The 72,089-nt window shown below is 36.9% G+C and overlaps 3 protein-coding genes across 3 annotated transcripts; 2 read left to right on the plus strand and 1 right to left on the minus strand.

The window, feature by feature from the left end:
- The first annotated feature begins 14,904 nt into the window (after nt 1-14,904).
- On the plus strand, nt 14,905-27,043 carry LOC115975715 (RNA-binding KH domain-containing protein PEPPER). The gene is made up of 6 exons (XM_031096614.1): nt 14,905-15,387; nt 15,472-15,733; nt 23,755-23,903; nt 23,989-24,255; nt 24,847-25,041; nt 26,621-27,043. Exons 1-6 carry the CDS (start codon nt 15,040-15,042, stop codon nt 26,798-26,800), a joined length of 1,401 nt encoding a protein of 466 aa, XP_030952474.1. The 5' UTR covers nt 14,905-15,039; the 3' UTR covers nt 26,801-27,043.
- A 2,158-nt stretch (nt 27,044-29,201) lies between these two features.
- Nucleotides 29,202-31,351, plus strand: LOC115975716 (macrophage migration inhibitory factor homolog). Its single transcript, XM_031096615.1, has 3 exons — nt 29,202-29,434; nt 29,607-29,807; nt 31,103-31,351. Exons 1-3 carry the CDS (start codon nt 29,324-29,326, stop codon nt 31,136-31,138), a joined length of 348 nt encoding a protein of 115 aa, XP_030952475.1. The 5' UTR covers nt 29,202-29,323; the 3' UTR covers nt 31,139-31,351.
- Nucleotides 31,352-48,832: 17,481 nt separating this feature from the next.
- On the minus strand, nt 48,833-49,149 carry LOC115975313. The gene has a single exon (XM_031096045.1). It carries the CDS (start codon nt 49,073-49,075, stop codon nt 48,872-48,874), a length of 204 nt encoding a protein of 67 aa, XP_030951905.1. The 5' UTR covers nt 49,076-49,149; the 3' UTR covers nt 48,833-48,871.
- Nucleotides 49,150-72,089: the final 22,940 nt, after the last annotated feature.

Below are 72,089 nucleotides of genomic sequence, written 5' to 3' on the forward strand. Positions count from 1 at the left end.
ATGTTGTGGACTATTCGTCCTTGTATAATGCCACCATCGGACGACCAATTTTGAACAGTTGGAGGGATGCAATGTCCACCTACCACTTATCTGTCAAATTCCCAACTGAGTATGGCATTGGGGAAGTACAAGGAGACCAGCTAGCTGCTAGAGAATGTTACTTAGCAATGTTGGCCATGGACAAGCAGATGCAGACGATGAACATTGAAGAAAGTAGAACATTGGCTAAACCAATTGAAGTATTGGAAGATATACCATTGGACGAATCCAATTCTGAGAATTTTACCAGGATTGGGACAAGCATGGAAGAGAAAATGAAGCAAGACCTCGTCCAATTCCTCAAGAAGAGCACATATGTTTTTGCTTGGAGCCACGAAGACATGCCTGGGATTGACCCAAGTGTGATTATTCATTGTTTAAATGTATCCTCGTCTCACAAACCCGTCCATCAAAAGAAGAGAGTGTTTGTCCAAAACGAGACAATGCCATCAAAGGAGAAGTTCAAAAGTTGGTAACTGCAGAGTTCATCCACAAAGTCTACTATCCTGATTGGCTAGCTAATGTAGTAATGGTCAAAAAAGCTAATGGCAATTGGAGGATGTGCATGGACTTTACAAATTTAAACAAGGCGTGCCCTAAGGATAGCTATCCTCTTCCACGAATTGACCAACTGGTGAACTCAACAGCTGGACACCAACTACTGAGTTTCATGGATGCATTCTCAGGGTATAACCAGATTAATATGGACGAGGCAGACCAGGAGAAAACATTCTTCATCACAAGCCAAGGTTCTTTTTATCACAAAGTAATGCTGTTTAGTTTGAAAAATGCAAGAGCTACCTATCAAAGACTAGTTAACCATATGTTTCATCCACAAATTGGGCAAAATGTTGAAGTGTACGTGGATGATATGCTGGTCAAAAGGGCAAAGGAGACGCAACATCTGGACAACCTCTAGGAAACTTTCGACACACTTAGACAATACAAGATGAAGCTGAATCCAACCAAATGTGCCTTTGGAGTTGAATCAGGAAAATTCCTTGGTTTTATGGTTTCACAGAGAGGAATTGAAGCAAATCCTGATAAAATCCAAGAAATTTTGAACATGGAGCCCCCAAAAATTGTCAATGACATCTAGAGCCTCACTAGATAAGTAACTGCCCTTAACAGGTTTGTTTCAAAAGCTACTGACAAGTATTTACCATTTTTCAAAGTGTTAAGGAGAGCATTTGAATGGACGGATGAGTGCCAACAAACATTTGAAGACTTAAAGGCTTATCTCGCTTCAACTCCGTTGCTGAGCCCGTCCAAACCAAGTGAAGAGTTATATTTATGCCTAGCGGTGTCCCCTCATGCAGTGATTTTGACCTTAATCAAGGAAGAAGGGAAGGTACAGAAGCCCGTCTACTACACTAGTAAAACTTTAATAGGAGCTGAAGTGTTGAGAAATTTAAACCTCGGTTGATAGAATTAACAAATTTTAAACCCAAGTTTTTGATTAGATTTATTATGAATAAACCTTTTTAAAGCAAACAAACATCAACATCATGTCAATATCGTGCACAGTAGAAAATTAAATATGACAAGATATGATGACCTAGAAAAATCAATGAAACAAACTAATTTCACAGTAAAAAACTTGGGGGGAAACCTTCCCGAAAAGCAATCCACTATAATAAAGAGAAGTTTCAAATCTAGTACAAAACCTTTGTCCCTAGACTCTACAATTCCCATAGATGAACTTACAGCAGAAACTTTTTACCGCTTTAGAACCTCTGAACTCTTCAATATATGAACGCCACTCTTTTTGCACGGATCTCAGTATGTGACTAACCAATGATGCAAGACTCCTAGTACGTGACTAACACACCAACTTGAAGAAGATTGTTGGTTGTAAAGTTCTTCACTTCATCAACCATGAAGATCAATAAACACTTGGTTATAAAACCCTAAGACGCAGTAGCTTCTTTCAAAGAGAATAAGGTACTCGATCACTTTTTGCATGTGTTCTCCTTTTATTCTCTTATGTGACTGCCTTTAAAATAAGCCTTATATATGTCTAGGGTTGTGAGAAAAGAAACCCTACACAAATACATAAGCATGGGCAAAAAATCTGATCTGGAAATTTGAATTTTGTAATTCTCGATAGATATAGCTGTCGAGCTATCTGTCAAAACCTCAATAAATACATCTGTCGAGTTATCTATCGAGCTTCATTAAACTTCGATAGATATTATCTGTCAGCAGCTGCCGAGAATTTGTCCAGCTTTAATGAACAACTTTTTTTCACTTGTTTTTTGGTCCAATTTTCATGGCTTTAATACTTGGCTTGAACAATATGTTTCTTGAAGTATTAAACACATCTTAGATCTATCCAATTACAAGTAAAGTGCGTTTTGTCAAAAGATTAGCCAATTACATAAAATATGTCCTTAACATGAAGGATGATACCCACCAATGGAAAAGTTAGCCTTTTCATTGGTAACAGCAGCAAGAAAACTCACGCCTTATTTCCAAGCTCATGTTATCAATATCCTAACAGATTACCTACTAAAGAAAGCTATGAATAAGTTGGAAGTCGCTCGACAATTGATCCAGTAAGCAGTGGAACTTAGTGAATTTGACGTGCGATATCGACCAAGAGAAGAAATAAAAGCCCAAGCCCTTGCGAACTTCATTACCGAATTTACTCCAGCCCATGATCAGCAGAGTGGAGACTAAGGGGCAAAGCAGTGGGTCATCCATGTAGATGGTTCGTCCACACAACATGCAGGTGGAGTTGGAATAGTACTACAATCACTGGAAAGGGATCATTTAGAGTATGCCGTCCGTTTACAGTTCCAGACGACCAACAATGAAGCAAAGTATAAAGCCCCATTATAGGGCTTGGAGTTAGCTAAGTCACTTAAAGCAGATTCAGTTCTCGTTTAGGGAGACTTGCAGCTAGTGATAGGCCAAGTGAACGGATCATGTGAAGCCAAAGAAGAACGAATGAAGAAGTACTTGGGTAAATTTAAGCAATGCATCAAAGGCTTCACAATAACCCAGTTTCAACAAATACCAAGGGAGGAAAATGTGGAAGCAGATGTCATAGCCAAGGCAACACCTGCAGACGAGATGGTGGGAGATCAAGTTAGAGTACAATACATCCTAAGTATAGATTCTCCAGAGGTGAATCAGATAGACGTAGTAGCCAACTGGACCACTCCCATCATATCTTATCTCAAAGACGGACTCCTCCCCAAGGATAAAGAAGAAGCAAGGAAACTAAGGGTAAGGGCAGCAAGGTTTGTCCTTATAAACGAGGTGTTATATAAGAGGGGTTTCTCCCTACCTTATTTAAGGTGTTTGACTCCAGACGAGTCCCACTACATCCTGAGGGACATCCACGTAGGAGCTTGTGGAAACCATTCAAGGGCTAGATCCCTCATCTATAAGATAGTCCGCGCAGGATACTATTGGCTATCCATGCAAGCAGATGCCAAAGCTTATGTCAAAGTGTGTGATAAGTGTCAACGCTACAACAATATATCTAGATGAACATCAGAATAACTGACTCCAATGGTGGCTCCTTGGTCATTTACCCAGTGGGGACTTGACATCCTTGGTCTTTTTCCTATAGGGACGAGGCAAATGAAGTTCTTGGTGGTACGGATTGATTATTTTACTAAATGGGTAGAAGTAGAGCCATTGGCAAAGATTACTGAGCTGAACATCAGAAGCTTCGTTTGGAAGAACATTATCTACTATTTTGGAATCCTAAGGGTGCTTGTCTCTGGATTTGCTCAAAGAGGACCAGAGCTCGTCATTCTGCTTCTGAAGGTAATCTAGACGGGTATCCTTCTCTACTATGTCAGTTTTCAGCTCCTCAACTAGGTTCTTTAACTCTTTCACCTTAGCTTCTAACTTCATCCTCTCCCTTATCCTACAGCTTGATTCTTTCTCCATGTCACAAATCTTTGCCTCAAGCCTAACCCTGGTCTTATCTAGCTTATAGGCTTGCCTGGACGCCACCATAAACTTTGACATGGCCTGTATCAAGAATATGGATATAAGAAAACAAAGTAAAGCTCAGATCTTCAAAAGATTAAGGACAAGTTTGCAATACCTTGAAGCTCGATATGAAATTCTTTGTAATCTAAGAAATTATATATTTCACAATTGATTGTTCTTATACAATTAAATGCTTATGATTCAGTTGAACTAAGACAATTCAAGAACGCATGATGACCTAGATTTATAATGCGGTTAGAAAAGTTTTCAGAAAAACCCGTTCACTTTAAAACCTGATTTATATTTGAAACTATTAGAAATTCATCTAAACAATAAGAAAAACATGGTTGAACTTATTGAAAGCATGGAAGAACTAATACATCAAAAGAAATCTAATTGAACAATCAAATATGTTGTTGATAAAATCCTAGAAAGAATTACAATGAATATTCATACCGTATAGAAGAAACATAACCCCTAGCCCTAACAAAGAGTTTAGGCTACCATTAGAGAAAGGAAAATCCAAGGTTCTCTCTGCCCAATTCGTTCTACATAGCCTCCCTTCAAAACCCTAACGTCCAAGTGCCAAAGAAAATAAAACTTTTACTATTTTAATTTTCGTCCAAATTTACAGCAGTAACTTGTGAGTTAATTTTGGTCTTCAAAAATTGTGAATTTCAAAAAACTCAAAACTGGAAGGCTGTAGATATTTAAGTCATGGTTCCAACCCATATAGCGTTGTGTCAATTGGATTTTTGAAGAGAGAGATATGTCCAAAATAATGATCAGTACTCAAATCTGATTTTTCCTTTTCAGATTCTACCTCTTTAATTTCATTCTTTATTTGAAGCTTCTAAACATGGTAGATGACTCAAGAACTCCAGCTGCACCTCCTTAGACATTTAAGCATGGTCCTTTAGCTTCACTTTAATTCTAGTTTGGCCTCCATTCTCTCACAAACTCCTGCAAACTCATTTTTTTCACATGATTTCCTGAAAGTAGAAAATTACATGCAATGAATGACATCTTATTTAAGAAATTATGTAAAGATAAATAATAGGGACTAATGCAAATCATGGCTTAATTATACAAATTAAGTATAGTAATAAGGAGATAATACCAACACAAATATATAACAAGTATACATTTTAAGGCGTTATCACACCTCCTAACTTAAATCTTACTAGTCCCTAGCAATCCACAAAACACCCATGTCTACTAAAAGTGAAAAATTAAAACTAAAACCCAAGCCACTTTCGTAGGCTACACGACTGCACTTCCCATGTGCAGTAAGTTTTTGAACCCCTAGGTCACCCCTAGTGAACAAGTTTACTCTCGTGAGGGTTTGCATTGACTCTACCCACAAAAGTCAAAGGTTTCCTAAAAATTCCTGCAGCAAATGTTAGTCTACTTTATCATTATATCATACAAATGAACTTTCAATTTTGAGTTGGGATACTATTCATCATATTAAAGAGTTTTCACTAGCTTCACTTTTGGAGTGTGTATGTGTGCATAGCCCATCCAATCAAACCGGCTTTTCCAAATATGCATAGACCAAGAATAATCTAGATTAGAGCCTCTACTCCAAAACCTCTTTTAAGTCATCAACACTCTGAAAGAACATGTAGAAGTAATGCCTTTTTTTTTTTTTTTTTTTTTTTTCTCTCTTCAAATCACGTGTGAACAAAAAGGAAAGAAGTTTTAAGAATATCACATGTCTATACAAAAAAAAACCGCTAAACAACGAAAAAAGATTCTTGGAATGGATGTTGAATTCTTGGAAAACATGAGGTTAATACCATTCTCATCCCTAGTTTTTATCCCAAACACATACTAGGCATGCACCTTTAGGATCAAGTAGGACTTTAAGCTCAATGGTAGTATAATCTTATGGTTAGGTACATGTAAAACTTCTTCTCTTTGAAATATGAGATATATAAATCAAATGCAGAAAATTCAAGCCAAACCTAACTCATAGAAACTCAGCCATATAACCCTTCTGAAATTCATGAAAGATGTGTAAGACACCAATAATTTATTGATTGATTATGTATGTCTCCTCTTTTTTTTCTTTTTCTTTAAATTTTTTTTTTTAATCTTTTTTTTTTTTTTTTATTTTTTTTTTCTTTTTTTTTTTGATTTTTGAAGAAAAAGAGAGACAATGGTGGTATCTAAATGCATCAATTGCTCAAAACTTGAACCCCTAAGAGAATACCCATAAATAAAAATGTTTTGTGGTATTGTAGAAGTATTTCTCATGGTTCAAATGATGGTGACAATGGTTAATGTAAAGGTAGGCTGAATATTTGTTTAGCTGGTGACAAAAAATTGATGTCTTAGGCTCTCATCTCCTAAATTCCACATAAACCAGCATGCCTAAGGACAAAAATAAGTAGGATCATGGTATATCTCCCCATAATGTTTCTAGTAGTCAACCAAAAAAAAATATAGAGATCTTTTACAAAAACTGAAGCATATGAGAGAAATTTAAGAGTTCAAACAAAGATATACTCTCACAAAGAAAAGCAAGGCTCAAGAACTCTCTATATGGGTTGAGTTTCAGCTTATATCTAGCTTGTTCATGATCCATGCATATCCAACATCCTACTGTCCGCTAACTTGGCTATTGTGCTCAAAAGTTTCCAATTGTGCTTTTCATGAAAGGGCCTTAATATAACAAATAGTATAACCAACTCAGCATTATTCATTCCATCACATGATATAAAAATAAAGCTTATAACTCTTCTGCATTCAAATTCAAGGGTTTTTTTTATTTTTTTTTAAGAATTGAAAAGTTGCAACCAAAAAGAAAGAAGAAAAAAAATCATGCAAGGTGCAACAAAATGTGTAGACCTCTCCCCCCAACTAAAATATTGCATTGTCCTCAATGTATCAAAGCCAAAATAAATTCAAGTATAAAGGGAAGAAGTTACCTTAAGCATTTAAATTTTTTTTTTTTTTTTGAAATTTCTTTCACACCTGCAAATGTTAGCTTACAAAAAAAAAAAAAAACAAAAACAAAAACAAAAGGCAAAAAGAAAAAGAAAAAAACAGAAAGAAAAGAAAATTAAAACAAATATAGCACAACTTCATAAGGCTCTTTCAGAGTTCATGTAGCACCTGAATAGGCAGGGATCTCTAATTACATAGTCTCATCCTCTAGTATAACTCCCCCTAAGAATGGTTTTAACCTTTGTCCATTTACTTTCAAAATCCTACCATCCCTAGGGTCCTCAACTACTACAGCTTCAAGGTTAAACACTTCCCTTACCATGAAAGAGCCATCCCACCTAGTTCTTAGCTTACCTGGGCCCAAATATGCATATTTAAGACCTCCGGGCAGCGACTTAAGCTCCAACTGTAATGCCTCTTCATTTGAATGCACGAGATTTTTTTCATTCTCTGGTCGCTCCTCAAAGCAATGCTTCCATCCTTCACTAACTGCCATTATCTGTTATTCTTCCAAAACCTGTGAGGAATCCAACAAAGAAAAATTTTCAAATACATGAATATCACATTCTAAATCATAAGAACCAATAGAATTATTAAGAAGAGTTTCAAGAGGATTAGAAAAACAATTCTTGTTAAACTCTTCTTGAACCACCCCTAATGAGGTTCACATAAGTACAATCATCATCCTCATGTGGTTGTTTAGCCACATGAAATATGTTTAGCTCCAGAGTCGTGGAACCAAAAGTGAGTTGCATTCTTCCATTCCTGCAATTAATTAAAGCATTAGCTGTGGTAAGGAAAGGTCTAACTAAAATAATAAGGGTATGAACACTAGGATGTAAAACAGGTTGGTAATCTAGAACAATAAAACCAACAAGATAATAAAATTGTTCAGTTTTCACCAACACATCCTTAACAATCCCTCTCGGCTCCCTTACAGAGCGATCGGCCAATTGTAAAGTTACTGAAGTAGGTTTTAACTCACCAAGTCCAAGTTTTTGATATACACTGAAAGGGATCCAAGATCTAGCAATGCATGCTCCATGATGTAATCTCCAATAGTACAAGAGATCGTAGGACAACCTGGTTCCTTATACTTTGGTAGGGTCTTATGTTGGATAACTACACTTACCTGTTCTGTTAGGAATGTAGTCTTTTTCACATGATGCTTTCTTTTGATGGTGCATAGGTCCTTAATTACCTTGGCATATGTAGGCACTTGCTTGATAACATGCAATAATGGCAAATTTATCTTGACTTGATGCAAATGCTCTAATATCTCAGATGTGGTGTCCAATTTCTTAGGTAATTTTAAGGCTTGTGGAAATGGTGGAGGGATTGGGCATTTTTCAATGTCATCAAGCCCAAGTGACTCAATTTCATCCTTCTCTTCTCAACTGGGGTCTCCTTAGATTTCTTAGTTAGTAAAGGAGAACTTTTTATCAATCTCTTTACTACTCCTCAAAATGGTCGCAAATTTTGCTTCCTCATATTTATCCTTAGAGCCAATTTTTAGATTTTGATCGATGAGATTGGGTTGAGTTTGGGAAGGAAGCTTCCCTTTCTCTGTCCCACTCAATGAATTTGTAAGCCTAGTTATATGACTCTTGGTCTCTCTTACCTCTTCATCTAGTTTAGTGAGCATGGATTCAAACTTTTGATTTTGCTCACTTTGCCTTTGAATGAAAGTACTAAGTGCATCCTCCAAGGAAGGTCTAGATGATGATGATGCATGTGGTGAATTAAAATTTCTTGGAGTAGGAGGATTCAACACATTGTCACTCTTATAACTCAAATACAAATGGTTTTGCATATTTAAGTTATAATTGTTAGAATATGAAGAATTATTTGGCCAATATGATAAATATATGTACTTGTTCTTCTGGCACATTTAAGAATGATGAAAGTGATGCATATTCATTTGTAGCATGGTTTATCTCATGATAGATTTGACATACCTCCATTGGGTCCTTTCTAAAGGTAGCACTAACACTCTTACTTCCTTTCATTTTGAGCACCTCAAGTTCTTTAGTTAACATGCTGATTTTTGCACTCATGTTATCATCTTCCCTCAACTTGAAAATACTTCCACTAGAAGTGGTAGTCTTAGTTCTAGTCCTATCAATGGAGTCCATAGGGCTAGGTCCAATCCATGTGTTAGAGTTTTCAACTATCTCATCGAGATAATTCATTCCATCTTTGGGTTCCTTTTGTAAAATGTCCCCTTCGCATGAGAGCTGAACAAATTGTCGGTCCCTAGGTGTAAGTCCTTCATAAAAATAGCTAACCAACCTCCAATCTTCATACCTATGAGTTGGGTGGAAATTGAAAAGATCTTTGCATCTTTCCCAAGCTTGGAATAAGGTCTCATTCTCTTATTGGACAAAACTAGCTATCCTTCTTTTTACTTTCTAGACTTTGTGGGGAGAGAAATGTTTCTTAAAAAAACTTTTGAGCCATCTGTAAGGTTGAATTTATTCAACCATCTTGTTGGCTTTATTTCGTGCCAAATTTGTTTATATTTTAGCAATTAATAACCCTGTATTTAGGTGGGTTTTTTGTAAGGGTAGTGAGTGAGAGCTCAAGAGTGTGCAAGAAAATAGAGTCTCGCGGTTGGATCTCGCGGGTGACTCGCGGCTGCAAGCCACCAGAAGCAGCACACGTGCCAAGCATGCCAGAAGTTGAAGCGTCATGCTAGCTGGACCACTACAGGACAAAATAGGACAACTGGCCGTTCTGTTATTGCGCGGCTGGATCTCACGACTCAGTCAAGCTGCGAGCCACCCCTGTTTTGAAAAACCTGACTCTTCACATTCCATTCTCACCCCAGTATAAATACCCCTTATACCCACAAAAGAAAGAGAGCTTCCAGAGAGAATTTTGAGAGAGAAACCCTAGAGTAAAATAAGATTGATTCATCTACAATCTTTACATAAGAGTCTCTTCAAATTCCTCAACTCTCTTCCTCCCCATTGTTAAACCCTTGAGAGACATTTTACCAAAACCTTTTCTCACCATATCCATTACTGTGAGAGGGCTGTTTGGTGTTCTGGGAAGCAATTAGGAAGGAACCAATTTACATTGGTTGATGCTATGGTCAAGTAGCGGAATCCGGGAAGCTAGAAAAGAAATAGGTTCGGCGCAACCTCGTTGGAGCAAGAAGCTTGGAGGGCTTAGGTACACTGGGTAGATTAGGCTTGGAGGGTCTATTGTTGTTCATGTATCCCAACTACATTTTCTAGTGGATTGTTTACCGCTTGGAGGGCGGCGGAGAGGTTTTACGCCAAGGGCTTCGATTTCCTTTTCGATAACACATCGTGTGTTGTCCTTGTATTTGCATCTCTCTTCCCTTTATCTTTGCCTTTTATTTTCTGCTGTGGATGTGATTTTAATTGGCATAGATTATTTACCAATTCTGTATTAAGTTTTGTTCATGTTCGGCACATTAATTGTTTGATATAAAACTTGAATTGGTAATTTGTAAATTTGGGGTCTAAACGTTCAAGGGTGTTTATACACTTTTTGAACTTTCACCATCTCCCCCCAATTACCTATAGACCTAGGTTTCAAGGTGTAAAGCCAACTTCTTGCCTTATCCTTAAGAGAAAAAGGAAAAAAACGTAACTTAGCAGTCTCAATAACATTTTGTACATAGAAACTACTAATTACCTCTTCAAAAGCTCTAACATGGACATACAAATTTTCATTTTCTTGTCCCCTAAAGTCAAGAAGTATTGCTAATAAACCTTGCTTCAGTTCTACATGTGGTGCATTAGGTGGAAACATGATGCATGAAGGAACAAAATTTTGTGTGGTATGCAACAATTCATACATAGTTCTTCTGTTCTCATCATGATTATTATGTGTTTTGTCACCCATGATTGATGAAGAAGGTGAATGCAAAGGTGTGTCAAAAAGATTACCAAAGTAAGTTTCAAATTTTTCTAATTTGCCTCTCTTGTTTCTAACCCAAATGCTCATGCAACAATGAATGCACAATAAGATAAAATAAAAACAGAATAAGGGGAAAAAATGGAATGCAATTACCAATAGAAGAATTTCCACTAGTTATGCTTTGCTCCAAAAAATTGCCTTTGAACACACAATAGCTCCTTGACAATGGCGCCAAAATTGCTTACTCACTCCCAGGTGTAGGAGATCGTAGCAATATAATTCACGGAGCACCAAGATCGAACCACAAGGAGAGGAGTAAATTCAAAGACAATGCAATTCAAAAAAAAAAACTTTTGGTGAAGATGAAGAATAATTTTTTCCTGGTAATTGTAAATAAGAATAACAATGATAACTGATTTAATTCAATAAAGTAAATACTAGGGCATCGAGATGTTTCCTTATATCAATATGAAATTCATTGTAATCTAAAAAATTATATATTTCATAATTGATTGTTCTTATACAATTAAATACTTATAATTCGGTTGAACTGAGACAATTCAAAAACGCATGATAACCTAGATTAATAATGCAGTTAGAAAAGTTTTTAGAAAAACCCATTCGTTTTAAAACCTGATTTATATTTGAAACTATTAGAAATTCATCTAAACAATAAGAAAAACATGATTGGACTTATTGAAAGCATGGAAGAATTAATACATCAAAAGAAATCTAATTGAACAATCAAATATGTTGTTAATAAAATCTTAGAAAGAATCACATTGAATATTTATACCGTATAGAAGAAACATAACCCCTAGCCCTAGCAAAGAGTTTAATATGCCATTAGAGAAAGGAAAATCCAAGGTTCTCTCTGCCCAATTTGTTCTACACAGCCTCCCCTCAAAACCCTAACGACCAAGTGTCTAAAGAAAATAAAACTTTTACTATTTTAATTTTTGTCCAGATTTACAACAGTAACTTGTGATTTAATTTCGGTCTTCAAAAATTATGAATTTCAAAAAACTCAAAATGAAAAGTTGTAGATATTTAAGTCACGGTTCCAACCCATCTAGAATTGTGTCAATTGGATTTTTGAGGAGAGAGATATGTCCAAAATAATGATTAGTACTCAAATCTGATTTTTCATTTTTAGATTCTACCTCTTTGATTTCTTTCCTTATTTGAAGCTTCCAAACATGGTAGATGACCTAAGCACTCCAGTTGCACCTCCTTAGACATTTAAGCATGGTCCTTTAGCTCCACTTTAATTCTAGTTTGGCCTCCATTCTCTCACAAACTCCTGCAAACTCATTTTTTTCACATGATTTCCAAAAAGTAGAAAATTACACGTAATGGATGACATTTTCTTCAAGAAATTATGTAAAGATAAATAATAGGGACTAATGCAAATCATGGCTTAATTATACAAATTAAGTACAGTAATAAGTAGATAACGCCCACATAAATATATAACAAGTATACATTTTAAGACGTTATTATTAAGTTGGTTTATACCTATACCTAGCCTATGGGGGATCTCCCTAGCAAAGGCATTAAGAGGTAACCTAAGACCCCCTAGTAGGTAGGCCTTGTATATACCAACCCCCAAGTTGGGAGTACAACACCATTCACTAAGGACAGCTAAACAAGGGTTAAGATCTCCTGAAATCTGATACCAACCCCTAAAAGAGCTAAGCTTTTTCTTGTTTGTTCTTGAGGGAATGCCTATAGCACAACAATACAAAATATCCTCCTCCTCACTGGGAGAGGGGATGGATGCTGGAACACTTGTGGACGGACCGGCAGATGAGCCTGACACCGTCCTTTGCCTTAACTCTTCCTGGAGAACCTTTAAAGGAACCCCAGATGTGTAATGCTCGTTTGAAGAACTACTCTCGCTATTGCTACTCTCACTAGTACTACCACTACTATTACTCTCGTAGTGATACTTGTCTATCTCTCCCTCATCTTTATCACTAGACGAGGACATTATTAGCTCAAACATTTTGAAAAGAACTCTAAAGAAAAACCTACAAATGAGGAGAAGAGGATACCTGGCTTTAAACGAGGATGACTAAGGACGGAAGGAATCTCTTTGACGAAGCATTGGACAACTAATGTCAGAGAAGAAAATATGAGAAATGTGAGAAGGTAGGAGAGGTATTACACTATTTATAGTCAACAAGGTGGGACACTGAAATGACGTAAACCAATTAGAATGCGCCACGTGGCAATTTTTTGAAGAACGAAACGACGTGACTAGCAAGCCACAAGGATTGTGCCATGTGTCAACATCTGAAACTTTTGATTTCAAATTACCCTGATATGTCACTTGGAGAACCCCTCAACCAATGAAAAACTACCACGTGTCAAGCCAACAATAACATGGACGACATAAGGACAAAGGAGCAACTGATAGGGATAAAATTAAGGTCAATTCGTCCAAGGTAGTCATCCATGACTTGACCATGTCCAGAAAGCTTTGAGAGGAGAGAAAGCCAACAGAAACATCACATGCATGAATAGTACCCATCCATGGATAACAAGACCATCCAATCTCAGAATAGTCGTCCATGACATAAGGGCATGGACGACCAAACGACACTTAGAGAAATTTTTAAGAGAACTTTTCAAAAGGTTCCATATAATTAGAGCATGTTGCACTACTCCTAAAATGTGGAGATGATTCCCCGTAATCCGCTCCACGTACCCATTTTCTTCATTAACCACACACATCACCCATGATGGTGGTGGATCTGAACAAGTAGACCCACTCCTAATTCTCTATAAAAGGACCAAGTCCCATTCACCCGAGGTAAGTTCTACTATTCACAGTTTCTCATCCTTGTGTTTTAGAGAGAAAACTGACTTAGTCGTTGGAGGGTTCTTGGCTGGGTTATTCCAATCACCCTTGCCAGTCTTTTCTTTCCTTTCAGGTCCTAAAACTATCACAATAGCTCGAAACATTCCAACCTACTAATTTTCGTGTATTATCAAATATTGTAGTTGTTTATATATGTTTAACGTAATTTCTTGCTCTCTTCGAATCAATTTAGTTTAATCAGCCTAAACTCAATCAGAAAATTTGAATGTAATCTGTTTAGGAATCATTCACTTCGAATCAATTCAATTTACTTCAAGCCAATGACCGTAGAAACATCTTAAACTTGATAATTTAAGTTTGATAAATTAGGTCCGGTAATGCAATTTAATAATTTAGGAACTTAGTCAAGGATTTTTCGTTCTCATTGGTTTTTTTTTTTTTTTTGAGAATGTTCGTTCTCATTGTTAACTCATGCATTTCCTATAAAATCTTTTTCAGGGAGGCGTTTCCAAACCTCTGACCTTAATTTCCAGACCCTATATGATAAATCCTTGTGAATGCGCCATGCATCATAAGTCGGGTAAACTTTGATTTACTTACTAACACCCACCTTTTACCAAATAACCAAAAAATTAGCTTTAATGTTTTTTGAAAATAATGTTCCTATTATAATTTTGTTTCGCCTTTAATAAATAAGACTTGGGAAACTTTGTGAAGTACTCTGCATCCAAATGCTTGTATAATAGAAAAAGTACCATATTTTAGCCAATCAAATCTAAAGTTGACTAATATCATGCTATGCAAAATTGTGTAAAAATATACGATTGTTATAGTAACCGCATAAATTTATATTTAGATTATTCATTTTACATTCAATTTTTTATTATTTTTTTATGTATTCTAAGAATGAAGTAAGAGAGTAGGTGATGGTTGCTGTGTGTGAAAAAAGAGAAACAATTAAAAAAATTAAGAAAATTGATATTTTAATAAAATGTAATGTAAAATAGATAATCTGATGTGAAGAATTTGGAAAAGTGGATACTTTAAACATAAACTAGCAAATGTTTTGAGACAAGACAGCCATTTTTTTTTTTTTTTGGGTGAGTTAAAAAAAAAAAATCAAAATTGCTAATTTCGGAAGGAAAAAAAAGAAAAAGAAAAATGAGCACATTTGCTTTGGAGTTAAATTCCCTAGTAACGATGATGAGTATATAAATAAGATTTTGGACTGGGAATTGGAAAAAGAAAAGAAAAGAAAGGCAGAAAGTAAACCATCTTCTTTGACTCGCTCCTTTTATAACTGGTCTCTCTCGCTCTCTCTCCCTGCTAAAACCTAATCTCTCTCTATCTCTCTCTCTCGGACCTCGGTCATGGCAACCACTGAAGCTACCCAGAACGGCTCCACGACCGCTACACAGTCCGACCCTCAAACAGTCCCATCCGAACCCACCACCGCTACAACAGCAACCGAACCCGAACCCGAACCCGAACCCGAACCCGAGTCCGAGCCAATAAATCCGGATTTGGAGTCGGAGTCTCCATCCGCCGACAAGAAATGGCCGGGTTGGCCAGGTGACTGTGTGTTCCGGCTGATAGTTCCAGTCCTCAAAGTGGGTAGCATCATAGGGCGCAGAGGCGATCTCATCAAGAAGATGTGCGAAGAAACCCGCGCTCGCATTCGCGTCCTCGACGGGGCCCTTGGCACTCCTGATCGCATTGTATCACTCTTCTTTCTTTGCTTACCAGACACGCAAAGCAGCAAATTAGGGTTTCTTTTTGACAGTTCTGATTTTTTCTTTTAGGTGCTGATATCGGGAAAGGAAGAGCCAGAGGCTGCTCTCTCGCCTGCAATGGATGCGGTAATACGGATTTTCAAAAGGGTCTCTGGATTACCTGAGAATGAGGGTGGTGATGGTAAAACATCAGGAGCTGCTGGTTTGGCGTTTTGTTCTATTCGTTTATTGGTGGCATCCACACAAGCCATTAATTTGATTGGAAAGCAAGGCTCGTTAATTAAGTCTATACAGGAGAGTACCGGTGCTTCTGTCAGAGTATTGTCCGGAGGTATGTGTTTGTTTTTTCCGCCATTACTACTCTACTTCTTTCTTGAACTTGAACTAGTGCAGTGTTGAACAATATAGTTAGGCTAGTTGTTTAGAACTTTGTTTACTCAGCTGAAATCACCTTTCCTTACAATGTTGTTTGAATGGTCCCGTGTTTTTTCTATATTTATACTTCATCGATTCACTTTCTTATAGAATGTAACTTTCATTCATTGCATCTCTTTAGGACTACTATGTGTATATTCCTATGTACATGAGGCATGTCCTTTACTTCAATAAAATCTTATTACTTTTCCCTTAAATAAAAATTTAGGCTAATGCCTAATTGTTTAGATTTTATCTATGCTGCGGTTAATTTAAGAATTAAGGAAGCATTGGGTTTGAAATAAAGCAAGAAAAAGTAGTAGCAGGTAGAACTGTGCTTTTTTTTCCAAACAATACCTGTGATCGCTACTTAATGACCTTTTGTTTTTAGGAAAAAATAAAAAAAAAAAGGTTTTGGGAAGCTAGATGTTGGTGGGGTTGTTAGTGCGGTTCCAACTAGGAGCAAGCAGGTAAAATAGACTAGATCATGATAAAGAAACATTGGCTTGCCTACTGAAGACTTAATTGTCTGGACTTATTGCCAAAATGGCTTAGATGTAGAATTACCAGATCTCTTTTATTCCAAAGATACTAAAACTGAATGGGTTGATATAAAATACAATTACAATATGTAGGATCTTTGAGGAAATCTGTGAGTGAACTGTGTGCTAGCAAGGTGAAGTTCTTGAATTCCAACTCTTTCAATTGGTTTTCAGAAGGTTGGGGCTTATTCTATTGTCAATTAAAGATACAGATACAATACGATGAACTCAACGATGCATCAATGTTTGAAAATATAGATACAGTTTGGCAAGGATACATTAATTAATATATACAATAATCTTTAAATGTATATGTTTATGTTAAAAGATAAATAAAAAACACCAAAAAGTTACAAAATATGTATAAATTTTGATATAATTTGTAGCTATAAATGACAAATGAAGTAAAGAACACATGATTCATTTTTGATTTTCATAGAAATTTAAACTTCCTTTTTCCTTTTCTTAAAAAAAAAAAAAAAAAAATCAACTTTTACCCCCAAAATTATTTGTGTCGTATCTGTGCTGTATCCCATCCACATCCCACCATTTCTGAGCTGTACAGATGCATGTTTTTCTGTATCTTAGGTCTTAGGTATGTCTGTATCAGATATGCTGACTATTTTCCAGTATCTATGTTTCTTAGATTCGCATATATGTGAAAGTGTGACATGCATATCTCTTGCTGCCTGGCTAGTTTAGGCATTGTAACAATCAATGTGTTTTTAGCTGAATGGTTGATGTAGGCACTTATTTTTTCCAAGAAATATTTTGACAACTGATAGGATGACCATACATAATTAAAATAAACCAAAACTCCCATATCTCCTTAAATAACTTAGAACAAACTACAGTGTTTTTTGTTTTTGTTTTTGTTTTGTTGTTGTATAAGTAACAGGCCGTATTTTTAACAGCACAAAAACAGAGTCTAGAAATTCCATCAGTGATTATGTAGAGAGTCTCCAAGAACTTCGATCCCCATTCATATATAGTCTTCAAGAATAAAAACTTTAGATTCGGCAAAGTTGACTCTTTATCCTCAGAAGTACAATGATTCCTTTCACCCCATATGCACCACATCAAAATTGGCAGGGTTGTCCCCCACACTGTTGCATATCTATGGGAACCCAAAACACCACTACAAGACTCCATCATAGATTTAACAGAAACTGGCATCACCCGATTAACCCCTGCAAGACAGAGGAAAAATGCCTGCAGATCAAAACCTATAGGGCAATGCAATAAACAGATGACTTACAATTTCACCAGCCGATTTACACAAACAACACCAATCTGCTATAACTATGCCCCTCTTACACAGATTATTAGCAGTCAGAACTTTACCTATAGCCACCTCCGTGCCCGCCCCCCCCACCACCACAACACACACACACAAAAAAACCTCTAGGTGGTGAAAGACTTTTCCATATGCATTTCCAAGGGAAATGGGATATATTAGTACTTCTAACTTGAAGTACCGCATAGAAACTTTTTATTTGAAATCCTTTCTTAGGAGAGGGAATCCAAACCAATTTATCACGATTGTTAGGACAAACATGTGATGCATACAGGTCATCCAACATCTCCAGATCCCTAAAAATTAAAATCACCAATCAAAGAGAAAAAAACACATCATCATAAGCAGTGAGCTTCTTTTACTTCAGATCTCCCAGCAAATCTCATCAAGGGCCTCGGTGATAAAGACGAAATCATATCCAAAGGTCATGATCAAGGTAGTCAAAGGCGAAAGGCGACCTTAAGGCGCCAAGGCCTTGTATTGCCAGAGGTGTGAGGCAACAAAAAGGCGCTAGCCTGAGTAAAGCGAGACACCAAATTCTTAATATATTTATTATACATATGGAACTTAAATTATATGTACCTAGTGTATTATAATATTATACTAAAGTGTTTTTCAATGTGTAGCATGAAGAAATTAGGTCTATCAAATTATTTCAAAATAGGTTTAACATGGCTTAGGCTCTATTAGTTAGTTCTAACAATAGGTTTTACAGCAAGCTTCTATATAACAATAAGTCTTTCAAAATAAATTTGTAAATTAATTTAACTAACAATAGGCTTTATAACATGCCTTTTGAAATTAATAATCTAAAAATAGGTTTTACAAAAAATTTCTATAAAAAATAAAATAAAATTGAAAAAAAAAAAAACCTTACTTGAGGCTCTCTCCTTAGCACCTTTTTCATGGCTTAAGGTGGTCGCCTTGCTCGCCTAGGCTCTAAACGCGAGTGCCTCACTAAAGGCACCTTGTCTTAGAGCCTTTAAGGTGCCTTGCCTCACCCAGACGCCTAGGTGAGCGCTTGGCTTTCCTTTGACTACACTGGTCATCATTGTATAGGATGGGGAGTTTTGGTTTTAAAGTGAGCAAATGTTTTGAGTGGATTAGGATTGTTGTCGATGTATTTATGGTTGGTCGTCCATACCTATCTTTCCATGGCCTATTTCAACTCACGGTCCTCATTTCCTTTCTTTTCCTCTCTTCTCCTACGTTTTTGCTGTCTTGAGCTTTGCTTCTTTGACCATACCCACTTTTCCATGGAGTTGGGCCATGTATGTGTATGGGTAAGGTAAATTTTGTTGGAAAGGGTTTATTGATGGGTTTGTAGGTTTTTGGATTTGGCAGTTTTGGCTCACCCTTGGTTGTGAGTTACTTTGGGGGTTAGCAAATTTTGGGGAAATGGGGTTATTAACAAGGATCTGCCAGATGTGAGTGTGCGCACATGTGCATGCATGCGTGTGTCCATGTTTGTGTAACTCCGGAAAACTAGGCATTACCCTTCTAAATTTTTAGAATTAAAAGCAAAATTTTAAGGATGTGAGGGGACAACTTTAGAATTAAAAGCAAAATATTTGAAGACCTTGCTCAAGTGGATGGTAGCTTCAGGGGAGTTTTCTATTTCAAATTTATTTGATTTTATCATTCATTGTAATTTTAGATCTCTTGTATAACCCTCAGCTAGTATACTTCTTGCATACTTGTTGATTTCAATCTGAATAAATATTATTACTTATCAAAAAAATAATAATCCTGGAGTTCTATTTGATGTAGGACAAATTAGGGAATTTTCCATGTGTAAATGTTTGACACAAGCTGTGAACACGACACGAATTAGATATGGGTTTTTGCAGGTTAGGGTTGGACCTTAGTGGATTTAGGTCATAAACGGGTCGACCCAAAAGTGATATGATAAGAAATATGTCATAAGCGGATTAACCCGCGTGACCCACAATCGACACATATGACACGCCAATTTATTTGTGTCAACTCGAAATGATCCATTTAACACAAGCCATTGAACTCATATAACAAATAAATATTCATTTTATTTTAAATTTGTTAAATACCTTTTATATTCAACTTATATTTTAAACTTAAAAAGAAAAGTGAGTAATTACAAAAACTTATAAGTGATATAATTGTAAATTGAAACTTTACAAGCCCTAAATGTGTAAACCCTATAAACCCTAAAACTCTAAAGCTTCTTATAAATATTTGATTTGATTTTATTTTTGTTAAACTATGTTATTTTGAATGTGAGTTGAAGACCTAAAGTGTATGCACTACTTTTGGGATGTAAAAAACTAAATTATAATATTATACGGTTTGAAATGGATTGTGTCACATTTGTGTCAACCCAACATGACCTATTTATTAAGTGTGTAAAGTGGGTCGGGTTGTATCAACCCATCTCATTAACAGGTCGAGTTAGGGTTGAAGGGTCATAACAAGATTATTAAATGGGTTGAGTTCAGGTTGAGCCATTTAGGCGAATACCTCTACCTTGACATGACACAGCACGCATACCTCGACATGACACAGCACGCAAACCGAATTGACACCCTTAATTAGGACTACTAGTTTGACTAGTAAACCAAACCTAATAAATACTTAGTCCTAAAGAAAATAATCCTAAGATACTCAGAATACCCTAGAAGATCCTAGGCTCAACGAAATTACCAAAATACCCTTAATTAGTAGGAATTGCATAAATTACAGATTTGCCATAACTAATAATATAAAAATCCAAATAAAAAACTGTTTTAACCCAAAAAGACTCATACTTAGACCATTAAAATGACATGACTTTCACTTCAATTGGACTTCACACAAGGACCCAATAAAATAATTCTTGAATAGACGAATTTGCAAAGTAATAGCATATTAATCTTTCATGACTTCATCATTCTCCTTTGGTTGGAAGAAACTTGACCTCGAGTTTCAAAGTGTTGAAGTATAAGAACCTTTGAACTTGGAGTTTTCACCAATTCTTCAATCACTTTTGGAAACAGCAGGACAGATAAAGAATCTTCCTTTTCCACCATGTTGCTAAATTCATATGGAATATTGAAATCAATGATTGGAAGGCTTTGCAACTAACAATCCCGTTTAGAATGACCCATAGCAATGACTTCAATATCTTCCTTGGTCTTGAAATTTCCATGATCAACCTCATGCTCATCTTTCCCCTTTGTGATAACTGTTGGCCTTGTAACACATTCCGCTGGTTGTTTGTTAAGGTGGACTTGTGGGGAATCATAAGGCTGATTTTTTTTTTTTTTTTTGAGAGATAATTACAACATGCTGCTAACCCCGCAGCTCGAATCCTTTCCCCCCTAGACCCCTGCGCACTTTGTGCATGGGGATGTGCCAATTCAACTACAAGGCCTTTGGCAAGGCTGATTTTCTTCCTTTAAGGCCACACCTTCTGGTACTAAACCAATATGCAATTGAGGCTGCTGTAACAGCAAGTTTTCAGTGCTGCATCCATCAAATTTTAAAGGGGTAATGGGTGCAACGTTTGCCAACAAGGGTGGGGGATAAACTAGGCTCTAACTTAGGATCTCTAAGTTGTTGATAAATTGCTATTCTATCAGGATATTTAGCCAAAATAGCAACTTCCAGCTTCTTCATATCTTCTCACATAGAGCATAATTTGTCGAGCTTTGCATCTATAGAGTTCAGCTTCTCATCAATTGAATTAAACTTCTCACATAACTAATGCAAAGTCTTCTTTTTGCCTTCATAATCTTGAGATGAAGCCTTGTAGTCTTGAGGAAAAGTCTTGAATTTAGACCCTAATTCCATGTTAGTCACCATCATTTGTAGGAAGAAAATTTTGACTGAGAACTTGTGCTAGGATTTTAGTATGATTTTCGCTCTAATGCCAAATTGATGTAGGACGAATTAGGGAATTTATCTGCGTGTGTTCGTGGTGGGTGCAATGTTTGCCAACAAGGGTGGGGGATAAAGTAGGCTTTAACTTAGGATCTCTAAGTTGTTGATAAATTGCTATTCTATCAGGATATTTAGCCAAAATAGCAACTTCCAGCTTCTTCATATCTTCTCGCATAGAGCATAATTTGTTGAGCTTTGCATCTATAGAGTTCAGCTTCTCATCCATTGAATTAAACTTCACATAACTAATGCTAAGTCTTTTTGTCTTCATAATCTTGAGACAAAGTCTTGTAGTCTTGAGAAAGTCTTGAATTTAGACTCTAATTCCACATTAGTCACCATCATTTGTAGGAAGAAAATCATTGAGAACTTGTGCTAGGATTTTAGTATGATTTTTGTTTTGATCCAAATTGATCTAGGAAAAATTAGGGAATTTGTCTGTGTGTGTTTGTGGTGGTTTTAGGGTTGAGGAAGGAGAAGAATTAAAGAGAAATTAGGGCTGTCCAGGGGTTGTGTCAACAGTAACTTTAGAAAAAAGAAGATGAAGAAAAGAAGAGAGAAGGAGAAAGAACCAACAAAGGCCAATGTGCCTATTGCCCAAAACGCTCAATTTTATTAGTCAGCTCATTCTATTTCCCAATTTTATTAATCAGCTCATTCTATTTCCTTTGAATACATTGAGCCCAACATATATAAAGACCATAGTTGTCAAAATGTAAATTGTATCTTGAATTGATTTTTTATTTTTTTGTATCATGTATTGTAAGATATACAAATACCTAATAAAATTTATAAAAAAAAATGGTAGATATACATACAAAAAATATATTTATTATAAGTTTGAAATATTTTCAACTAAAGACTAATTTAATCATCACTTGGTTTCCTCCAAAAAAATTTAATCATTACTTATGTAATAATATTTAACAAAGCTAGCTAACTAAATAAATCAAATTAACATGTGTTTATAACATACACATTCAAATTAATTAAACTCAAAAGTGATAAACATGTCAATGAACCAAAATAATAATTCTTTTTAATCATATTCGTCATCTTGTTTAATCAACTTCATCTAATTCAATATTATCATAATGTTCATCATCTTGCGAAATTATTTCTTTATTGACATTTTCTTCTTCATCATCATCAACATTTATCATATCTTCTTATTCATTTGTTTTAATAATTTTTTTTTTAATATATTTTTTCTCGGCATTCTGCTTTCTTAGACTTATAACAAAAATAAAAATAATTATATTGTCAATTAATATGTTATTCATAGTATAGAAAAGAAATTTGCAAATATCAAAATTAAGTGTTTAGTGTGTAGTCCAAATTTTATAGGAGAAAGAGAGGAGAGGGTGAAAAAATCATGGACATTATTCTATTGGGCTCAATTAAGTAGCCCAATAATTTTATGTTAAAAAATTTCTAATATGTTGTTGGACTTAAATTAAAGCACAAATTTTAATCCAAAAAAAAACTCATTTTAAACCCACTTGTCTATTGTCTTTGTATTGTATAATACGATACGTACGATTCTACGATGCGATATGATTCATGGACACTTACGATACGAAACTTTTTGTACACGATACGTATCGCGTATCGTACGTTACTGACAACTATGATTAAGACTCTTACTTGTACTAGTAGTAATAAGATTCCTACTAGTATTAGGCCTACTAGTTTGACTAGTAAACCAAACCTAATAAATACTTGGACCCAAAGAAAATAAACCTAAGATACTTAGAATACCCTAGAAGATCCTAGACTCAACTCAATTACCAAAATACCCTTAATTATCGGGAATTGCAGAAATTACAGATTTGCCCCTAAATATAAAATTGATCATAACTAATAAAATAAAAACCCAAATTAAAAATTGTTTTCACCCTAAAAGACTTGTACTTAGTTAAAATGACACAACTTTCACTTCAATTGGGCTTCACACAAGGACCCAATAAAATAATTCTTGAATAGGCGAATTTGCTAAGTAATGGCATATTAATCTTCCATGACTTCATCGCTATCCTCCATGGACCTCTCAAGTATTTGTCTATGACTCTATGAATAGATGGAATTATTGCCTATAAATCATCTTCTCTGAATTTGTGGTTTCTAATTTCTTTATCACTTGCCAATAATTATTATTTTATAACAAGGAAGGCACATTATACTTGATTTTTGTGCTGGCAGATGAGGTGCCATTCTATGTTGCCACAGATGAGAGGATTGTGGAAGTGCAGGGAGAAACTTTGAAGGTTCTCAAAGCTCTAGAAGCAGTAGTGGGTCACCTTAGGAAGTTTTTGGTTGATCATAGTGTTCTTCCACTGTTTGAAAAGAGTGTAAGCACATTTCCTGTAAATTGTCTAGTTATTTATGGTTTTTTACACTATGGCATAGTAATTGTGTTGCAATGTTCATTTTCAGTATGCTGCACCAGCGCCTGTCTCACAAGATCGCATAGTTGATACCTGGCCAGACAAGTCCTTACTGCATAGTGCTTCTCAAACTGCAATTCCCACTGATTATCCTCTCTCAATGTCCACAAAGAAGGATTCTCTATTCCTAGATCGTGAAACTCGTTTGGAGTCTCAACTCTCGGCCACTGGAATTTCACTCTATGGACAAGATCCTACAATTTCTGGGATTCGTTCTTCAGGACTTGGTCGTACTGGTGCTCCTATTGTTACTCAGGTTAACATTTTAACTATTCCTTATATTATTTGAGTTTGAAGTTTAATTCTTCAAGATATAAGACTGGGCTGACTGGCCCTTTATGTTGATACAAGACAAGTGCCTGGTGTGTGCTTTGCCTTTGGGTCTAATGAAACCAACTGTTTTTCACTTTTCTTATATACTCTATGCTTCCCTGAAAACTTGCAGATGTGCTGGCTGGGGTATTTTCTATAATTTTTTTGGTTAAATTTTCACAAAAAGTTTGATTCTACATGTACCTTAAGGCGTAAACCTTACAGACTGGTTCATGACATTGAATAATTTAGATATTGATGTGGGAACAAAATTTATTGTGCCTTGAAATTAAATGACAAATATCTCCACCCATATAAGATTGCATCAGGCCTTACTATTCATTTTCTTTATAATCTGACACCAGAATTCCAGGTCATTTCACCTTTCTTATAATACTTCCCTGAATGTTGAGCATAGAAGGTGGATAATTTATTTATTTTATGGTTTGTAGGTTGATTAGATCTTGCATTCTTTTCATTCATTTTGGTTACTAGTTTTGTTAACATTATTTCATTCATTGTTTCCTATAATCAGATTACACAAACAATGCAAATCCCATTATCTTATGCTGAGGCTATCCTTGGGACTAAAGGGACCAATATTGCACTCATTCGTCGTAGTAGTGGAGCATTCTTAACCGTGCAAGAGAGCAGGGGACTACCTGATGAAATTACTGTGGAAATTAAAGGAACCTCATCGCAGGTTCAGACAGCTCAACATATGATTCAGGTAGGAACCTTTTTCACTGATTTTCTGATGCAGGACAAACAATAGAAAAAATAAAAGAGCAAGAAAATTAAAGGGTAAACCTAAGAATCAGCACTTAGGGTCGCCTGGAATAATCACCAAACTAAACTTTTAGGCATCAGCACCTAAGGCGTTTGGAGTCAGCACCCAACTATTGGAAAATATCCAATCTAAATTTCATTGATCACGTCTAATCTCCCAATACAAATAAACCAGTCTCTTATATAGAGCTAGAACTGGAAAATAAAAAGATAAAGATAACAACATACCAAAACTAATCCTAATTGAACTCAAATGCTAATACTTATTTAATCTAAAAAATAAACAAAGGAATCCTAAACTTTTTTTTTTTGGATAAGAATCCTAAACTAATCCAACTACATAAGAAATCCAATCTAGTAAGGTGTGCTATCCTCATCAACTCTCCCGGGGTTGGGAAGACTCTACCCCGTCAAGTATAACTCTGAGTAGTACTCTAGCAAATCCGGATCAAGATTTTGTAAATTGTAATTCCTCTCTTGTGATCCAAGTGTAGTCTGATATTGGTTGTCCCTTCCAGCAAACTAGGAAGCACTGAATTTCTCCACCCCTAGTAGAAATAAACCATAGGGATTTGAACAAAATCATGGGGTCAGTTCTAAACTGCTGGACCTTTATAAAATAGCCAAATTCTCATTATTAAAGATGGAGTCAGTTTTGTAATCAGTTTGAAAATCAAGACGTGCATTTGGTCCAACATGTTTCAACATTTTGAGTGATTCAGCACTACAAGCTTGCAATTGGTTACTTGGAACCATGACATAATCCCCTGCTTGAAATTTCATGTAATCTGAATTAGCATTGATTTTATAGGGATATCATTTGCTGGAAATTGTTTACTTACCTCATGATGCTTATATGTTCCTATTGACTCAAGTATTCTATCATGGGGTGAAAATGTTGAAATATAAAAATCAATAGAAAAAATAAAAGAACAAGAAAATTAAAGGGTAAACCTAAGAATTAGCACTTAGGGTCACTTGAAATAACTCAAATAAGCACCAAGCTAAACTCTTAGGCACCAGCACCTAAGGCATTAGGAGTCAGCACCCAACTATTGGAAAATATTCAATCTAAATTTCATTAATCATGTCTAATCTCCCAATACAAATAAATTAGTGATCTCTTATATAGAGCTAGAACTGGAAAATAAAGAGATAAAGATAACAACATACCAAAACTAATCCTAATTGAACTCAAATGCTAATACTTATCTAATCTCAAAAATAAACAATGGAATCCGAAATTAATCCAACTACATAAGAAATCCAATCTAATAAGGTTTGATGTCCTCATCATTTTCCAATTTAAAATTTTTAACATACTGAACCCTGGTGTTGTTTTAGTATTGAGTTTTCAATTTTCTGGTCTTCCTCAGAAATTTTTGTTTAACTTGATAGTTGATATTGGTAGAGTTAGACTCCCAGTTAGTGGAGTTTGATTCCATGATCTTGACCCATTCTAATGGGAAGAAGGTGCCATTTGAGCATGACTATACTAGATGTAATTTTTCTATTTGCAGGAAGCTATAAATAGTCACAATGAACCCGTTACAAGCAGCTATGGAGGTCTAGATTCTGGTTTGAGGTATTCCTACTCTCAGTTGGGCAGTACATCTTACCCTTCATCTTCGTTTTCCTCACAATCATATGGTGGGTATGGATCTTCGAGTTTAGGAGGCTACAGTGCTTTCAGGCTTTGAGGTGATGAAAGACCAATGGCAAATTCGTACGTGTGGACTAATTTCTTTCGAATTAATTCTGATTAGAGAAGACTAAATGTAGTTTGTGTAAAGTCACCAGAAGTGGTTTCTGCCTTGATTTTATGTAATACAGTTATGATCTGTGAGTAATTTTCGGGTGGCTAAGCTTGAAAAGAGGGACAGAAAATGTAATGAGATAGTAGTGATTTTCCTTATGGTCCTAAAAGTTTGCATTTTCTTTATCAAAATCCACACCCAGGGGCATATTCACAGAGAGAGTAGCCCGTGGCTCAGAATAAAACTCTAACCTGGGTTCTACTAGGCATAACTTGCTGAAGCATAGTTGCTGGTTGGGCCTGAAACCTAGAGTAAAAGTGTTGTTCCTTCGCCAAACTCGATGAGGTCAAAGTTGGAGAAAACACTGGATTAACTCGACCAACGAGTGGGTCTTTGTACAGCCGGTTTAACTCCATTTCATTCATGCTTCTTTGTATATATGTTACATATTCCTCCAGACTAAAATAAAATGGAAGAAAATCATAATGAGTCTAATTAAAAGGTAAGGAATTAAACTAATCATAGGTCGAAACAGTTTGTGGGTCCTTGGTCGGGCGGGTGGTAACATTTCTGGTTACTTATTAGGAACTCATGGTTAGAACTCACCCTTGAAAACCGGCTTGTAAGATGGGAGTATCTAAGAACTTATAAATACATGGCTAAACTTACACCTAATTCATGTAGAACATTAGGATCAAAACAATATTTTTGATATGGTCTAGTAAACTATCATTAAAAGAATTAAAACCTTTTGCTATTCAATTTTTAACTTTCAAAATTAACCCTATTATTTATTTGAAAGTATGCTCCATTTGTTTGCTTTGCTTTTAAGCATTTTACGATGTTTGTTTGGGAGTAAAATGTGGTTAACTATAAAATATTTTACAATCAATGGTAAAATGTAAGTAAAAAACGGAGTAAAATGTGGTTAAGTATAAAGTATTTTACAATCAATGGTAAAATGTAAGTAAAAAACATGTAAAACATTTTACGTTTAAAACAAATGTAAAACATTTTACAATTTCATTAACATAACTCCTCCTTCTCTCACTCTCAGGTTCTCTTTCTTTCTCTCACAAACCAGACCAATAAGCCACTCATCATCAAGCTCCACCCACTTGTTCTTGGTTTGACCTTCTTAAGCTTTTATTTTTTTTCTTGGTTTGACCTTTGATTTAGTATCCTCCATCACTGGCCAACCTCCACTATTGTTGGTTCACCCAACAGTTCTTAGATCTTTTTTTATTTTTATTTATTTTTATTTTTTTTTTATTTTCCATTGTGAGGGTTTTTCGATTTGGGTATTTTGGGTGGTTTATGGGTTGCGGTGGTGGCTCTCTCTCTCTCTCTCATCTATGGATTTGAGTGGTCAGTTGAGTGGTGGTGCAAGAGTTTGTGCTAGTTTGGTGGAGGTTTGGGTGGTCGATGGAGTAGGTTGGGTTGGATTTTGTCGATCTGGTGGTGGTTGGTAAGTTGCTTAGATTTGATGGATTGTGAGATTAAGAACTTTTTTTTTCTTCATTTTACTATGAAACAAATAATTAAAAATGATTTCTTGGCATTTTCAAATACTCAACCAAACACTAAAAAAAATATTTTCAATGAGACAAATTGAGAGTCAATACACTTAAATAAAAAGAAAGAAAAGAAAAATTCTATCCACACTCACATTGCCAAAAAAAAAAAAAAATGCAACTTTTCTCAAAATAAAGAATTGAAAGTAAAAAAAAAAAAAATCAAATTTCATAAAGAAAAACATATTTTGTCTTGAAACTATAATCGCTGATTTCTAAAACACACTAGGCACTATAGTCTAGTATAAAATATAAAAAACTAAAATTCAATTTACACCCTTGGATTTTACTTCAATTATTAAACTAGTCTTTTAGATTTAATTTTTGTGAATTTTATCATTCAATTTATCAAAATGAATCGATTTAAATGTTTAATAATTCGATAGCAAATAAAGCCATTTAAAAAAAAAAATACTCATCAAACAACAGAATTTATTAAATGACACATTTCAAGAATGTTTTCAATTAGATTTTTAATAATAAAAAGAATATTTAAACAGAAGAGGTGACCAAATCTTTTGTTATTGTTTTCCAAAATAAGAGGCTAATAAATCAACCAAAATTAGACTTTTATTAATAATAATAATAAGGAACTCATATCTTAGGATTTAGGAAGTATTTATCAAAAAAAAGAAAAAGGAAACCTTAGGAAGTAATTTGACAATCAAAATAAAAGTGAGGTTGTTAAAATTAAATTGGATTTTACCCTTTTTAAAAAAGAAAAAGAAAAAGAAAAAAATACAATAACAGCCGTTATCTACAAGTACAAATAGAAACCCTTGAATGGGGATGAAATTGGAAGGCAGGCATCCATATGATATATAGATAAGATAGTAAACGCAGCAGCAGGTGAGGAGTGAGGACCGTGAGGTGAATAGAAAGAAAGAAAGAAATGCCAAGCTTGAATCTATTCACGAATGTGCCAGTGGATGCAGTAATCGCCTCTGATATTCTCAAGGACGCCACCAAAGCTGTCTCCAAAATCGTTGGCAAACCCGAGTCTGTTAAGTCCCCTTCTTTTTTTTTTCTTTCTTCTTCTTTATATCTTGTGTGGACTACGCTAGTTAGACCCCCAAAAAAAAAGAACTCTTATACACACACACACACTAGTGGGCATGATTTTGCTTACTTAATTTCATTATGTATTCCTTATTCTTCTTCTTCTTCTTCTTCAGTATGTGATGATTTTGATTAATGGTGGAGTGCCTATTGAATTTGCGGGCACGGAAGAGCCAGCTGCATATGGAGAATTGGTCTCCACTGGGGGACTTGGACCAAGCGTTAATGCAAAATTGAGTTCAACAATTGCAGACATTCTTCAAACTAAGCTATCTATACACAGCTCCCGCTTTTATATTAAATTTTATGATGTTCAGGTATATTTTCTTACTTCAATTCGTTTTTTACTTTGTTATCGGAACTATACACACACACGAGTTACTTTAAAATTTGCAGCTAATTAGTATGCCTCTGTTTTTGTTTGTATGTGAGATAAAAATACTTTCACCTGCCATAATTGGTATCACAAAGCGGCATCTTCTGTAAATATTTAGAATCATCATAACATAGATTCCCTGCTTAGTTGCATATTTTGTTTAGCATTTTATAACTCCTTTACCATCACCAAGATTTAATCTTTCTTTGCATCCCCTTGTCTCAACAATTTTCCCAACCCAAAAACTCTTTTTCTTCAAACATGGAAACTGATTGACAATATTAGTGGGTATTGGAATCATCATTTACATTTTCTTTCTTGCTTGATTTCTATATGTAAGCAAGCAAGAGTTTTCACTTTTCATGCATTGCTGTTTCTAGCTAATTTTGGTCTAATATCTGATTATCTCTTAGATTTTTTATCTCAAAATTTTTACACATTATTGTACTGTTATACATAGAAAAACCAATTTGTCTCCTCAGAAATCATTTTGTATTTGATGTTAAACTCAGTTCAATGGTAGTCTGATCTTAAAGGGGACATTGAATACTCTTGCACGGACGGTGGTTTCTTTATAATTTGTAATTACCTGGGGTGGAAGGCAAGACTATTAAGGAAAGTAGTTTTGAGATTGTTGATTCAATGAACGGCTTGACAAGATAATGAAAGATGTAGAATCATTACAAATTGTCAAAAATATTTACCAAATGCATAAACGTTTAACTTTAGGTCGAGGTGTAGTGTAGGAACTGATCAAAAAATTTATCAATTTATAGGCATTTGGAGGATAGATGCAAGACTACCTTTTATTTATTTATTTTTAATTGGTAAGTTACATATGCACCCATTGAGTCTTGAAACCATGCCATGATTTCACCCTAAAAATTTTCATTGCAGAATAAATGTCATTTCAACCATAACTCCTTGGTTTGAGTCTAACATCTTTTAAGATGAAGCATAGCAAAATTTGATTAAATTTTTGCCCCACTTCAGAGTGAATTGCACCTTATAGCTTGGTGCTTTGCTGTAGTCATAAACTGGTTTAACTGTTCATGGAAAGACTGTGCTGGGGAACTATATGCTGCTGAAGCATAAATAGGGCACTAGTCACTGTGTGCCAAAAGGGAACTTCAGCTATATTCTTCCATGTTGTAATTGTCAAAAGTTAGTACCTTTGTAGTAATACATTTTTTGTTTACTAATTAAGTTATATGTTCTTCCTTTTTCTTGGTGCAGCGATCTTTCTTTGGGTTCAATGGCTCAACATTTTGATGAGAAAGGTTCTGGGTAATGGATACATGGAAACCTGAAAGCTTCAAGCCATGGGCCAGAGCCTGCTGCAGGGCTATTCTTGGTCTCAGTTGTACTCTTTCTTTAGGGAAGAGATAACCCATGTATTTGATTATAATGAAACAAATATAAATACTCTTTTGTTATTTAAGTTGGGAACTGATTTCCTGACTTCCTCTTTCTGGTTCCTTTGAATTCCCTAGCCTTTTTGCTTCTGGTAGACAGTTGCTGTGCTGTCATTTTCCGAAAACCAAATATCTCCACAACTACAACCGTTACATATTCTTCCTTGGCATAGTCGTGCTAAAAACATGTTAAGGACCTTTTTTGTTTTTTGTTACATTATAAATGACCCCAATCCCAACAAGTTCAAGGTCACAAATGTCTAAAAATTTAGATATTAGGCCTTTTGATCCTTCCAGCAGACAACAAGCTCATTCATGTGCTCCGAAGTCCGAACCAATAACACCTCATTTCAAGTAAGAGGGAATAGTGGTCTAGCAGGTAAGAGGGAATAGGGGAACAAGTTTTGGGAAATAACTGACATACCATTCCCCTACCCAAACACATGTATGCTTGGGTGCATGCTTCAAGTGAACGAGAAATCATGTTTCAGCCGTGCATGCATGCTTCCTTAAATCACGAACCAAAGGTAATCCACCCCAAAAAATGATAAGGATCACCTTTCTAATACATACCTCTCTCTCTCTCTCTCTCTCTCTCTCTCTCTCTCTCTATATATATATATATATATGAAAACATATATGTGGTTTTTTATTTTTTTTATATATGATCTTTGTGTGGCTCAAAATGATTTGACTGAATTGTTCTTGAACCAGTCCAACCGTTCCAGTTCCTAGTTTTGAGGGTTGAACTAGTGGTTCAGTTTTTGCAGTGTTTATATATATATATATATATATATATATATATATAGAGGTTTTTGAAGAGAATTGAACTAGATTAATGCCTTGAATTGGTTTTTAAAACTATGGTTATGGTGCGAGAGAGACTGAGAACGGACAAGGAAGGTCTATGGAACATGGAGACTTGTGCAACCATTGCAACTGCTAGAATTCGTTCAACAACTCGGGGAAGATTGTAGGTCATCGGTGGACTATTGTATTCCGTTGCAAATGAGTATTAGATCACCGAAAAAATAACCCAAATTTTGTAGTTCAGGTTGATCGGCATTTTTAATTACATAACACCTGGAATAAGGAAAATATTTTATAGAGGGAAACAAATGCAGTTTTGTCCCTCCTTTAAATATTCCTTGAAAAAAAAGTCTAACCTTCTCTTTTTTTTTTTAAAAAAAAAAAAAAAATGAAAAAGAAAAAAAAAAGAAAAAAGAAAAGAAATAAATAAATAAATGGAAATGATCCCAACAAGTGCAATTTGCAATTTATAGTTTTATCTGTTAGAAATAAAAGTTTACTTGGACAATGTATAACCAAATCTACTCCTTATCTAATTGTTATTATGCTCATTAATGCAACCTTATCCCTTAAACTCAATAGGTATTCTAAGGCTATATATATATATGAGAAAGCCTTGTTGAATATGATAGAGAATTAATATATATCAAATATATTATATTGTATCTAACTATCTGGTATTAATTAAGAGATAAGATACTGAATGACCACTTGAATAATAAGAGTTTATATAATTTCCTTGTTATTCATGGCACTTTGTTTGATCTATTTTCTTTATTTTATAACACATTATTATCATGAATTTCTACCCAATTTTGAAAGGAATTTGTACTTCTTTTGTTTTTCAATTTGTGTAGTGCTCTAAACTCATAGTAAGTTTTCTCCCAAAGAATTAGTAATTTTATTATCCTATTTATTTGTTATCAGATGAATTAGTAATTTTATTATCCTATTTATTTGTAATCACATTGATATAAATGTCGAACCTTGCAAAACTTGAATTCATTGCCCATGACACCTCGGACAATAATTACTTATCATGGATCCTTGATGTCAAAATTCATCTGGAAGCAATGAACCTTGATGAGATCATCGCTTTATTTTGCTTCTTAACATGTTTTATTGTTTTCCTAGCATGTCTACTTGCTTTCTTAACATGTTTTATTATTTTGATGCTGTTAGCCTGGCCTTCTTGGGCTATGATATGTCTAAATTTCTTGTTTGTGCTTCTTGCCATGTTTATATGCTTAATACTTTGTTTGGATGCTATGCCTAGTGCTTTTTAGCTTTTGTACATCTTGTTTATGCCTCTTTCTTGTGTTTTGGCTTTTGGGTAGGGTGTAGATCTAGATCTAGTGGTCTAGGTCTACATCCATACATCCAAGTTCAATAAAGGGTTTGGATTAGTTCCTTTTTGCATGTTTGTGCTTTGTTTGATCTTTTCCATGTTTTTTGTGTTTGGATCCATGCTTCTATGCTTAGATCTTGTTTCTTGCATCCTTGCCATGCTTCACATGTTGTTTTCCCTTTGTGGGTTTGTGTGTTTGCACCTTTGGTGCCTCTTTGTTTGTTTGCTCGCATCCTTTCCCCTTTTGTGGTTTGTTTAGATGTAATCATGTGTGGGAGTACATCTTCGAGATGTTGGCTTGCTTGCCGTTTGCCCTCCTCTCTTTTTGTTTAGCTTTGCATGTTAGGCTTTCTCATGTTAGCCTTGTATGTGCTTTATAACATGTTTAGCTCTCCCCTTTATGTGATAACATGCTTTGCTTCCTTTATGCTTGCTTTGTGCCACCTCGCGTAGGTTTCCTTGCTTTTGTTTGCATCTTTGTTTATATGTTCATACGTCTTTGTGTGCTTGTTTGTGTTATCAAACTTGGTTCCTACCCATGATTTCATGTGGGTTCACATCTGTCTTTGTACACGAAATCTCGAGTCCCTTTTACGAACTTTGCTTGATGGCACATGTGTCATCCATACTCCAATATAATGGAACTTTGCTTGTTTGCCCATTTGTGTGCTTTCTTTCCTTGTTTGCTTGGCTTGTGTATTTGCCTAGTGCTTTCTCTGCTTCTTTATTATCTCTTTTGCTTGTTTGCTGGCTTTGTGTTTTCTTTGTTTTTTGCATGTACACGCTTGGAGTGAGGGCATAACTTCTATAAAATGCAAGCAAAAATGGCAAAATTCAAGCAAAAGAAGCAAGCCAAAAAAGGGAACTGATCAATAGATTAAGAGGCTTAGCCTTCCCATGTGGTTTTCTCTCTCTCTCTTAGCCTTCTCTTTAGAACCATGTTTCTAGAACTAGGACTTTCTTTCCTTGTATCTTGCTTAGGCCGCATTCTTAGGGTATGACAATGTTTGATCTTTATCTTTCCTGTACCTTGCTTGGGCTGCGTTCCTTGGGTATGACAATAACTGATCTTTACATTATCTTGTACCTTGCTTGGATCATACCCTTGGAATGTTGGCAATGTCTAGTTTATTTTCCTGCTCTGTGTGCTTGCATTGTGCATGCTTGATATATATATGATGGGAATACAAGTTAAGAGCATTCATCCATAGTGGTCGTCCACATACAAACCACGTCCAAAACCTAATCACATCCAGAAGACCTTAAGAGGTGACCAACAATGGCATCGAGCGTAGGAACAATGCACGTCCCTCTATAATAAGACCATCTAATTCCAGGGAAGTCGTCCATAGCATAAAGGCATGGACGACCAAATTACACTTGGTGAATCCTATAGGAACTCATAAAGTTCTATATGATCTAACCATGATGTTCTACTCTTAAAATGTGGAAGGATGTTCCCGTAATCCGCTTCACGTACCCCATTTACCTATTTTCTCCATTTACTACTCACATACCTATGATGGTGGTGGATCCGCACAAATAGACCCACTTTAAACTCTATATAAATGGAGCAAGTCCCTTTCACTCGAGGTAGGTTCTACCATTCACAATTTTCCATTCTTGTGTTCTAGAGAGAAAACTGACTTAACCATCAGAGGGTCCTTGGCTGGGTCACACCAGTAACCTTTGACAGTTCTTTCATTCTTTTCAGGACTTATAGCCATTACCATAGCCGGAAGCATTCCAGCCTACTGATTTCGTACAAAAATTATACGAGTTTTTTTTTTTTTTTTTTAAGAAAAATTTCCCATTGTTTCTTGGACCTATATAAATGCTATCTACAAGTTTTCATGCAAAAATGCTGATATTGGATTGTGGTCAAAATTTTTACAAATCTGACGGAGGAGCATTTTCCTACATAATTGATACGAGCTTGTTTTTTTTTCTTTCCTATCTAAAAAATTTTGCATTTGTTTCTTGGACCCACTAAAAACTGATCTGGGGTTCAATCCTCGCCTTTGTTGTTTTTTTTTTACATTAAGAGCGGACGCCATAAGATTGGTCTAGAATATTGACCTGAGTCCAATATCGGTGTTTTTTTTTAAAAAAAAAAAAAAAAAAAAAACTTGTACGTAGCATATATAGAGGTCCAAGAAACTAACGGAAAATTTAAAAAAAAAAAAAAAAAAAAAAAAACTCGTATCAATTTTGTACAAAAATGCCCCAAGGTCAGACTCGTCAAGAATTTTCACCTGAATCAAATTTTGGCATGTGTGCATTAAAACTTGTAGATTGCACATAAAGTGGTCCAAGTAACAAATGCAAAATTCTTTAGAGAGAGAGAGAGAGAGAGAGAGAGAGAGAGAGAGAGAGAAAATCGAGTTATTTATATACGAAAATGCCCCTAGGTCCGACTGATCAAGAATTTTGACCAGAATCAAATGTCGGCGTGTGCATGAAAGCTTGTAGATAGCACATTAAGAGGTCCAAGAAACAAATGAAAAATTCTTTAAAATGCAACCATACTGATATTAGAATCTGGGAAGAATTCTTGACAAATCTAATCGAGGGGCATTTTTGTACGAAATTGATACGAGTTTTTTTTTCTTTTGTTTCTAAAGAATTTTGCATTTTCTTCTTTGACCTCATTATGTGCTATCTACGACCTTTCTCACAGACATATTGACATTTGATTCAGGTCAAAATTCTTGACCCGTCGGACCTAGGGGCATTTTCGTACAAAAATTACACGAGATTTTTTTTTTTTTTTTTAAGAATTTTTCCATTTGTTTCTTGGACTACTATATATGCTATCTAAAGTTTTAATGCAACCATACTGATATTAGAATCTGGGAAGAATTCTTGACAAATCTAATCGAGGGGCATTTTTGTACGAAATTGATACGAGTTTTTTTTTTCTTTTCTTTTCTTAAACTGGTACGTAGCATATGTAGAGGTCCAAGAAACTAATGGAAAATTAAATAAATAAAAAAAAACTCGTATCAATTTTGTACGAAAATGCCCCAAGGTCAGAATCGTCAAAAATTTTCACCTGAATCAAATTTTGGCATGTGTGCAATAAAACATGTAGATTGCAAATAAAGTGGTCCAAGTAACAAATGTAAAATTATTTAGAAAGAAAAGAAAAGAAAAAAATAGCATCAATTTTGCATGAAAATGCCCCTCGGTTAGATTGGTCTAGCCCCTAGGTCCGACGAGTCAAGAATTTTGACCTGAATCAAATGTCAGTATGTCTGTGAGAAAGCTCGTAGATAGCAGATAAGGAGGTCAAAGAAACAAATACAAAATTCTTTTGAAAGAAAAGGAAAAAATAACTTGTATCAATTTCGTACGAAAATGCCCCCCGGTCAGCCTGATCAAGAATTTTTACCAGAATTCAATATCGGCATTTTTTCAATAAAACTTGTCTACAAGAATTTTGACCAGAATCAAATGTCGGCGTGTGCATGAAAGCTTGTAGATAGCACATTAAGAGGTCCAAGAAACAAATGCAAAATTCTATGAAAGGAAAAGAAAAAAATTGAAAAAAAAAAAAAAAAAAACTCGTATCAATTTTTTACAAAAATGCCCTAGGGTCAGATTGGTCAAGAATTTTGACGTGAATCCAAAATCTGCGTTTTTGCATGAAAACTTGTAGATAGCATATATAGAGGTCGAAGAAAAAAAAAAAAAACTCGAGTAATTTTTGTATGAATATGCCCCTAGGTCTGACTGGCCAAGAATTTTGACCTTAATCCAATATCGGCGTTTTTGCATGAAAAATTTTTCCATTTGTTTCTTGGACCTCTATATATGCTATCTAAAGTTTTATTGCAAACACGCTAATATTAGAATCTGGTAAGAATTCTTGACCAATCTAAGCGAGGGGCATTTTTGTACGAAATTGATACGAGTTTTTTTTTCTTTTCTTTCTAAAGAATTTTGCATTTGTTTGTTTGACCTCCTTATGTGCTATCTACGAGCTTTCTCAACCCTTTCACTCTTTTCAGGACTTATAGCCATTACCATAGCCGGAAGCATTCCAGCCTACTGATTTTCATGCATCATCAGTTGGTGCCGTCTGTGGGAAAGTAGTACAAAAAAGTTTCTAAGTGTTGACTTCTTTGCTTTCCAAGACAAAAAGGCTACATGGTTCAGACTAGGTTGATGGCCACTAGTCCAGGACACTAGGAGAGTGGAAATGCCTCTAGTCACCCAAATCGTGCACCACCACCCTCGATGACCATCCAACAACAGTCGCAGTCCATGGTAGCAGCGATAGCAGAACTGACGCAACAGAACTAGGAGTTAACTAGATAAGTTAACAAAAAACGTCAATAATGACGTGGTGAAGAACAAGGCCAAAATTCAAAGAATGAAAGGGTTGAGAATAATGCTGAAGAAGACTAGTCCAAAGGAACAATTACTTATAAAGTACCACATTTGGAAAGGGAGATGGACCAGATGAAAAGAGCCATGGAAAAGATGAAGGATTCCATGAGGAGAGCAAATCACACGGATGACCTTGTCCACAGGACTGAATCCCCTTTCATCGCGTCCATCACAAGTCATCCCCTGCCTTCCAAGTTCAAAATGCTTACCCTAGACTCATATGATGGGATGCGTGATCATTGTGATCACATTGCCACATTCAAGACAACCATGCATTTCCAAGGTGTTCCAGATGAAATCATGTGCAGAGCCTTTCCTACCACGTTGAAAGGCCCAACCAGAGTATGGTTTGGTAAATTACCACCAAACACCATAATTTCGTTCTAGGAGTTAAGTAAGTTGTTCGTCAACAACTTTGTAGGGGGACAAAGGTAGAAGTTGTAACGACCCCGTCCCAACTGTGTAGATATTGTCCACTTTGGAGCCCATACTCCTCATGGTTTTGTTCTTCCCCAGGTTGCGCTGGGGAAAAGGCCTCTACACATTGAAGGGAAGTCATTCCTTATAAACACATTCTCATGTGCTTTCCTAGGCGATGTGGGATTCCATGGAATGCAAGACCCCACTTTTGGGTCACTACAGAAGTGTTCCTTGTCCAGCCTGTTAGAACAAGGAGAAAATGAAAGTCTGCGTACCTTTATTAGCCATTTTAACAAAGAAGCCTTATTGGTGGACGAGATGGATGACAAGATCCTTTCAGCAGCTTTCTACAATCGAGTCAGTTCAGACTTGTTCATCCATAAGTTGTATGACTAGGAGCCATAAACGATGGCTGAGTTGATACATTCAGCCCAAGTATCATGAATGCAAAAGACGTGATTATTGCCAAGAAGAAGAAGAAAGGTGAACGATTGGAAAATGGTTATATACACCATCCAGAGCAAGGTCCTCGTCCAAAGAAAGCCAAAGTAGGGGAGAAAAGGGATCGCGATGGCAAGAAAGCTGGGTCATCCTCAGGACGATACTCCAACTATACTTCCTCGAATACTTCGCTTGACTAAGTGATGATGCAAATCAAAGATGATCCATCCTTGAAATGGATGAGCAAGCGAAACAAAAGCAAGTACTGTCATTTTCACCGTGACCATGGACATGATACGAACAAATGTTATGACTTGAAGTAGCAAATTAAAGCTCTCATTAAACAGGGAAAGTTAAAAAAAATTCTTCGATAAGACCACAAGAACGAGAGACAGCCAATGAAGGGCAAAGCAGAAGAACCAGCGCATCAACTGCGTGGAGAAATAAGGATGATTGTAAGGGGTACATTAATAGGAAGCTCGTCCAAAGCCAAGAAGACCTACTTGCGGGAAGTCCAGAATGTTCAAATATCCAGACGACCACCTAGGATGATCAGAGAAGATGAGCCGACCATTATTTTCATGAACGAAGATGCAAGACGATTGCACCATCCTCATGACGATGTGATTATCATTACTTTGGTGATTGGAAATTATACAACTAGAAGGGTGTTAGTAGACAATGGGAGTTCAGCAAACATCCTCTACTATCCAGCCTTCTAGCAAATGAGGACTAATAAGGAATTACTTCGTCTAATGAATGTGCCATTGATCGGGTTTGGAGGAATGAATGTTCTACCAGTAGGCACCATCTCCTTGCCAGTTATGGTTGTCTCTTACCTACAACAAATCAATAAGGAAGTGAATTTCCTTGTTGTAGACTGTTCGTCCTCGTATAATGCCATTATTGGACGACTAACTTTGAACAGTTGGAGGGCTGCAACGTCCACCTACCACTTGTTTGTCAAGTTTCCAATGGAGTATGGCATTGGAGAAGTACAAGGAGATCAATTAGCTGCTAGAGAATGTTACTTAGCAATGTTGGCCATGGACGAGCAGATGTAGACAATGAACATTTGTCGAGGTCTAAAAAGTTACAATGCTGCACCAAGGCCCAAAATGGCACAGTGAGTTGAACTCCATGAAAAAGAAAATAATAAAAGGCTTGAACTCACAATAAGGAAAAAAAGATGGTAGGCCCAAATCCATTAAAAAAATTTAAGCCCAAGACCCACAAATGGATAGGCCTTAGGGCCCATGAAATGAAGGGAAGAAAGAAAAAGCCCAGCCCGCCAAGATCAGAAAATCACTAGGGAGTCCAGTGGTAAGAATTGGGCTGGGATACCTAGAGACTGCCGGGAGCTCGGGGTCCTTGGGACGTGCAGCAGAGCTAGGATGAGATTAAGACAACTCAAAAGGAGTGCTAAGAAACACAAGGAATGAAGAACAGATATGTCCTTATCAACCACCCCATGATGCAGAAAGGAACCAGAAAGCTTGGAGACTAACAACTCATGAACAAGGGGCTGGTACCTCGGGGAACCCAGAAAGAAGAACCATGAAAGGAAGTAGCTGGGAAAACTTTCAGCTCGGGAAAAATGACAAAAGGAAAGGCATCTAAAAAGCTGAGTTTGAAAATGTGAGGTTTAGAAGCTTTGAAGGACGAGAGATTAGAGGTCAGCTCTCTAAGGACACCCCAAAACGGAAAGTCAGCAAGAGGCTTTTGGGGAAAAAGCACCAAAAGAAGAAAATTATGAGAAACAAGGAAGGGACTAGCCACCAAAGTTGCTGGCATAACATTAGCTCTGGTACCCAGGGGAGCAAAGGAGGGGAATTAGTGGTACCCTAGAACCCTAGGATGACATTATAAAAAGTGGAAGCAGCCAATAGTGAAAAGGGGATTCAGCAACAATGAATTAGAATAGAATCATTGAGAAAACTTTGTTAAAGACTCAAACAAAATAGCAAAAGAAAGGAAAATACCGCCTGGTATCCTCAAACAGCCACATACTTGGATTCAAAGGGATTCAAACTTTGCAAGTCTTAGAGGCTTGGAGAGCCATCTAAGTCTGTGATTTTTGAGCTTATTTGGACCTTGTAACACGTCTTAGTGAGAATATTATAACATCCAATTAAGAAAAGTAATGGAATATCTCACATTGTTTTAAGGATCCTTAACGTTTATTTTGTGTCTTCCTTTATCACATTGTCCTTTTACTGTTTCTTGTTGTTCCTTGCATATATATTTCTTGTTTGCTAGTATGTATGTATTTTAGGATTCCTGCTCTATGCACCACTTGCTTTGTAATCAGCCTATTTAGCTGCGGTGAACTAAGTCCAGTCCCATAAAACAACAACTAAAAGGCCCAGGGACCTTGCTTCTACTTGGACCTAGACACTGTCCAAAAAAGAACCCTCACAACATTAAAGAAAGAAAAACATTGGTTGAGCCAATTGAGGTATTGGAAGATGTATCGTTGGATGAGTCCAACCTAAAAAAGTTTAGCAGGATTGGGACGAGTATGGGGGAAAAGATACCCCAAACTAGACATCATATGCTTCAATTTGAACATAAATTTTGCATGATTTGGATTTATATCGAGTGAGTTATGATCGTTTGAAGTTGAGCCAAGGTCATGGGGATAAGCATGCATACGTATGAGGTTAAAGGTGCATACACAATGTTGAGACTACATATGCACCTTTGTTTCCAGATCCTTAGAACTTTAGTTTTAAAGGCCCAAAACATCATTCTTTAATGTAGGACGGCCCTTAGATCCTTGGGAACATCCAAATGCCTAAAAATAGCTCTGAAAACCCTAGTTTTAACGTATAAATACTCGCCTTTTCTCTCCAATCAAAGCCCTAGCTATAAAGAGTGCCTTCATCTTTTATAAACCCTAGTTTATCTTTTCTAAAGTCACCACAGCACCTTTGCACATTTTTTTGGTCTTCCAAAACCTCTTTTTAGCATTGAAACTAAGGCAAAAACTAATATTCTAATTCGATTTCTCAAAACCTTTTCAAAATATTTTGTTCTTGAGTTTTGATTACCTAAATTATTGTGTTTTTTTATTATTCTTGTTCTCTCAATCTAATCTCAGTATTGTAGGCATTGATAGGTCGGTTAAACAATCTCAAATCTATGATTCTAAAGCAAGATGAGTTTCTTTCCCATGATTTCCCACTTTGTTACATAGGATTCACCTGATTCTTTGTTTGATGTTATCTTAAGTGTTTTTATCATAGGCATTATATGTTTACATCATTTTTTTTAATGTAAGTTTACATCACCTACCTGGCTAAGCAGGTGTCATGCCACCTCAACAAAAAATAAATGCCTAACCCACCGTCCAACAATTTTTAATCTAGTCAGCAAATGCACACTATTCCTACATGAATAGAAAAGACCTGTTACCAAACAACATCATCTCTGTTGCCCAAATCAAAATCCCTAAAAACTCAAAAATTCAGCTCAGACTCTCGTGCTCTCATGCATGTGGAAGCAGTAGAAGTCTAGTAAGGTTGTAACCTTTGCAAGAGGTCATTGGCCTCCCTCTAGTGAGGTCTTTTTGAAAAATAAAGTATGGAAGACGAGCTAGAAGCATTCTGGAAAAAGCTATCCTTCACTAAAGAAGAGGATAAGCAGATGGTGTTGGGTAGCAATAGCCCAAAAGCAACAAGAGAGTTGGGCAAAAACTGTTTAGTTATTAAAGTGCTATCACGAAGAAGCATCTCACTGATGCACTACGAAAGAACCTTAGAATGGTGTGGAAATCGAATAAAAGTAGACGTTGCAGCCGTTGGGAATTTAATGGACAAGTGATAAGTAGACGTTGCAGCCTTCCAACTATTTAAAGTTGGTCGTCCTATGATGACATTATATGAGGTTGAGCAATTCACAACAAGGAAATTCACTTTCTGATTGATTTGTCGTGGGTAAGAGCCAACCATGACTGGTAGGGAAATAATGCCCACTGGTAGAACCTTCATTCCTCCAAACCCTATCAAAGGTACATTTGTTGGATGAAGTAATTCCTTGTAACCCTTATTTGTTGGAAGGCCGGATAGTAGAGGATATCCACACAACTCCCATTATCTACTAACACTTTTCTTGTTGTGTAATTCGCAATCGTCAAAGTGATAACAATTGCATTGTCATGAGGATGATGTAGTCTCCTTGCATTTTTGTTTGTAAAAGCGGGGTCGTCTACTTTAGGCATCCTTAGTGGGTGGCTAGTGAGTTGAACATTCTGAACTACCCGTAAGTAAGTCTTCTTAGCTTTAGACGAACTTCCAGTTGATGTTCCTGCCATAATAATCCTTATTTCTCAAAGTGGCTGACGCATTGGTTCTTCTGCTTTGTCTTTTAATGGTAGCCTGTCGTCCTTGTGGTCTCGTCCAAGGAAATTCTTCAATTTTTCCTGCTTAATGAGATCTTCAATTTGCTGCTTTAAATCGTAACATTCATCTGTATCATGCCTATGGTCTCAATGAAAACCACAGTATTCGCTCTTGTTTCGTTTGCTAGGATCTCCCTTCATTTTCTCCAGCCACTTCAAGAATGGGTCGTCCTTGATTTGCATTAGCACTTGGTCGAGCGGGGCATTAAGGGCATATAGTTTGAATTTAGTCTTGAAGATGACCCTACCTTCTTACCGTCTCTATCTTTCTTTTCTCCCGTCCTGGCCTTCTTTGGATGAGGGCCTTACTCTGGATGACGCGAATACTCAGCATCTGCTCATTCAGCCTTTTTCTTCCATTTAGTAATGATCGCATCTTCTGCATTTATGAAGCTTTGGGCTAAGTGAATCGGCTTAGCCATCGTATGTGGCTCTCCGTCATAGAGCTTGTGAATGAATAGATATGAAGTGACTCCGTTATGAAAAGCTGCCAACAAGATTTTGTCGTCCATCTCGTCTACCAACAGAGCTTCTCTATTAAAATGACTGTTAAAAGATTGAAAACTTCCATTCTCCCCTTGCTTAATGTTCAATAGACTGGACGAAGAATGATTGTGTCTTTGACCTCCGACAAAATTGTTGATAAATAGCTTACTTAACTCCTTTAAGGAGGTTATGGTATTTGGTTGTTTCTTACCTAACCATACCCAGGCTGGGCCTTTGAGCGTGGTAGGGAAGGCTCTACACATTATCTCGTCTAGAACCCCTTGGATGTGCATAATAGTCTTGAATGTGGCAATGTGATCACATGGATCTCGTGTTCTATCATATGAGTCTAGGGTAGGCAATTTGAACTTGGATGGCAAGGTGTGACTGGTGATGGACGCAGTGAAAGGAGAATCCATTCTGTGGATGAGATCATCCACATGGTTGGTCATTCTCATATAGTCTCTCATCTGTTCCATGGCCTTTTTCATTTGATCCATCTCCTTCTCTAGATGTGGCATCCTATGTGTGATGGTGCCTCTTGACTACTTTACACCCTCAGCATTATTCTTTGCTTCTCCAACCTCTGAATTCTGACCAGGACCTTCCATTTGTTGTTGGCGATGTTGCTTATGCTTGTTAACTTCTTGAGTTAACTCTTGGTTTTGGTGCGTCAAGTCTGCCATGGCAGCCGCCATAGACTGCAGCTGTTGCTAGACAGATGCTTGTAGCAGAGCCGTTGTTAGTGGTAGTGCACAGTTGGAATGATTGGAATCATTTCCACACTCCAGGTGGTCTAGACTTATAGCCATTGACCTAGTCCGGACTATGCAGCCTTTTTTTTTCTTAGAAAGCAAGGTAATTAAAACACAAAGCTCCCCACAGACAGTGCCAATTGATGATACATGAAAATTAATAGGCTAAATGCTCCAGGCTATGATAACGGTTTGATGACTAGAAGAGAAAGAAAGATTGTCAAGGGTGACTGGAGTGAACCAGCCAAGGACCCTTTGATGGTTAAGTCAGTTTTCTCTCTAGAACATAAGGATAGTGAGTAAGTGAATAGTAGAACGTACCTTGGGTTGATAGAGTTAGATCCCTTTTATAGAGAGTTTTTAGTGGGTCTACTTGCTCGGATCCACTACCATCATGGGAGATGTGTGTGATTAGTGGAGAAAATGGAGCGAATTTCGGGGAATCCTCCCCACGTTTTGGAATGATAGATCATGGTCCGATAGCTTGGTGTTTGTAGAAAAATACTTTGAAATTTACTAAGTGTCATTTGGTCGTCCATGCCTTTGTGTGACCCTCCATCAACTTGCATTAAACTTAATAGCATGAAATTTTGCATGAGTTGTATTAGGCTTTTTTCTCACGCATCATGCCTAGTGATTAAGGATTTTTACTTAATGGTATTGTTTCATGAATAACTATTTTAGTCATTTCATCAATAAAATTTGATCTTGGAAAAAACTGAAAAAAAAAAAAAAGAAGAAGAAAGAAATCCATTACAAGTTGCAATTTTGTTGTTTTTGAGAATAAAAGATTCCATTTAGCTGAGCTATCTAGCATTATTCAAAAAGTATAATTGATAATATGATCTTTTAATTGTTGATGAACTTTACAATAAAAGGCTATTACTTTGATAGATTTAATTGAATTTCGTGTTTAATTGATAGACTGTAATCATTCCTGAGTATCATTGAGGCAAATTACCTTTGACTTGTAAACTGTATTTCTGATGTGGTGGGCTGTTGATTTGGAGCAAGCGGGTGGCTTGCATGATGATATAAGGTGGTGTACATTAATATTGGGAGTGTTGATTGTTTTGTGAATATTGTATTTAACCCTTAGTATGTGCATTACTAAAATGGTGTTGTAGGTGAAATTCATAAATCATTATGTAGCAATGAAATTCAAAGTCTAGCAATGAATGTAGTTTTGATCCTTTCACTCTTGATGTTTAGCTTAGATTATGTCTTGTTCTTGTAGCAGAAGAATCATCCTGAAATTTCTTTTCAATTTTGGTGATGAAGTTTTCCATAAATTCATTTTAACATGTGTGTGTACTTTGGTCCTTTTTTACTAGGAATTTAAGGCATGGTATTGAGGAAATTGCAGAGCTTATAAGAGACAAACAAGTGAAAAATGTTAGGTATTTTCTCTTGTCTTGCTTCCCTTGAATGCTTGTTGCATGCCAAGTGTTTGGTAAATTACCTTTATGAGTTATGAGATTGGATTACTTGACTTTTGGTTATGATAATTGTTATATGAGGTTATGGGTTGCATTCCTAGTTATTAATATATGCTAACACATGTAGCTTTAAGGTTTATCTGTACACTATCTTATATTGAGTATTCTTTTTTCTAAAAACTTAAACTACTATAGCTAGAGGTATGTTTATTTTATTCCGCAACTCTAAATTTATTCTTACATTTGATATCAGAGTCATCTTTCATGTGATGTTGTTATTAGAATATGTATATAATGTATTCAATTGGTAATGGATTAGTCTTATTGTGTTATTTAGTAACATTGTTGTTAAATATTTAGGTTGGTGATGATGTGAGTGACCATTCTCCTACTACGCAACAACCATCATCAGAGGAATATCATTAGGAAATATGCTGCTTGTATTATTTTTTTTTCCCGATTTTAGGACTATTTAATTTATTCAATTGCACTATCTGTAATAAATAATTTACAACTATAATATGATATTCTAGACATTTGAAATGGCTTGTGTTGGGCATAACAATTAATATAGCTAGAAATTTTATTGTTGTATTATATTAAATTGATTGTTTGATTATTGTGGGGTCTATATTGCGTGTGTAAACTAGATCCAGTCCAACATCTAATATTGATTTTTGTCTAGCTAGCAATAGGTCGTGAAAGCAAGATGCAGAGGAAATTTATGTGCTTGACAAAAAAAGAAAAAGAAAAAAAAAGACCTATAGCGGCGGTCTTGAAACTGCTAGTATAGGCTATATAGGAAAATTATAAAAATTCCTATAGTGGCGATTTTGAAATGGTAGGTATAGACCACTCCTAATACAGCAGTTTTAAGTTTCGAAAAAGCTCTGGTATTAGGGCTGTCCATCAACCCATTAGACCCGACCCACTTGCCCGACTCAATGACCCATGGGCGAATCCAAATGCCTAGACGGGTAGAGTGCGGGTCTGTTAATTTTAAAAATCGGTTTTGCGAATCGGTTTCGAGTCCCTTGAATTCTAAACCGTATAAACTGATTCGACCGCCCAAAATTTTAAAAAGAAAAATCTTTGACCTAGGTTTCTCATTTACACTGAAGTCTGAACATGCATTACACGCCTCCTCATCCCCTTTCTCAAAAAAAAAAAACACACCTCAAGGCCTTCAACCATTATTAGTTTCAGAAAAATTTCTCTCTCTTTGATGTGTCTATCAAATCCCTAACCCTAACCTTATTACTACCGCCGTCGCCCGTTGTCGAGTTGGGCTCTATTGTCGTCCCTAACCTTAGCCTCCTTACTGCAGCCCCTAAACCTAGCCTCCTCACTACCACCGTTGCCGAGTTTGGTCTATTGCCACTGTCGTTGACTCAAAGTTCAACTTGAAACTCCACATATTGATGAATCCGTCCTCTGATGTACTTGAAATCTCCTCTAATCTTGTGTAGTCTGTGGGTTAGTAAAAACAAATTTTTTTTTTTTTTTTAAAATTGTATTGATCTTGTGGATGTGGCACTGGTGGGGGGAGGAATGGTGGTGGTGATGTGGGTTTAGTCTTTATCTCCCACTTTTTCGTTTCAATCTATGGATCTGGAGTTTTTGTTATTTGGGTCTTTTTTGTTTCAATTTATGGATCTGGTGATTTTGTTATTTGGGTTTTGATTTCTTTGTTGTTTGGGTTCTGATTTCTATCTTATTGGGATTTAGACCTAAAATCACCCATCGGTTTCAACCCCCTCAACTGATGACTCGCACCACCGGGTTCGACCCAAACATTCGGTTGGCCACAGGTCCCTCATTCACCCGATTTGATCGGGTCGGTTGCAGGTCAACCACAAACCCGATCTGACCCAACCCATGGACAGCCCTAGTTGGTATTGGGGTTCCAAAACCACCATTAAATGTTATATTAGAAAAATATAAAAATGCCTATAGTAGCGGTTTAAAACCGCTAGTATAGGTTCAACCTACTACGATGGTTTTCAATTTCTAAAAAGTGCAAGTATAGGGTTACAAAACCGTCGGTGTAGGTTATTCCGGCAATTTCTAAAAAATGCTGGTATAGGATTACAAAACCGCTGGGACCTATTGCTCGTTGTGCAGCGCTATGCACCGGGATAGGCCATTTGGGTCTATACCAACAGTTTTTTGGGCTATAGCCGCAGTTTAAAAATGCTGCTATAGCCCCAATTTTTTGTAGTGCCACATTTAACAGAGCTGTATCTCAGGTCAGGTGAATGGAAAGTGGTTGGATTTTGGTTAAGATCTTTGGTTTTCTTTTCTTCGTCATATTTTTAAAAATATTGGGAAAAAAAATGCTCAACTAATCAAGCTATATTATTAATTTATTTGTATAGCCAAACAATCATCACTCCAAAAAAAAGCCGTCTCCTTACCTAATACTACAAACAATGGTCTCTGGACAATATGTCATAAATTGCTCATCTTAGTATTTTTTTTTTCTACCGTAATAATAGTCTAACATTCATAAAATAAAATTTGTATATTTGTAATAGGAATGTATCTCCAAAATAAAAATGTAATACGAATGAAAATGGAATTAATTACTCCTCCAAAAAGAAAAAAAGAAAGAAAAGAAAATTGAATAATTAGATACAATATTTGGTATATATGGCGTACGTTGCTGTTGATGGATTGAAATTGTTGAAGAGATCGTATTACAGACAGACAGATACCATTTGAAGGTCTTGGCAGTGACCAATGAGCATGTGGAGAGTCATACGATTTGTTACTTCTATTATTAAAAATAAAATAAAAACAGAGAGAGAGAGAGAGAGAACTAATAACGTGATACCCATCTCTGGATCTCTCTCCATAGAGCCTCTCATCAGGGAAAAATCTGTAGTACTACTACTACTATATGACTAATTAGTGCATATAATCAAAAGTCAGATCCTCGTCCTTTATTAAAAAAAAGACGAGAAATTTTTGTAAAACATGGGATTATATGTAAAAATATAAAACACAAAATTGAAGTGATTCAAAATATAAAAATAAAAAGAAGAGATTTGACATTAGTTTGGTGGTAGAGGTAGTTGAAGAAGAAGAAGAACTAGTAATACAATTCCAAGCGCCTGGAACACAGAGTACAGAAATACTTCCTCTTGATCTTGAAGCAAATAGGCAGAAAACAGAAGTTACACTGCCTCTCAACATCCATAGCTTGCACTTTACCTCTACAATAAGAGCATGATCCAGGTGCTTGCTGCCTCCCCAACTCCCTCTCTTCCCCATCACAAACAAACAGAAACCACATTTCCTTTTCTTTTTCTTTTTTTTCTTTTAAACTTTTCTTAATCAACACAACACAACCTAACTTGGGTCTTTGACTCTTTGGTCTGTTTCCCTTATAATGACTCGTTAATACGCTGTCCGACACTATTTATATATTATTATAATAGAGAGAGCCTAGGCCGCCCGGTGTTGTTGTTTAGTTGCCCACAAGAATATTCCAATCACAATTTCTAGGTTTTACTTTTTACCATAATTTCATGTTTAATCAAATTTTCTTTTTCTTTTTGGCTACTTTACTTGACAAATAATTATGTTTCCGCGCTCCCACCAAATCTATTTTCCAAATCAGGAAAGGGCAAATAAGGCAAAAATCGTTTATGCCTCACCCAAAATGACAGGAAATTCTTAGCTAGTCCGGGACTACAAGGTCAGCTTGTAGTCCTAGCTGACCTTGTAGTCCCAGCCAATAAATAAAAGACACCTCATTAAAAACTGATGACATAAGCTTATCTTCCATGTCATTCCACTGCAATTTGATATTCTAACGTCCGTTTAACCTGTCAATTCTGAGATAGATTCAAATTAGCAAATTCAAATTTGAGATGAAAATGGGCGGGTATTGAAATTTTCACATTGAAAACTTCCAAATTGGTTTATGGAATATCAGAATACGTTTTCCTCTTCTACAATTCCCACTTGTCAACGACGGCAACCTCGACACTTGCCCTCTCATCGCTTCACCTTTCCTCCCCGTAATCCGTGGCCTTTTCATCGTAGACAGACAAATGCTTTAATGGGAAATCCAAAATCCTTCTAGATGCTAAGGTATGTTGTTCCTCCAACAAAGGATGATAATGCTTGCTCCAAGATTCAAGCAATCACAAATCTTTCAAGCAATGATAGTCTATTTCCCTTTGTTTTGGTATGTCGAATTTCCCGGATTTTCTTGGCCGTGAAATTTTCTGCCATGGATGTTCTTGATGATTTTTTTTTGGTTTCTTTTGATACCCATGTTGATCTTTTTGATGATTATGGTTAGTGTTTGATGGAATGATGTTTGTTTTGGTATTAGAAATTCATGACCAATTGATATCACAACTTGTGTTCATTCCTTCTATACTCAACGTTTTTGATAAAATGTCCCAAAAGAAAAGGCTTTGTCATCTTTAAAGAATTTGGGTATGGACCTTTTGTGAAATTTGTTTATTTCCATGAGAGAAACTTAGCTCAATCACCAAGACTTTGTCTTGGACATGTTATCATGCTCTATACACTAGATCAAGATTAGTGCAATGACCATTCTATAAGTTTTGTTCCTTGTTTTTTAGTGTTGTGATCTTTTTTTGGTCTCTACATGTATACATGCATTACGGTGTGCAAAGTGAATCAAAATAGAAATTTTACATACATTTGGTTCTTTTCTGGTATCTTGGGGTTACTCATGTACTTATTTGATAAAATGCATGCTATTCTTGGGTTTATGATTGGAATCTTCCAAGTGCTTTTTGTTTCTTCATTTATAAATTTTCAAAATTGGTATAGATTTGTCACACTCAGATATTGATATTTGGTAATTGATTCGTAAACTTCTCTTTGAGTTTGAATTTTCATTCATTTGCATTTGTTTTTTGGTTGCTTGCAAAATTTTGATTTTCCCACAATGCTTTCTTGGCACATATACATGGGCAGTGGTGTTATGCCTTTGTGAACAAAATCTTATTTTCACAACTAAAGGTAATAATTGATACTATAAATCATTCATGTTATGCCTTCTCCATTGCCTGTTTTACTGTTGAGTTTTATATTTTTATTAAATAAAGATAGAAGTCGAGCATCAGGCATCATTAGCCCCCTTTTTTTTTTCTTTTGAGGTTCAAAGATTGACTTTTATAACAAAAGAAAATGGAGTACAACAGTACACAGAGAAAGACCAGATACAACAGGGCAAGATTATAAGCTTTCTAGGAAAATCAAAGAGGCTACAAAAGGGGGATTAACTCCCTTCCACAGTGAAGTAACATTGCTCTACCTAGCATTCTGGGCAAGCTCGTGGGCAACCCTGTTGTAATCCCTTTTCAAGTGTTGAAAACTACAGCTAGAGAAGGTGCCACAGGCAAGCTGGATTCCTTGAATGAGGTGGCCTGCTTCGCTGCCAGTGATGCCTTCATTGATGGCTTGAATGACATTTAGAGCATCAGATTCAAAGATGACCTAGGATAGCTCCATTTCTTGTGCAAGAAGAACTCCCTGCTCAAGAGCAAGCATCTTCATAACTTCTGCAAAGAAGTGGGACTGAAGAATCTTGCTAAGTGCAGCAACGGGGTGGCCTTTGTCATCCTTAATAATGACCCCGATGCAAGAGTGGCAGCCATCATTGGCAGAGGCACCATCCACATTAATTTTAAAGTGTCCTTTGGGGGGCTTCAACCAACTTTGTGGGGAAGTTTGAGGAGAGGGGTCTGAGGTTGTTGCCGCCTTGTATTTAGCTAGCATGTTCCTCCCCAGTTCCAAGATTTGCGTCGGGTGGGAACCAAGCTCATCATGGAGAATTTGGTTTCTGTTGAACCAAATTGCCCAAGCAGTAGCAAGGAATGATTCTAAGGCTCCCAAACAGCCTTCTGATATGAGGTGTAGTGATGAGTCCAAAAAGCTCCAATAAACCGTGAAGGGGGATTTTGGTTTCCTTAGACCAAAGCTGCCATACCTGATCGACAAAATCCCAGGGAGTAGTGCAAGATGGATGGTTTCAGGTACCTTCCCACATATTTGACAGGTACCTTGAGTGCTGATGCCTTTGTGGCCAAGGTTCACAAGTGTGGGGAGACCATTGACACAAGCTCTCCAAGCAAAAATTTTTATTTTTGCAAGAAGCTTTAAATGCCACAGGTTTCACCATAGCGGGGTTCTTGGGTCTCCCAAAGAGCTCTCGCCATCCTCCAAGTTGTCAAACAGCTTATAAGCAATGTGGTAGACACTTTTCACAGTGAATTCCCCTTTCTTGTTTCCCAACCAAATGATGTTGTCATTAGGCAAGTTGTAGCTAAGGGGGATTTTGAGGATAGTCTCAAACTCAAAGGGAAGGAAGGTAGCTCTAAGTGTTTCCACTTTCCACCATCTTGTGTCTTGGTCAATGAGGGTAGAAACCATGAGGTATTCAACAGTGTTTCTAAGTGGGGAGATGACTTTATATGTGGATGGGGTGGGCAGCCACTTGTCATCCCAAATGTGGATGAGCTTCCCATTCCTAACCCTCTATCTAGTACCTTCTTTGATCACCCTCAGGCTACTATGTATACTTCTCCAAGAATATGAGGGTGAAGCACCAAGCTTCGCATTGAGAAAGTCCTTGGTTAGGAAATATCTAGCTTTAAGCACTCTAGCCACCAAAGAGTCCAGGTTTGAGAGAATTCTCCATGCTTGCTTGGCTAGCATTGCTAGGTTAAACGCTTGAAGGTTATGGAACCCCATACCCCCCTTGTTCTTTGATTTACACATCCTTCGCCAACTAACCCAAGCAATTTTCGCCTCCTAACCTTTTTAACCCCATCATGTTTTCTAGGTCTTCGCAAAGCCCCTTTGGGAGTAAGAAACAGCTTATGGTATAGGTTAGCATTGCTTGAGCTACTGCCTTGATCAGAATTTCTCTTCCTCCTATTGAGAGAAGCTTCCCTTTCCAACCAGCAAGCTTTTGCCCCACTCTTTGCTTTATATCAGTAAAAACAAGTGACTTTGATCTACCAATAATGGAAGGTAGACCGAGATATTTGGTGTGGAGAGAGTCTTGCATTGTCCCCAAAGTGGCAAGAGTATCATCTTTCACTTCTTGGGGTGTGTTTGCGGAGAAGAAAATTGAAGACTTATCTGTATTGATCTTCTGTCCCGATGCTTCCTCGTATCTCTGGAGGATTTTTTTGACCTCCCAACATTCACTGTTAGAGGTTTTGCAGAAGAGAATACTATCATCTGCGAAGAAGAGGTGGGTTATTTTAGGACAACCCCTACAAACCGAAAGGCCATTGATGAGCCGGTTCCTTGCAACCTCCTAGATTAAGCTTGATAGGCCTTCGGCACACAAGAGGAACAGACTTAGAGATAAGGGATCCCCCTAACGTAGGCCCCTGGTTAGGATTATGTTCCCATAAGTCGCCCCATTGATGATGACTGAATAAGAAACTGAAGTTATGCATTACATGATCAAGTTGATCCATCTTAGGTTGAAGCCCATTCTTACCATGACACTTTTGATGAAACTCTACTTCACTCGGTTAAATGCTTTTCTCATGTCGAGTTTAATAGCCATGAAGCTGTCCTTACCCAAAGTTTTATGATTTAGATAATGCATGAGCTCGAATGCAACTAAAACATTGTCCGTGATAAGTTAGTCAGAGGTGAAGGCGCTTTGGTTTTCCGAGATGAGTTGTGGGAGGAGTGCTTTGAGGCGGTTGATAAGTGTTTTTGAGATGAGCAATATCACATTATAGAGGCTGATTGGTCTGAACTCATTCATGCACTTGGGGTTTTTAGTTTTTGAGACCAGGGCTATGTTGATTTTGTTTAGGTCTCCAATAAGGAGGTTATGGTTCAGTACATTCAGGACCATATTAACCACACTATCTCCAACAATGCTCTAATACTTCTGCTAGAACACAACAGACATGCCATCGGGCCCCGGGGCTTTTGTGGGGTGTATTTGTTTTGTTAGGACATATGTGTTTCACTTGTTAGGAACATATGTCATTCTTTTATGTAATTAGCTTATCCTTTGACAAAACGCACTTTACTTGTATTTTGGTAGATTTAGGATGTCTTTAAATACTTCAAGAAACCTTGTTTCAAGATCAAGTATTGAAGCCTTCAAGTCTGTTCAAGAAAACAAGTTCGTTGTGCAAAATCATTAAAGCTCGAAATCTGGCTCGACAGCTACATCTATCGAGCTTAAGGAAGCTGTTCTACATTCGGTGTGCTCGACACCTTCTTGACAGTTGCTCGACACCTTTTATCTGTCGAGATTTAAGATTTTCAGAATTCCAATCTGATTTTCTTGGGATCCGTGAATTTGTCTTTGGGCTTTCTTTTCTCCTAACCCTAGACATATAAAAGGATCAGTTTAAGGGCCGTCAAACAGTTCACAAGTTGCACAAGTTTTGAGCAAACTCTGTTCAAGCAAATTGTGACCGGAGACGAAGTTCTTGCCCTAGTTCATCTCTTTCTCTTGAAGAAGTTGCTATGTATGTGCACTGTAGGGTTTTATGACCTAGCATCTTCTTGATCTTCATCGTGTGGATGAACTGAAGAACTTTGCAACCAACAACCTTCTTAGTTGGTGATTGAAGTCGCGTACTGGGATCCGCGCAATTGGTTAGTCACGTACTTGGGAGTCATGCATCGAAAGGGGAACTGTCACTACAGAACAAGTCTAATTGGGTATTGGGGTAAGGGTTCAACAGTAGGTTGGTAAGGTACTTGGATTCCTTTACTTGTAACCGCTTGTTGTGATAATAGTGGAGTTTCGGGAGTGGTGACTTGAAAATCACCCGGCGGGGTTTTTGCTGTTAGGTTTTCCTCATTCGTAAACAAATCACCATGTTATTTATTTTCCTTTGTATTTAGTTTATTGGTGATTTGTTTGTGCTACCATGCGTTTGCATGATAAATTGATTAATTAATAACTTGGCTAATTAATTAATTAATTTCTATCACAAGGGGTCATTTAGTTTGTGGCCTATCATGTTTGAGGGCAGCCACCATTTCTTCCCTTGTGAAGTCTTTTGCAAGCTCGGTATTCATCTCTTCTATTACTCTTGTCGGTATGGCAGCTGTGGTTTCTTCTATGTTGCTCAGATTAGAAATGGTGTAAATGCCTTCAAAATAGGATGTAGCTACTTAAACTAAACTCTCCTTCTCGTCGCACCAAACCCCATTATTATTCCATAGTCTTGAGATAGTGATCTGTTGCCTCCTCTTTGAGGTTTGGACATGGATGAACTTAGTATTTTTGTCTCCCTCCCTTAGCCAGTGTGCCTTGGATCTTTGCCTCCAATATAACTTCTCATCATCAAGTAAGTTATTAATTTCGCTTCTAAAGCTATTAATTTCTATACTCAAAGAACCATTTCCATTCTGCTGAGCAAGTAAGGATAAAGCTTTCCTCTTCTTTTGGAGCATTTTCGAAATCTGCCCATACACAGTGGAATTCCAGGCAGCAAGTTTTGCTGCACAAGCTGTAATGTTTTGGGCCATGCCTTCCGGGGTATCAAGGCTACTCCCCATTCCCTAGCATGATTCAATGACGGATTTGCAATCCTCCCTTTTAGTCCACATGGCTTCAAAATGAAAACACTTACCTCAGGGTTGGTGAATTTTGGAGGGATTGGTTAACAGCAGTGCACAATGATCCCATGTTGAATCAATTAGGTGGTGAAATTTTGTTGCCCCAAAATTGGTTATCCAATCCATGGTGGCCAAGGCCCTGTCCAACCTCAAACAAATTCTAGCTTTCCCCTCCTGCATGTTAATCTAAGTGAAATCTGGCCTATGGTAACCCAAGTCCTGAAACCCACAGTAATCAACTACGTTCCTGAAACTTGACATTTGTTGTTGGGATCGAGTGACATCTCCAAATTTTTCTTCCATAGATAGAATTTCGTTAAAATCCGCAAAACAGAGCCATGGCAATTGAAATTGATTATGGAGAAAAGGCTAAAAGGTTCCAAGATTCATACCTTTTGTGCATGTCTGGGTGACCATAGAAGCCAGTGACTCTCCATTTGAAGCCATTGTCTGTTTCAGTGACCACTGCATTAATATGGTTCTTAGTATAGGACTTGATTTCTAGATCCACCTCTCTGGACCAAAGAAGGGCTAGGCCTCCACTCTTGTCGCTGTTAGGAACTATAAGACCGTTTGCAAAGCCAATTTTGTTTTTGATTCTCTCTATGCACCTTGTTTTCGATTTTGTCTCCAATAGGAAGACTATTCTGGGATTCCATCGCCGCACCATGTCGTGCAGCGCTCTAACTGATTGAGAGGTCCCAAGTCCCCGACAATTCCAACTCGGGGGATTCATTAGCCTTTTTTGTTAGCAAACTTGTGTGCTTTTTAATACACTTCTTGATACAATTAATGGTGCAATGGTGGATTAAGAACTTGCATAAGGAGATGGAAAAGGAGATTGAGAAGAGAGGGAATGCACAAGGAAAGAACTGAACAAACAACTGAATTCGCATTGATGATTTTACAATTAGCATCTCACTTATACAATTCCCAATAGCTAAGCAATTAAAAAGTAACTAACTGTAACAGCCATGTAACCAACTATAACTAATTGTAACTGTTGTAACTAACATCTACAAGTGTACACAATAGCTGTAGCAGTAGCTAGATAGTCCTATACTAGATAGATGTTACCCTGAAGTGGCTAGATAATAGATTTTTATTGATGAACATTAACCTAATGATTTGTGTTATGATTTAGACAAACTTGGAAGACTCTTGTTTAGAGAAAGGGAGTCTCAACTTACCAAGGATGAAGATGAGGATGAGCAATAGGGCAAGGATGAGGATCAACAAGTTGAACATGAATAAACTGTCATTATCGGCTTTGGATGAGATGGATAAGTGATGAAGTTCAAGATTGAAGGCTAGCTGGTCTCTTTAGCCAGTAGGATTCAATTGTTGGAGATAGAAATTATTAACAACTTATTTCATAAACTTTTGGAAGTGTAAAGGATAGGATTACACTATTTGCTAGTTAGATGTTATCAAGTTTATGTTATTAGTTGGGTGCCTATCATCAACTATAGGTGTTGCATTACATTAATTTTTAGATATTTGTGTCAGTGTGTAGGAGTTGCATACTTATCAAAAAAAATAAAAAGTGTGTGGGAGTCACAATACAATGATTTTTAATAACTAAATACTCTAATAATCACATTAAATCAATATCTATTTTGTAAGATCAATGGCATTACATTGAAATAATCATTTTGTTTCAGAAATTAGATCACCAAGATTAATTTATTTTTCCTTCTCAATATAAATTTGTACTTCAAGTGGCATTATTGGGATCCCATGCTCATGAGCAACATCATGGAGTTGCCCCATTTTCTTAGACATCTCTTAGAGCATTCTCATAAAAAATGCCATTTTGACACACCAAAAACTTACTTTATCCTTTTAGCACATCATTTTACAATATCCCATTTATCAGATGTTTTATTCTTCCCTTCTATACATTAAAATAATATTTACACCACATTAAAATAATATATTAAACTCCTCCAACAACAACAACAACAACTCCTCCACCACTACCGCAACAAAGGCCACCAACAATCACTACCGCAACAACACCGACAACCACCACTGGCACAAACCCACATCCAACACGGCACCTTAAATAAAGAAAAAAAAAATCCACAACAACCCAAAAAATAACCACCACAACTACCCAATAATCTCCACCACAACCACCAAATTGCCGCCACAAACCACAGTACCACTGCCATAACTAACCCACAACCCACCACATTCACAAACCTCAAAACCCATCCCAAATCAAACAAACCCACAGCTCAGGCGGCGAGATCGGCTTCAGGCAGCTTCAGGCGAAATCGGTTTTAGCGGCTTGAGGTGGCTTTAGGCGAGATCGGCTTCAGGTGGCTTTAGGATGAGAGAGGAAGAGAATGAGAGTGAAGAGGGAGCTGTGGAGGACGACTACGGCTCCGGCGAGATCAGCAGCTTTGGTGAGATTGGTAGCTTCGGCGAGATCGGCAAGAGAGAAGAACTCAGATGTAGAGAGAAAAGATGAGATAAAAGAGAGAGAGAAAGTTGGAGTGAATATATGAGAGAGAAAACCTGGTGAATAAACAAATAATAAAAAAATTTGGCATTGCTGTCCGTACCGTCTCATATTTGAGACGGTACTGTAGCATGTTTCAAATTTTTGAAACATTTAGAACAGTTGCTGAGGCTTGAATAGTGGTGTTTGGTGTGTCAAATGCCAAATATTTGGCATTTGACACACCTGATAGGAATGCTCTTAGACATAAAGAGAAAAATAGGTTCAATATTTTTGCATCTCTTTTCTATTAGTCATTTACAACCAACATCTCTTTTCCCTCTACTATCACATAAATATCACATAAAAAAGGCTCACAACTAAAGAAAAAAATTCACTCTACTATACAGATATAAACAAAGAGTGAAGAAAAAATACATTATTTGTCAAAGACTACAAGAGAGTTCAACTTAAGGAGGGGAAAAAATCTCCCTATCCTCACATTTACATTCACATTAACCTCATCATCATCTTAGCTTAGATAAATAAATATAAATGTTCTAATTTGGACTTCAACCCTAACAGCTTTACTTTTTCTCCCACTGATGCTTCAACTTATCCTCAAGCCCTCAACCTTCATTCATGGTGCAACTTCAAATGCTCTAATTTTGGCATCAATGCTAATTGCCTCTGCAAGTAAAATTCATGAATTAATTAAAAAGAAATGGCACATGGTTGCTGAAAGTAATATATGTGTGACATCAACACTAACAGAATTAAAAAAGAGATGCTTATACATCGTTACATTTGCTTCTTGTTATAATTTATTCTACATCAGTAAAACCTCTCATTGCAAGTAAGATGCTATAAAGCAACCAATGAAAGCCAATCAGTACATCCCTCAACATAACAACAAAACAAGCAACGGACTATAACTTCATATATACATTATAACCTGTAACTTCAACTACCAACTATGAAAATACAACTATCACCATCTAGAATAACACATCAGCTCAAGGCAAAGCAGAATGTATTGGAACTGAAATTGTAATGCCTATTCATTACAACAACCACAACAACATTATTACCTTAGGCAAACAAATTAAAAACACAGCCAAAAGTCAATGGGCTTTTGATAAAGAAAAATTTTTATTATCAAAAGCAAACAAAAGGAACCCAAACATAGGAAAAAAAAAAAACCCACACCAATATATTGACAAAAAACCCCACCTAAAGAAATATCACTTCAAAGTTTCTAATAGATACTTTCACAAACATCTTCTGTGCATTTCAAAAACAACATTAAAATAAAATAAAACAATAAATCAGCCACATTTGTGCGAGAGAGAGAGAACCTTAAGATGGGAGAAGGTCAAATAGGCAAGCAAGCATTGTTGTTGGTGGTGGTGTGGGACTTGGTGGCTGCTGCTACCATGGAGATTTGGCCATGTTTGCCCCACAAAAAGGTGTGTTAGAAGAAATAGAGATTTTCAAATTTGGTGGAGGTAAAGCAGAATAGAAGAGAGAGAGAGAGAGAGAGAGAGAGAGAGCTGAAGAGAAGAGAAAATGGAGAAAATGAAAGAGAGGATTCTGAAATTTGTAGCATATTAAACATTTAAACCCAAATCTGACCTGCCATTCACATCCCCAAAATTTTGAATTTTTTTGAATTTGCTTTCACCATTTTATAAGTTAACAGAAGTTAGGATTATCAATGGTTATTGTGCTAGTTAGGATGATGTAATCTATTTTTTTTTCTACCGTGGCATCAGCTTACTGGCTGGGACTACAAGGTTAGCAAGCTGACCTTGCAGTCCCAGACTAGCTAAGAATTTCCCTAGAATGACTGTATGTCAGTATGTGATGGACGTATCATATGCATTTAACAATCAATTTAAAATGTTTTATGGTCTAATATATATAAAGGAAATGAAAGAAGAAATGAGAATAAGAGAATGGAAATAAAAAATTCATGTTTTATCTTTTTGCCCTTGAAAGTTACTAATACAAAACCGTAAATACTTATGAATTGTGAGGATAATTTAAGGGTCTATTAGTAATTGAGAAAAAAAAAACTTTTTTTTACCCTTTATTTATGGGGTAGTTCAAAATTACTCTCATAGACTATGAAATTAAGCAATGCCCCCTCCCCCCCAACAATTGAGAATGAACAAATACTCTCTTAATGTTAGATAAACAGTTAACACATAACATAATTTTTTGATTCTTGAAATATTCCACGTGTTATCTGTTGGAGGGGTGACCTTACTAGACTTGAATATGTTTGGGGAGTTGTGTCTGGAACTCAACATTAGGTCACATAGTCCAATGGCTTTCGGCGTATTTTTAGGCCTATAAAATGGGTAAAGCCCAAAGTCTAAGAATCATGATAATGGTTGAATAAATAAATAATGTGTTTGATATAATATCTTTGATTAATAGTTGTAATAGTAGTTGAAATAAAGTAAGATGTATTTAAAGGTGAAGTAATCATGTATTCAATAATGTAGATTTAGAGATATGGAAACATAGTGACTTATCTTTGTATGGTTTGTAGCTCCAGCTGTATAGCGTCAATCAGTTGATAGTATTCTAGTAGAATGACTCCGGCGATGAAGAGACAGTTTACCATGATAACTTCAAGATTGAAGGGGGAAAAAATGGGTGCAAATGGAGGGAGAGAGAGTATGTCCAGCTGTGTGTAGAGGCTGGTTAAGTTTGTCTCCCTATCATGCACTTAAATGAATTTCCCCTTGATAATGCCCTTTTAGTTATTGTGAAGCTATGAATAGTAATGCCTTCCATGGGAAGGGCTTTTATAAGATAGGTTTATGCCTTCCATGAGAAGGGCTTTTAGTATGAGTATTTGATATCTCTTAAGAAGTATAGAGGTGGTAAAAGACATAAATGTTTTGTGGGATGTAGTAGCATTGTAAATTGTATGGGTTTGTAATATTTATGAGAAATATGTATGGAAAAGTTGTGAGAGATATAATTTGTAAGATGTATGAGAGATATATAAGATGATAAATGAATGATATTAGAGCTGCTAGAAAGATTGTAGTGATAGTTTGTGTTGCTTTCCAAGATATGAGATTTTATAAGAGAAGTGGAGAAAGAAATGTTTAGAGATATGGGCAGCAAGATAGATGTATTTTCTGAATATAGAGAGCGAGAGAATGAGCATAAGATGAATAATGGTATAATAGAGCATTTAGCAATGTTGTTGGGATTTGTTGCTGGGGGTGGATAAAGGCTTATGAGTAGTGATATGAGGGGCATTTTGTCAGCTAAAGGCTGAAGAGCTTAGTTTCTTGTTTAGAAACTAAGAACTCAAAACTTCATTAAGAGCTTAAAAAGATTATTACAGGGAGAGAAAATAGAGAAGTTTATGAGGGAGTTGTTTTTCTCTATTGGTGTACTTTGGTGTGTTGATGAAGGATTCTATTTATAGCTGAGTTTAAGGGAGTATTTAGCAAAGAATTTTAGCAAAAATCTGTCCCAATTAGCAATAAATCTTCAAAAATCCATCTTAGGATTTGGCTAAAAATGGTATGTTCAGCTTTAAGGAGCTTTTGCTATTTTGGGTAATATTAGCTAGAGGAAAAATCAGCAAAAAAGGAAAGGATTTTAGCAAGAAAAAGATAGTTTCTTTGGTTGGTTTTGGTTTTTAGTCAAATAAGGAAATTCTGTAATATTAAGGTTACTGGGTCAGCTGTCCCATCAGTTCTAAAACAACTGTCCCAACTATTTAAAAAGCTGCCACGGCTATCATAAGACAGTTGTTACTTAAGGCTGAAGTAGATGATGCCTGCTGGATGCTGTCAGGTTGTTGGAGAGAATATTCAGCATTTATTTCATGAATTTAATCTGAAAATGGTAAGATCTCTTTTAAGGATATCTTTCTATTTTGGGTATAGCAACTAGCTGGTGATGTCACTTTTAGCCAGGTGTTGAGTGCTGAACACACTGCTGGAAAGGTTTCCTCTTTTGGCTATTTATATTTTTGGTCCAAGATTCTATTACAATACATTTTTAGTAAGTAATAGAATAGTTGATTGATAGTTAATAAAGCTTTAGAGACCTAGTCAAGGTCTCATTATGTTGTGACTTAATCTTGGTGAGCAAAAAGAGCATTTAATGTTCTACTTTGGCAACTGGTAGGGGAATATTTGGTCTGATTATGACAGATGGCAGCTGGGTATTAAAGATATTATAAATATTTTATATTTAAAGATTAAAGATAGCCAATCAAATTTAGCCATGTTTGAATTGGATTTTAGCTGAAAATAGTAATATAGTTTGTGTAGAATAATATAATTAGGTTTCTAAATTCGTATAAGAACATATGGAGATTGAATGAATAGTTATTTTCTCAGCATTTAGATGGTTGGAGATATTGAATATTTGTCATATGATAAATATTAAGTTCTAGGAAAAGAGAAATGAGGAGTTTTATTATTTTAAGTGTTATGTGATAAGAAAGGTTTACCATATGTTACCCGTTACACACTGACTCGTCAGAGTTCAAGGAGTTGGAGAAGACACGCCAAGCAACATGTTTCTTTTATCAACTTTAAACTACTGGAGGTTTATTGGACACACTTCTTGGCCCTCCAAACCAAGACTTCCAAAGTTTCCTCAAAGAGACTCATGAGCTTGGATCATGAGTCAAAGATGAGATGATGTATCTTGGGCTTTGTTGTCATTTTATGTAAATATGGGCGTTGTTGGAGAAGCCGCTTTCCAAATATGAGAGAGGTAATATGGGCCGTGAGCTTTGATTCATTGCTTGAGCTTGATCCATATGTTGTTGTTGATGATGTCATGGGTTATGATCCCAATTGATGAAGAGGAAATGTAGACCATGAATATGCCTCTTGAAGTAAGGATCTTGTAGGCCATGTAAGCCCAATCCGTGTAGTTGGATAAGATATAAGCTTATTTTGGGCTTTAAAGGAGATTTACCCAAAATTCAATAATATGTTGACGTGACGTGGGTTGCCAATGAAGTAATGCCATATGGCATAAAAAAAGAGTCCTCAACAAATACTCTTAAGGGAAAAAAAATGTAATTTGCCCTTTGTTTTAATATAATTAAATACTATAAGGATTTCTTATAAAATTTCCTATATTTACATGATTTATTAAAATCTTGTCACATCATATTTTCTTTAAATGATATAATAAATGAGTTTAAATTCATTAAGGACTTGGTGTAATACCCATTGTTTACACCCTCGAATACCAAAATGCCACATCAACTTCTTATAGATTAATGAATATGAGTTACCATATACAATTATTCCTCTCAATAACTTAATTCAAGTTCGAAACCTGAAAGTTTGAAACCCCATCCTCCTTCCTACCACCACCAAACCTTCAACCAACCATAGATGTCACCAGAGCTGTCACCAGAATTTGGGAAATAAACCTCTCTCTCTTTCTCTCTCACCCAAGCCAACCACAAATCCATAATACCAAACAAGACCAAATCGTCAACCATGTATGATTTGAACTCCCTGCCTCCATTATTTCTCTTTGTTTCGTCCTACACTAGATCGAATTTGTAAAGATGTCATCAAATCAACTGAGGTTTAAAGGTATTCAAGACGATTTGATCCATGATGGATGATTTGATCCGGTTTGGGGTTGTAGACTTATGGTGGTCCTGGGTTGGGTGAAAAAGAGAGAGAGAGTGTGGAGGATAGAAAGAGTGAGGATTTCAGTGACAACTCTGACAATGACTATGGTGGGTTTGGAGGCAGTGGTACTTAACAGGGGTGTTTTAATTTTATGGGAGTTGATTTTCTGAAATAGGGAAGTATTAAGGAAGAATTTTGTGCAGTAGATTCTATTCATGATTTTGTGAAAACTCTATGAAAATATGATGTGGCATGCTAGTACCACATCCTTATCAAATTCGAACTCTAAATGAATTACTTCATAATCAACCACAATTATAATAAATACCTACTAATAAGTATCATTATTTTCAACTTTCATATTTAGAAAAAAAAAAAAATAGAGATCATTATACTTTTGTTGAACTTTACAGTATATTGCATGAGTTTATAACTAGTTAACAGTAAATGAATAACCTGACATTCAAAACCATAAATGAGTGTAAATTTAAGAAAAACACAAAAAAAAAAAAAAAAAAAAAAGAAAAGAAAAGAAAACAAAGCACCAAAAAAAGCTTTCAGCAAATATCAATCATCAAAACCTAAAGATACAATTCCAAGAGACTAATTTAATAATAGGTTTTGATGATTAATATTTGTAGAGAGCTTTTATTGTGTCTTTTTTTAAATAATAATAATAATAATTCTTTTATGATTTTGAATGTTGAGTTAGTTGTATTATTCTTAACTAGTTAATAATTTGTCCAATATACAGGAAAATTTAACAAAAATATAATATTCTCTCTCTCTCTCTCTATATATATATATATATTCTTTTCTTTTTTAATATGAAAGTTAATAAGGATGATACTTATTAATAGATATTGATAGGGATGTTTTTACTAGGACCCAAAGATGTCATGCAAGGGAAACTGACGGCACCTTCAAGTCTGTCGGTCCCTCAGGAAAAGATGGATGGACTAGAGCGACGACATAGTAAGCGATGAGGCCACACTGAATCCCAATGGGGCAAAATGTCTGACGGCCAAATGGAAGGCTGACGGGGAGAATTGAGAGCCGACAGGTCCAACATGGCCTTACTTGACCTTCATGAAAATTTACACAAGGAAACATCTTGCTAATCACGCAAGGTAAACCTGCTACAAATTCATATCTCCCTCATATGGAAAGACACCCTATAATCTCAAAAACCCTAGTATCAGATCTTCTCCATAAGGAAAAATCCCCACTTTCAAGGGATCTTGGTTCCCACCAACTGCTATATAAACACCAAACCTCCACTTTTCTCATGTATGCAAGAAACTCTCTAGCTCTCTCACTGTAGAGTTCATAAAGACTTCTCATTCACTAACTTGACCTTCAAAGGGTTTTTGGTTAGTACCACACCGGTGCCTTCTGTTTGGTTTCTTTATTCTTATTCACAGGTACCCATCGGAGTGACTTGAAGCCTACAACTCACTAACGATTTCAACACATCATCAGTTGGTGTCGTTTATGGGAGACGAGTGATAAGCCATATCGCCACTTCAAAGACAAAGAGTTGTATGGTCCTGACACGATCAATGGCCGCTACTAACCAAGAGATTGGGAACCTACCCAGTGCATTGGAGAGGCAGGTACAAACCCTTGCTGCAGTGGTTGAACGACTCACTTAGTGAAACCATGAGTTGGAATGACAATTAGGGCAGTGGAATAATCAGGAGCCGAACAATCAAAATGACAGACATGACAGGGACGAATGTGACAACAATCGTCCCCCAACGAATGATCACCAAGGAAGGGATGACCAAGAGGAAAGCAATGCCTTCAGTAGACGAGATCAGCTGGATACCAGTCATCCCTCTAAGCTGGAAGTCGGTGCATTGCACATGGCACAAGAGATGTAGATGATGAAAGAAAAAATGGACATGATGATGAATGCCCTAAGAGGATGGGTATCCACCAACTTGGATGAACTATTTTAGCGGATCGACTTGCCCTTCATCACATAGGTGACTTCTTTCCCTCTTCCGGCCAAGTTCCGAATGCCATAGGTGGAGGTATATGACGGTTTGCTGGACCCACTGGACCATTTAGAGTCATTCAAAACCCTTATGCACTTGCAAGGAGTTCTAGATGAAATTATGTGCAGGGCCTTCCCTACCACTTTGAAAGGGCCAGCGAGGGTATGGTTCAGTAAACTTACCCCAAACATTGTCTCCACCTTTAAGAAGTTGAGTGGACACTTTGTCATGCAATTCATCTAGGGAAAAGACACAGAAGATCCTCAGCGGCCATACTAAGCATTACGCAACGGGAGGATGAAAGCCTAAGGTCATATGTAACCCGTTTCAACAAAGAGGCCCTCTTGATTGATGAAGTGATGGCAAAGTCCTTGTTACTGTCTTCACGCGTTGGTTACGACCAGGGGAGTTTCTCTTCTCCTTCTATAAAAATGACCCAAAGACAATGGTTGAGATGCTGTACAAAGCCATGAAATAGATGAACATCGAAGACGCGATGATAGCCCGAGGGGATGGGCCAAGGAAGAGACAGAGGCAAGATGACCTTCGTCTAGACAAAAGTATGAAGGTAGCTCAAACGAATGAGCGAAAGGAAAACAAGAGATCAAAACCCCTATCGGGGAGGACGGTAAACTTCACCCCTTTGAATACCCCACTGGATAAAGTCCTCATGCAGATAAGGGATGACATGACTCTAACATGGCCAAACAAGCTGAAGGGCGATCCAGGTAAAAGGCCCTAGAACAAGTTTTGTCGCTTCCACTAGGACTATAGGCATGACATCTCTTAGTGCCACGACCTCAAGTAGAAAATCAAAAACCTCATCAAGTAGAGGAAGTTACAGCGGTTCGTCAAGGGCGGTGAAAACCTACCAAGGGACCCCGAGCCCAACCAATGGGCTAAAGAAAGGCCTAAAGCCTCGCTTGGAGAAATAAGGATAATCATAGGAGGAAGCACTATGGTAGGATCATCTAAAAAGGCGAGGAAGACATATTTATGTATGGTGAAGAGTGTCCAAATATCTGGACAGCCCCCTAAGGCAGCAAGGGTTGACAACCTCGTCATCAACCTTAAAAAAGATGACGCTAGGCGACTAAACCACCCACATGACAACTCCTTGGTTATCAGCCTGTCAATTGCAAATTTCAATACCCGATAAGTTCTTGTAGATAACGGGAGCTCGGCAGATATCTTCTACTACCCAGCATTCTAGCAGATGAGGATTGACAAAGAACACCTTCTACCATCGGACGCGCCAATAATAGGTTTTGGTGCACCAAGGTCTTCCCCGTAGGGTCCATCACCTTGCTGGTAACCATTGGGACATACCCTCAGTAGCTCACTAGGGAGGTTAGTTTCCTTTTGGTTGATTGTTCCTCTACCTACAATGCCATCATTGGTCGACCCACGCTTAACGCATGGAGGGCAACTACATCCACATACCACCTGCTGGTTAAGTTCCCAACGGAGTAGGGAATAAGGGAGGCACGAGGGGACCAGATGGCCTCCCGCGAATGTTATATCTCTATGCTAGAAATGGATGATCATCTATAAGCGCTGAACATCGAAGAGAGAAGAGTAATAGTAGAGCCCACAGAAGACCTAGAGGAAGTCCCCTTGGACGATAACATCCCGGGCCGAACCATACGAATCAGCACATAAGTCGACCCTTTGGTTCGCAAAAGGCTTGCCCTCTTCCTAAAGAACAATTTAGACGTCTTCACTTGGAGTCACAAGGAAATGCCAGACATCAGCCCTAGTACCATGGTACATAAGCTCAACGTATGCCCAACCGTCCCATCAATCCAATAAAAGAAGAGGGTCTTCGCCCAAGAAAGGGACAAAGCCATAGCCGAAGAAGTACACAAACTGTTGAAGGCAGATTTCATTAGGGAAGTCTACTATCCGAAATGGTTGGCCAATGTAGTCATGGTAAAAAAAGCAAATGGCAAGTGAAGAATGTGCGTGGACTTCATAGACCTAAACAAAGCGTGCCCGAAGGGTAGCTATCCACTCCCATGCATTGACCTCCTCGTGGACTCTACGGTTGGCCACTAATTGTTAAGTTTCATGGATGCCTTCTTCGGATACAATTAAACCAGGTTGGATGAAGCAAACTAAGAGAAAACCTTATTTGTCATGAGCCAAGGACTCTTCTACTACAAAGTCATGCCATTTTGATTAAAGAATGTAAGGGCGATGTACCAAAGGCTTGTGAACAAGATGTTCGCACAGTAGATCTGGCAAAATGTAGAAGTATACGTAGACAACATGTTCGTAAAGAGCACACGGGAAGTCAGCCATTTAGACGACCTTTAGGAAACATTCGATACCCTTCGCCTCTATGATATGAAGCTCAACCCTAGTAAGTGTGTGTTCGGTATGGCGTTAGGGAAGTTCTTGGGCTTTATGGTGTCACGGCACGGGGTGGAAGCTAATCCCGACAAGGTTTGGGCTAAAATGGAGATGGCTCCTCCGATGAACATCGAGGAGGTGCATAGCCTGAATTACAGGGTTGCCGCCCTTAACCGTTTTGTCTCTAGGGCAATGGATAAGTGTTTAGCCTTCTTCAAGGTGCTAAGGAAGGCTTTTGAGTGGACCTACAAGTGCCAGGGGGCATGAAGAACTGAGGTGTACCTCGCGTCCCCACCATTGCTCAGTCCTTCCAAGCCTAGGGAAGAGCTTTCCCTCTACTTAGTTGTATCCCCAACGGTCGTTAGTTTCGCTCTTATATAGAAGGAAAACTGAGTGCAATTACCCCTATACTACACCAACCGGGCACTCTAGGGAGTTGAGGGGAGATATTCCCCAATGGAGAAGCTGGGCTTCACACTAATCACAGCTGCTTGGAAACTCAGGCCGTACTTCCAACTGCACACCATTATAGTCCAAACAGACAAACCGCTGCGAAAGACGATGAACAACCCGAAGGCAGCAGCACAACTGTTTCTTTGGGCGATTGAGCTTAGTGAGTCCGATGTCCAATACCGACCTAGGATCGTAATCAAAGTGTAGGCTTTAGCTGATTTTATTGCCGAATTCACGACAGGAAAAGAAAAAGAGAAGAAATTGATGGCATGGATGATATGGATAAACTGTTCGTCTAACCAACAGGCCAGAGGAGCTACGGTCGTACTATGGTCGCCGGAAGGAGATACAATAGAATGTGCGGTCTGCCTCCTGTTCTCAATAACCAATAATGAGGTCAGACACATCAATGGCGACTATTAGGTGAAAAGGGAATGTATGAAAGAATACTTAAGCATGGTCAAAAGCAAGGTGAGTGAGGAATTCTCGGTTAAATTCGTACAAATCCCAAGGGAAGAGAGCGAACAGGTAGACCGTTTGGCCAAAGCAACATCCGCTGAGTATACGGACGTCACCAATCAGGTACTATCTTTTATCCAATATTCCCCTACCATTGAAAAAGTAAAAGTACAGGTTATCCCCCTTGGAATTGACTGGATGATGTCGATCATATCCTATCCCAAGAATAGGACATTGTCAGAAGATCGCAACGCTTCCCGTAGGTTGAAGGTACAATCTTCATGTTTCATCATGATGAGGGATGTCCTTTACAAAAAGGGTTTCTCCCATTAGTATCTGAGGTTCCTGATCCTTGACGAAGCAGACTATGTCATGAGAGAAGTACATGAAAGAATATGTGGGAACCATTCGGGGGCATGCTCACTGGTTCACAAGCTGATACGAGCTAGATGCTACTAGCCCACTATTTAGAAGGACGCCCAGTCCTATGTGAAGGTGTGTGACAAGTGTCAATGCTTCAACAACATCATATGGCAACCAACTAAGGAACTTACACTGATGAGCACCCCCTAGCCTTTCGTCCAATAGGGATTGGACATAGGTGGGCCCTTTCCCATCGTCGTATGGCAACTTAAGTTTCTCGTTGTAAGGATTGACTACTTCACTAAATGAGTTGAGGCAGAACCATTGGCCACTATCACAGAGAAAAATGTTCAAAGTTTCGTCTGGAAGAACATCATTTACCGCTTCGGAATCCCTAAGGTCATCATCTCTGACAATGGAAAGCAATTTTACAATGACGTATTCAAAGATTTCTACCAATAGTTAGGGATCAAGAATCATTACTCTTCTCCTACTCACCCCCAGGCCAACAGATAGGTTGAAGTCACAAACCGATCCCTGCTCAAGATGATCAAGACTCGACTTAAGGGGGTAAAGGGCATATGGCCAGATGGGTTACCTGGTGTCCTGTGGGCATATAGGACAACAATTCGCACACCTACAAGGGAGACACATTTTCACCTCGCATACGGACATGAGGCTGTCATCCTAGTGAAAGTGGGACTAACCAACCATCGAGTATCCCACCATGATAAAGGAAGGAATCAAGAAGGGATGCGCCTACAGTTAGATCTTCTTGACGAAGTTAAAGTAACAGTAGAATAGAGGATGATTCGTTATCAGGACCTTATGGCAAAGCACTACAACACCAAGGTCAGGCTTCGTTATTTTCAAGTCGGGGACCTAGTCCTAAGGAAGATAACAACGGCCATTAGAGATCCCTTATTGGGTAAGCTAGGCCCCAATTGGGAGGGACCCTACATGATCGCCGACTACCATAGGAAGGGGACTTTCTACTTGGAAACCCTTAATAGGCAGAGGCTCCATCACCCATGGGACACCGAGCACTTAAGGAAGTACTACCAGTAGTAGTCAGATGTAGCTTATTTTATCACTTTCCTTTTGTTTTTCCATTTTTATATCAAAAGTTGAATGTTAAAAGATGTTAAGACTCCAAGGATGTCGAGTTTCTTTTTAGCTATTTTTATTATTAATAAGACTTAGATGCATTATCAGAAACATTACTCTACTCTCTACCCTTTAGTGGACCATCTAAGCCACATTAAGTCCTACCTACAGGGTGAACGGACGACCAAGGATACCAACAGGTACCTGGTCTTTGAAATTTTACTAAGTCCTACCTATGGGGTGAACGGATGACCAAGTATACCGACGGGTACCTGGTCTTAGAAATTTTACTAAGTCCTACTTACGGGGTGGACAGACGACTAAGGATACTGACGGGTACCTGGTGAAATTTTACTAAGTCCTACCTAGGAGGTGGAAGGATGACTAAGGATACCGAAGGGTACCTGGTCTTAGAAATTTTACTAAGTCCTACCTGTTAGGATATGTGCCCTTTAAATCCTATCGTATGATGCTATGTACGACATTATGTATGATATTATGTTGTGATTAATAAAATTGTTTTATTATTATCTAAAATAATGGTAACATGAATATTTGGACATTATCATATAGTCCATGAGATGCATAATATGTAATTTATGTGATTTAGTCACAGAAAATATAAATCACAAGTTTTTTGTAAACTCAGAATTTTAGTTCGTAGTCGGTGATAAAATTGGGCATTTCATCTGCGAAGATTATAATATATCAACTAAGATAACTTGTCTTGATCATGGAAATAGAGACTTCTAGTTGATATATTGATATGTTTTAAGTGTTAAGACATATTGAACTAGACCGCTGTGAGATTTATTATTCTACTAACGACTGTCAAATGAAAAATAAATCTCATGACTTCTATTTATATGAACTCTCAATCCTAAGAGACTAATGAACTTGATCATGAAGTGTACGTTGTTTTGATATCTCATGATCAAAACCTCAGTATGTTGGGCAGCTACATTTAATGTTGAAGGAACATATATTCTTAAGATGGAATTCATAATCTTTTAATGGAGATATAAAATATTTTCTTTAGATAAGTTTAATAGGTTTGGTTATTCATAGTGTTAGGCCTAACCACTTTAGTAAGAAATTACTAAAGTATATATTTATGAAATTGGATTTCATGAAAATATGATGAATAACTTAAAGGATTAAACTAGGTACTCAAGGATTAAGATGTAGTAATTTTGAAAGTGACAGTCAACATTCATAACTTTGTATTACTACGAATATTTTAATGAAGGGGTTGAATGTATAATAAAGTCTTGGGATATAATTTATTAATAAAGCCTAGAGTGCAATTATATTTATATAGTTTTATTAAATATAATTAATGGTAATTTTGGGCTTGTCAAGAGTTGATAGAAAGGCCCAAAACCCATTAGCGCTAGTGTTTTATTTGTCCCTTTTGGTCCCACTCCAAGCTACATACTAAAGCCCAATTGGAATGGCCTAAAAGGCTAGCCCAATTAGATAATCAGTTATATATAAGGAGAGAAACATATAGAATTTTGTAATGTATGAAAATGGTGTGTATGTGAGTGTAAGCCACTCTCTTATTCTTCCTTGAACATATACGTATAAACTGATTGAGAGACCATACTTCTTGGGCATAAGTGGAGTTGGAGTGAAGATTAAAAGTGTTCCCAAGTACTTCTAATCTTTGGTTTTAAATTTCACCCCACCAAGGTATGCTCTCTTGTTCTTAAATTTTTAAATTTACATAGTACATGCAATCAATTGCAAATGAAGTAGATCCGTTAATTCTCTGCCTCCTCGAGCCAACGGGTCTCCTCTACAAGCGCCTTAGTTTTGGCCTTCAACTCTTGATTGAGGGTATGGATGACCTCCAAGTACTGAGCT

The sequence above is a fragment of the Quercus lobata genome, chromosome 2, assembly GCF_001633185.2.
Source record: "Quercus lobata isolate SW786 chromosome 2, ValleyOak3.0 Primary Assembly, whole genome shotgun sequence".
In the NCBI taxonomy this organism is placed as follows: domain Eukaryota; kingdom Viridiplantae; phylum Streptophyta; class Magnoliopsida; order Fagales; family Fagaceae; genus Quercus; species Quercus lobata.

Coding starts and splice junctions, on each gene's coding strand:
- LOC115975715 (XM_031096614.1), top strand. CDS start 15,040: ATGGCAACCACTGAAGCTACCCAGAACGGCTCCACGACCGCTACACAG. Junction 15,734..23,754: donor TGTCAGAGTATTGTCCGGAG/GTATGTGTTTGT, acceptor TTGTGCTGGCAG/ATGAGGTGCCATTCTATGTT. Junction 23,904..23,988: donor TTCCACTGTTTGAAAAGAGT/GTAAGCACATTT, acceptor GTTCATTTTCAG/TATGCTGCACCAGCGCCTGT.
- LOC115975716 (XM_031096615.1), top strand. CDS start 29,324: ATGCCAAGCTTGAATCTATTCACGAATGTGCCAGTGGATGCAGTAATC. Junction 29,435..29,606: donor TCGTTGGCAAACCCGAGTCT/GTTAAGTCCCCT, acceptor CTTCTTCTTCAG/TATGTGATGATTTTGATTAA. Junction 29,808..31,102: donor TTAAATTTTATGATGTTCAG/GTATATTTTCTT, acceptor TTCTTGGTGCAG/CGATCTTTCTTTGGGTTCAA.
- LOC115975313 (XM_031096045.1), bottom strand. CDS start 49,075: ATGTGGTTTCTGTTTGTTTGTGATGGGGAAGAGAGGGAGTTGGGGAGG.